This window comes from Triturus cristatus, chromosome 11, assembly GCF_964204655.1.
Source record: "Triturus cristatus chromosome 11, aTriCri1.1, whole genome shotgun sequence".
Classification (NCBI taxonomy): domain Eukaryota; kingdom Metazoa; phylum Chordata; class Amphibia; order Caudata; family Salamandridae; genus Triturus; species Triturus cristatus.
In genome coordinates, this window is record NC_140594.1 from 1098323359 (window position 1) to 1098395447 (window position 72089).

The following is a 72089-nucleotide window of genomic DNA, read 5'->3' on the forward strand; positions in this document are numbered from 1 at the left end:
ACTTGGGCCGGCACCGAGATCATACCCATTCACAAAAAGGGCTCCCCTCTTGATCCGGCAAATTATAGACCGATCAGCTTAATTGATGTGGCCCAGAAGATTTTTGCTCACGTTTTATTAGGGAGACTCCAAGAATGGATGGACGATTCCAACATTTTAACACCACTGCAGGTGGGCTTTAGAGCTAAAATGTCCACAATGGATCAACTGTTTAGATTACAGATGATCCATTGGAAATCTGTTATTCTAGAAGGAGGCAGTCTTTATCTCTCTTTTGTAGACCTAAAGTCTGCCTTCGATATGGTAGATCGCCGACAGCTTTGGGAGTTGCTAAAAGGGATGGGAGTGCCCCCCCACCTATGTTACCTTCTAGAGCATTTACATAAAGACACCTTTGCCAGAGTTAGGTTCGGCCTAAATGGGGAACTAACTTCCCCTTTTCGAGTTGAGAAGGGAGTTAGGCAGGGCTGTGTATTAGCGCCAACCCTCTTTTCTCTTTTCCTAAATGGGCTGGTAGACGAACTCTTGGATTTAAGAGATGTAGATGCACCTAGGTTGGCGGGCAGAAAAATACAAGCACTAATGTTCGCAGACGATACCCTGCTCCTGTCCAGGACCCCTATGGGGATGGAAAGAGTCCTGGATGGATTTGCTTCATTCTGCAGGAAAAGGAACCTGGTCATAAACGTGAGCAAGACCAAATACATGGTTCTTCACGCGGACACCACAAATTGCCCCATCCCAAAACTGGATGGCCTATATCTAGAACGGGTGAGCATTTTTGACTATTTGGGCTTAACACTTAATAATAAAATGAATTGGGGCCCCCAGATATCAAAAGCTAATTTAAAATTTACACAGATAACAGGGGGCATCCTAAAGATGCACAAAGAAAGCCCACTAAAGCTAATTAGCCCACTAGTAGAGGTATATAAAACTCAGGTGTGAGGGGTGGTGGAATACGGTGCTGAACTCTGGGGTCATCACCCAGCCCAGATTTTAACCAAGTCAGGAAACCATTTTATGAGACAACTACTGGCACTACCTAGAAGTACCCCCATTCACCCCCTCAGGATGGATTTGGGCATACACCCAATCGCTGATCTGGTAGCCACACGCCCGGTCATGGATTAGCGCCGATTATGGAGCACTCCCGAACTTGCAAACTTTCGGGAGGAACTGAAATCTATCTTGATGCTCCCAAAGGCAGGCGACATCCCGTGGCTAGCCCATATAAAAAAATCTTTGAGGGCAATCGGGAGAGAAGAACTCCGGCGTACACCTAAGGAGTTATGCCCTGCCCTACCAAAAAAGATTTTGGCCAAAGCTTTGGAAGACCATAATTTAATGCAGATCCTGCGGACTGAAAATAGAACCAATCTGACCTCGGTATTCCTCGAGGTGAAGATTGGATACAGCTTTGAGCCTGCATTAGACCTGATCCATCCGCTAATTGCTAAGAAACTTTACATGCAATTTAGGCATGGATCACTTCCTCTTTTTTGTAGAACGAATAAGTGGGCTGGTTCCTGTAGACAGCCTTGCCCCGGGTGTGGTGTCGATGAAGAGACAGAGGTACACGTCATATTTTTCTGTAAAGCCTATACAAACCCCCGTAGAAAATGGATTATACAACTTGCCAAAAATTTGGGGGTCAAAATCTATAGAGATTTGTTTAGGCTGTTCAAATATGACCCATCGCCTGTATTTGTTACAGTGATAGCAAAATTTTTATTTTCAATGTGGATGATTAGAAGACGCTCAATATCATGATAAGGTATCCCCTTGCATCATCCTTTTAATATATTGTTAAACTTATTGTCTTGGTCTAAGTGTATACCCATATGTCTACCAAACCACACTCTTAATCCTGTTCCTTTTATTACTTTTACTGTTTTAAAAATATTGTGATGTATGAACTTTTATGGCTGATAGCCGAAATAAAGTTTTCTGACTGACAAAAAAAAGTCAATCTTTAACTTGTGTTCAACGTAAATAAAGAATATGTGGAACACATTCAATTGTTTTGCAGGACTTACCTGAAACCAAGAACTATATAGAACACCACACTATGCAGTCCTTGAGAATTAAGCATTATTCAATGACACTGAGGATATGTATCAAAGGTGGTCGCGAAAAACGAGTTTATCCTGTCTTCAAGATTTTTTACAGTCAATCTGGTATTTAAGAGCAAACATTATTCCCTGAACCAAGTTTATAATGTATTACATATGTAATACATTGTTTTTGATTTGATATTCTGCTTTTCTGCCTTAATTAATTAATGTATTTATTTGAGCTACTTTGCATAATATTTTGGCTTTTTTTTAGCTCTAAAGCTTTGGAGGGGCAAAGCTTTGTATCCAGCACATCCTGAGGCGTTTACACTCACTGCTTCCTACTTCCACACCAAAACAACACACAGCTTGCATGCCTAGGAATGGATATCAGATGTATAGAGCTACCAAAAAATTGTGGAAACCTGCTGCATGTAGATTGAAAGGTCTGTGATTCTGACTTTAAGTTCCCAGAATATGAGATATGTACAGAAATTGGTGATTCATGCACCAATGTCATCAGTGATGCCCATAATGAGACCTTTTCTCACTCATATTTCTCCTGGTGTTTTGTGGTGGAAAGGGTGAAATATATTTTCTTATTATTTCCCCTTTTCCTGTAATGAAGACCAATATGTACAAAGTTAAAAAAAGGCATATTAATGCATTGCAAATGTTTGTTTTAGACAGTATTATAATAGACTTAGCTCAGACCAGACTTATGTACAGCTTTCCCACAACATATTAGTGAATGGTATTTATGCACAGACTATGCATTAGAATGCACTACATGCAGCTCACCCATGTTACTTTTACTAAAACATCCTTTTGAAAATAGTGAAGCGCGCCCAGGTTTTGGCCTTAGTATCTGGAAGCATGGTTGTCACGAAAAAACATAATGGAGAAAAAACATGCCACCACTGACCTGATTGTTATATCTAATAGAACCTTCCACCCTGTGCCTTCCTCTAGGTCCACTGACATATTCTAGATGCATAAAATATTGTAACAAAAAAATATCAGAAATTAAATATGATAAAAATATCAACTTCCTATACTTAGCTATGAAAACCACGTATATTGAGAACACTAGTATCACTGTTCAAAATATCTGTTTTTACATATATCAAAAACAAAAATATCGCTACCTTTAAATAAACTTATATGATAAAAATATTGATTTACACAATATTTACTACAATATTATCAACAGAAAAATCAAATAATAATTAATCATCAAATAATAATTAATAATTAAATAAAAAAACACTTTTCACATGAAACAGTTTCTTGAAATAAACCCCAATATTGTTATACACATATTTAAATTAAATAAAAATATATTAAAATATATAAAATCAGCAAAATATTTACCATTCACCCCCAAAAATGAAATATTTTAAATATACACAATAAAACGCCCCAAAAAATAATATTAACTACAAAGATTTAAACACCAATCTAAATTTTAAGCTATGTACATCTCTATATTCATATATTTATATATATGTATATTCACAGAAAAAACCATAGGTTTCAGGGGTGTTACAGTTAGATGGACATTTCACTAGTACAAAACCATAGAAATTCCCCCGTTATAGTTAGTTCAGCTAACTATAGCTCGCGCCCGGCAATGCACTGCTGATGACGTCACATATTACATCACTCATGACATGGTCAGTGACATCACTGATGACATCACTGATGACAGTGAATGTGTGTTTCTGTAAAGTTTAAATATGTTTATTATATATAGAGAAAGGCATATTGAAGAATGAGTGGGTGTATGGATGATTTTGTAGGTGAGTAACTGACTCTATAAGTGATTGATTAAACGTATCTTCCTGAAAGCATGGGTTAGTGACTAAACTGTGTGAATGTCTGTATCCGTCTATCTGTTGGTGTGTAAGCGGCTGCATGGGTTTGCAAATAGCTACATGAGTGTCTATATGGGTTACAGATTGGTTGTCTGATTATCTGTATGGGTGCCTGAGTGTTTGTGTGGGTGCGGTGTGTGTGACTCTGTGCATAGATGTGTGACTGGGTGATTCACTGGGTGCATGGTTTCAAGAGTGCATCTGTGATAGACTGTATGGGTGGGTGAGTGTGTGTATGGTTGTGTTAGTGAGTGAATGTATATTTCAGTGGTACATGTGTGACTAGCTACATATGTGAAAGGCAATATATATGTGTGTTGGCGTACATAAATGGCTATAAGTGAGAGTGTGTGATTGTGAGAGTGGCTATATGGATGAGTGTGTGCTTGTATCATTGATTGTATAAGAGCATAAGAATGTGCTAGTATTTGTATGAGTAATTGAGCTGGTGTTTGTATAACTGTATAGGTGAGTAAAGGGCAGTGTGATTAATTATTTGCATGACTGAGTAGGTGTGTGAGTACCTCTGTGGATGAGTGGCAGTGTGTGAGTGTCTATATAGGTGTATGAGTGCATATGATAGTCCTGTACTGAGTGACCATAAGTATGAGTGACTGTACGGGTGAGTGAGTGGATGGGTGTGTAGACCTAAGAATCAGTAAATCGGTATGTAGTTATTGGTGTTGGAGTGTCTATGGTTTTGAGAATGGCAGTCTGTAATTTAGAGTGGGTGTATCAAAGGTTATATTAGGGTGTGAGAAGATGCATCAAATTATCACATGGATGATGTCATCAGTGATGTCATGAGTGATGTCATTTAAGATGTCATCAGTGATGTCATCAGCGATGTCACTGACCATGTCATGAGTGATGTAATATGTGACGTCATCAGCAGTGCATTGCGGGGGCGCGAGTTATAGTTAGCTGAACTAACTATAACAGGGGAATTTCTATGCTTTTGTACGAGTGAAATGTCCAGCTAACTATAACACCCCTGAAACCTATGGTTTTTTTTGTGAATTTCTAAGGTTTTTTAAATGCTAATTCCTAACTATAACGTACCTGAAACCTATGGTTTTTTATGTGAATTTCAAAGGTTTTTTAAATGCTAATTTCTAACTATGCCTACAGAGATAGGACATGTGAGGAAAGACACACAGAAAGAAGAAAAAGAAATGCAGAAAGAAGCTACAGAAGTCCTCAAAGACAAAGAAAAGTGCCGGAAGAAGGAAGACGTGCAGAAAGAACAAACAGAGGAGGAGAAAGAGTCTTTGTTGCAAAATCATCCTGTACCCTCAACTTTTTCAGATGGGTACTGGTGGTAACTGACTCTGACTAACCAGTCCTAGAGCCAGCGCTATGCTAAAAGACACTTAGAATACAGTTAAAACACCTACATACACTAGGGAACACTATGCGTTGGGGTACCCCTGTTATTAGCATGACCTCCTCTGTAAGCCCCTAGTATATAATAGGGCAGGGGTATTAAAACTACCTCTTAAAATGCGCCTCAGGGCGCGTTTGCACACTGGTGAAGGGAGGGGGGAGCTGAGCTGACATGTGCAAACACGCCCTATGGCCGGCCGTTTTAATTTGGGGATAAAGTCCCCTTGAATCCTGAGTGTCCCTTGGGTACAACTAGCCCATCAGGTATCTCTAGTTAGCACCACAGAGCTGCCTTGCAGAGAAAATGGGCATGGCCTGGACCACCTCTCTGCAACGCAGCACAGTGGTGCTTACTGGAAGCACCTGGTGGACTAGTTGGCACCCATGGGCCCTCGGGATTGAAGGGGAATTATTTCCCCAACTTAAAACACGCCTTTGGGTGTGTTTGCACACGTCACCTCAGGCCCCGTCCCCTCCCTTTCCCACTGTGTAAACACGCCCTGTGGCCGTGTTAAGTTGGGAGATGAACTCCCCTTGAATCCTGAGGCTCCCTAGGGGCAAATTACCCCACTAGGTACCTCCAGTAAGCACCATTGCATAGAGGTGTAATAAGGGGCACAGCCTGCACCACCACTCTGCAACTCAGCGCAGTGGCACTTACTGGAAGCACCTGGCGGGCTAGTTGGCCCCCAGGGTCCCTTAGGATTGAAGGGGAATTATTTCCCCAACTTAAAACGCGCCACAGGGCGTGTTTGCACACGTCACCTCAGGCCCGTCCCCTTCCTTCACCACTGTGTAAACCCGCCCTGTGGCTGTTCTAAGTTGAGAGATTAAATCCCCTTGAATCCTAAGGGTTATTAGGGTCAAACTACCCCACTAGGTACCTCCAGTAAGCACCACAGAGCTGCGTTCCACAGAGGTGTAAAAAGGGGCGTGGCCCCTGAACACCTGTCTGCAAAGCAGCTCCCTGGCGCATACTGAAGATACCTGTTGGGCTAGTTGGCCCTCATGGACCCTCAGAATTAAAAGAGAGTTAATCCCCCAACTTAAAACGCGCCACGGGGCGTGTTAGCACAGTGGTGAAGGAAGGAGGCGTGGCCTGAAGTGACACGTCTGCAAACACACCCTGTGGCGTGGTTTAAGTTGGGGAATTAATTCCTCCTCAATCCTGAGGGTCCCTGGGGGCCCACTAGCCCACCAGGTACCTCCAGTATGCGCCAGAGAGCTGCCTTGCAGAGATGTGTTCAGAGGCCACACCCCTTTTTACAACACTCTGCAACGCAGCTCCATGGCGCTTACTGGTGGTACCTGATGGGCTAGTTGGCCCCCAGAGACCCTCCGGATTGAAGAGGAATTAATTCCTGAACTTAAAACGCAGAAAAATGCAACAGAAGTCCTCAAAGACGAAGAAAAGTGTATAAAGAATCAAGACATGTGCACAAAGAACCAACAGAGGAGCAGAAAGAGGCCTTGTTACAAAATCATCCTGTGCCCACAACCTTTTCAGACGGGTACTGGTATTAACTGACTCTGACTAGCCATGCCTAGAGCCAGTGGTATGCTAAAAGGCACTTAGAATACAGTGAAAACACCTACATACACTAGGGAACACTATGCGTTGGGGTACCCCTGTGATTAGCATGACCTCCTCTGTAAGCCCCTACTACTTAATAGGGCAGAGGGATTAAAACTACCTCTCAAAACGCGCCATCGGGTGCGTTTGCACACTGGTGAAGGGAGGGGGAGAGCCTGAGGTGACGTGTGCAAACACGCCCTGTGGGCCTTTTAAGTTGGGGTATCAAGTCCCCTTGAATCCTGAGGGTCCCTGGGGTCCAAGTAGCCCACTAGGTACTTACTGGAAGCACCAGGAGGGCTAGTTGGCTCCCAGGGGCCTTCAGGATTGAAGGGGAATAATTTCCCCAACTTAAAACGCGCCATAGGGCATGTTTGCACACGTCATCTCAGGCCCCTTCCCCTCCCTTCATCACTGTGTAAACGCGCCCTGTGGCCATTTTAAGTTGGGAGATTAAGTCCCCTTGAATCCTGAGGGTCCCTAGGGGCAAATTAGCCCACTAGGTACCTCCAGTAAGCGCCATTGCAGAGAGGTGTAAAAAGGAGCACGGCCTGTACCACCTCTCTGCAACGCAGTGCAGTGGCGCGTACTGGAAGCACCTGGTGGGCTAGTTGGCCCCCGGTGTCCCTCAGGATTGAAGGGGAATTATTTCCCCAACTTATAACGTGCCACAGGGCGTGTTTGCACACATCACCTCAGGCCCCGTCCCCTCCCTTCACCACTGTGTAAACACGCCCTTTGGCCGTTCTAAGTTGAGAGATTAAGTCCCCTTGAATCCTAAGGGTCCCTAGGGACAAACTTACCCACTAGGTACACAGAGCTGTGTTGCAGAGAGGTGTAAAAAGGGGCGTGGCCTCCGAACACCTGTCTGCAACGCAGCTCCCTGGCGCATACTGGAGATACCTGTGGGGCTAGTTGGCCCTCAGGGACCCTCAGTATTGAAAGAGAATTAATTCCCCAACTTACAACTCGCCATGGGGCGCGTTTGCACATGGTGAAGGAAGGGGGCGTGGCCTAAGGTGACATGTCTGCAAACACGCTGTGTGGCGCATTTTAAGTTGGAGAATTAATTCCTCCTCAATCCTGAGGGTCTCTGGGGGCCAACTAGCCCACCAGGTACCTCCAGAATGCGCCGAGAGCTGTGTTGCAGAGAGGTGCTCAGAGGCCACGCCCCTTTTTACAACACTCTGCAACGCAGCTCCGTGGCGCTTACTAGAGATACCTGGTGGGCTAGTTGGCCCCCAGGGACCCTCAGGATTGAAGAGGAATTAATTCCTCAACTTAAAACGCGCCACAGGGCGTGTTTACACACATGTCACCTCAGGCCCCGCCTCCTCCCTTCACCACTGTGCAAACGTACCCGTGGCGCGTTTTAAGTTGGGGAATTAACTTCCCTTGAATCCTGAGGGTACCTGGGGTGCAACTAGCCCACCAGCTATCTCCATTAAGCGCCACAGAGCTGCGTTGCAGAGAGGTGTAAAAAGGGGCGCGGCCTCAGAACACCTCTCTGCAAAGCAGCCCCCTGGCACATACTGGAGGTTCCCAGTGGGCTAGTAGGCCCCCAGGGACCCCCAGTATTCAAGGGGAATTCGATCTCCATCTGCAAACGCGCCAAGGGGCCCCATCCCCCAGGGCCTGCCCCCTAATTTTTTTTTTAAATTGGAAGGGTGCCACGTGGCCCCCCTCCCGAGGCCTTAATCGGCCCCAGGAATCCCATCCCCCGGAGCATGGACTTTTTAAAAAAAAAATATTTTGGAGGGGGGCTGCGTTGCCCCCCTCCTCAGGCAGCTTATCGCCCCGGGGACCCCCATTCCCCGGAGCCGGCCTTTGTTTTTTTATTTATTTTAAAATTTTGGGGAGGGGGCTGCATGGCCCCCTCCCGGGCCACTTGTAGCCCCGGGAACCCCATCCCCCGGGGCTGGCCGTCTCCGTTGGGGACCGTGGGGGGGTCCCTAATCCCCACAGTCCCGCCGGCTCCCCGCGTCCTGCAAGAGACGGCATCGCTTTTCCACATGGGGAGCTGCTAAGATGCAGTTCCCCATGTGGAAAAGCAATCGTCTTTGGTTTTTGGAAGAGAGAGCAGGTTTCCTGCTCTCTCTTCCAAAAACCAAAGCAAAACAGTTTGCAAAGCAGTTTGCTACTCCCGCCCTGCCATACCAAACTACAGTGTCCCGGGGTGGGCAGCCCGGGACATTGCAGGAACTGGCCCTGGTGGGTGGCAATCCCCAGGGCCATCAAGGGTTCCAGGAGGGGGTCCGCGTGGCCACCCTCCCAACATTTACAAAGCCCCGGGGTGTGGTGGTCCCCAGGGCTTGGGGTCCATCACGGACCCCCACATTTTAATATTTAGAGCCCCGGGGAGGTGGCGGTCCCCGGGGCGTGTGGGGGGGGTCAAGCCTCCCCACACAGGATTATTTATTTTTAAAAAAAGCCCCGGGGGTGGCAGTTTCTGGGGCAGCGGGGGGCCATGAGCCCCCCGCTACGCATACATTTTTTAAATTAAAGCCCCGGGGGTGGTGGTCCCCGGGGCTTGGGGGGGGCTTGTATGTCCCCATGTTAAAATTTAAAGCCCCGGGGGGTGGTGGTCCCCGGGGCTTGGGGGGGCTTTGAGCCCCCCCACCCATGTCTTTTTTGTAGCCCCAGGGGGTGGCGGTCCCCGGGGATGGGGGGACTGTGAGCCCCCCCACATAATTGTTAAAAGCCCCGGGGTGGAAGTCCCTGGGGCTGGGAGGCCCTTCTGGGCCCCCTATTACATAACAATATTGCCCCCGTGTCTTGGATCCCCCGGGGGCTAAATAGCAACGAAGCGCGGGAGGCCGCGCTTCATTTTTTAAAACATTTCGGCCGAAATTTGCGCTGGGTGCGTGAAGCTCGCCGATTTTTTTAAAAAAATGCTTTTGTGGGACCCCCTGAGCAGGCCTAGGGGGTCAGGGTGTTTCTACCCTGCCCCCTTTTTGTGTTTTGCACATTACTTTTACTGTTTTCTTGTGCCTCGGTTCTACCGAGGCACAAGATGACTGCCAACACTTCCTGGTTTGGAGTGTTGACAGCCAATTACCATAAAGCTCGTGATCGGGAGGGTGTGCGGATCCTGCGCTCCCATAGATATATATGTGTTTTTTCTTTTGATTTTCTCAACAACTACTGAACGGATTTACACCATTTAACAAAAAGGGGTCGTTCTGAACCAAGAACTACCTCTTTGCCAAATTTGGTGTAATTCCGTCCAGCAGTTCGGGCTGTAGCCGCGTCTAAAGTTTCCTATGGGAAATTGCATTTGGAAAACATGTTTTGGGACCCCCCTTTTTTCTCAGCCCTCGCTTGACGAATCACCCTGAAACTTTCAAGATTGGAACGGACTGGAGCACCCCACGAGTTTTGAAAATTTCGTGAAGATTCATCAATCGGCGCCAAAGTTATTGGGAATAGAATGTTGCGAATTTTCTATGGAAAATAGGTCCTAACTATAACTATCTACTGGTGACCGCCAGTAGATAATATATATATATCAAGGCCATCTGGTGGCCGAAACGCGTAATGGCGTGCTGTGTGGGTGCTGCCTTTCATTAAAATCCTGTGAAGCACGAGCTGGTGTCCGTGTGCTTTCTTCCTCGCCGTCAGGAAGTATGTGAGAAGTTGGCCTGGTATTTGATGTTCACTAGTTAAAGTGACCACCTTGTACCATGCCAAGCAACCCTTATGGTGTGGTTGTAAGTCAACCTTTTCAGACTAGCTGCCCTAGTGGTAGCGTAGGCTAAGCAGTCTTTGAGGCTAAACTCGTGAAACGTGTTAAGCAGGCTGTTTTACCAAATGTAACCCCCCTTTATACCAATGAAAGGACACCACACAGATATATATTGAAAATATATATGTATTTATTTCTCAAAGTAACCCCTAGACTCTTTATGAGCACAGGAGCACAAATCGTTAAACAAGAATACGTTAGAATACACAGAAGTTGCACTTTATATGGATAGGCCCTGGTGGCCACTCGAACCGTATACTAAAATAGTGGTATAAGTACCACGAACAGGAAAGGGAAAAGGCCTAGGGCCTCTAGAATCGCTGGGCCTACAAGGAGCTAACTTTAGTTAGTGACCAGGAGGTCCACGGGTTGCGTGTGCAGAGCAAATAGTCACACGCGTGCTCCCATAGGTTTTCAATGGGTGCGTAAAAGTTACAAAGTTACTGCAAAAGGGATCTTCCGGATGGACTATGAACTCAAGATTGGAAACACAGACACTAGAGATGATTCTCTACACTTGGGCACCGGAGTGCCAGCTTTACCTCACCCACAGGAAGCGGGTGCATAGGTCTCGAAGTGCGTCGGGTTTCTTCTATCTGTTCAATGGAGCCTGAAGACAAAGATGCTGCAGGTGGTCGGTCCAGAAGAGATGCGGTGGATCCAAGGGTGGATTGGAGTTGTAGAAGACCTGTAAGCAGAGGGGACAGTGTTCACAGTCACTAGCCAGTGACCAGCGTGGCACCAGGTGGGTACCAGGCGATGTCGGGTGCAAACAGGAGGAAAGGTGCAGCTTGTCTCTACAGCCATGTGGTCCCTGAAGGTCGACGACGTCCAGGAGTCGGTTCACGAGCTGTCCCATGCAGGCTCTCGCTGTCGGCGGTGTCGGCGACTTGATCGAAGCAAACAAGCCTTGGCAAAAGCAATTGTTGTGGAAAACGAAATAAGCTGATGGTTCTGACCGGCAAGGTCAGAGGGGCTGCTCCTTTGGAGGGGAGCAAGGGCCAGTCTGGAGCAACCAGACCAGTGGTGTAGTTCTTGAAGTTCGTCGCCAAGATGGCCACTAGCCAACGGGCCAGCAACCGGTTAGGCGCGTCGAGTGACAAAATGCAGAGGGGCCCCACGCAGATCATGGAGATGCTGGAGGGCTCACCTTTGGTGCAGATGCTGCTCGGATGTTGGGCTTCTCAGATCCCAAAGCACAACTTGGAGGGAGCCTCGGTTGTCGCGCTTGCAGCTTGTCGTGGTCGTTTCAAGATGGCTGGCTCCACGTGTCTCGGTGCCTCCACGGGTTCCTTCTTTGCAGGGACTGTGGATCGGGCGGTGAGAGGTCTGGAGGTCCAGGTCTTGTCAGTCTCTGGGCTCGAGCTCCGGCGGGAGGCGGCGGCAAAGCAGACGTTGATTCGCTGGATGGTGCTTGCGTTAGCAAGGTGGTCACTCTCTGACCACAGGGGAGATTGGCTTCAGTCCTCTGTGCGGCAGAGCGTCGAAGTTCCCGTCTTCTTCTTGTTATTAAGTCGATTCCAGGATGTCTAAAGTCTTAGGACACAGCTCCTACCTTTATTCGGATTCTAGGGGCTGGACTACCTGCTAGGTCCCTCCCTAAGGGTGGGACCAGGAAGGGGGGTGGTTACACCCCCAATCCTTTGTCCAGCTCGCCCCAGGTCCAGGGCTGGTGTGCCCCAGGACCGGTTTGAACTGGCATATGCACCAAGGCTCCTTGTGAGCCTCAGGCATGTCTGGTTCCTTTCAAGCCCTACCTGACCAATACACAAAATCCTGTCTGGGGTGGTGCACGCACCTCCCCTGGCAGGAAACCCTTTGTCCACACCTCCCAAGCTGGAAGGACTCCCAGAAGCAGGAGGGCAGACTTGTGTCTGTGGTGGCAGCATCCATTTTGTGGAGCTGAGGCTATGTCTGATTTTACCCGGGTTTCAGGTACTGTACATGTCGTGTCCCTCTAGAAGGGTCGAATGCTAACCCCGTCGCCAGAATTGGCGAGGGGTTAGCATTCCAATTCGTATGACACCTTACTCGACATGTTTTGATAAAGCCAAACCAAAGATAGCATTTAACCGCGAGGTTCATAATGCACTTAAGAGTATATGGTATGACGATATCTGGAAACAGTAGAAGGAAGGGGTTCCGACCACTGCAGACAGGCTCAGCTCATGCCAGAGCACCATCTCACATGAAACCAAGCACTCTGCCTTCAGGATTGTTAAGGCCTGCCATAGGAGTGACTGATAGGTTAATATGTGTCCCATTTAAGGTTAGGTATAGGTATACTACACCTAAGTAGGAGGTGGTTACACCAACTTACCCCAGCTGAGTGATCAGCCAGTTGTGTCAAATTTGTTAGGCCAAGCCTGGGGTGGCATAATACATGCTTCAGCCCTTGGCAGGCCTTAGATACACCCATGCCCTGGGTACCTAGTGTACACTGGTACAGGGGCTCACAGGGTGATCCAACCAATTGGGTATGTACCTAGGGTACATGGAGTCCATTTTAAAGAGAGAACAGATGGGCTGAGATCCTGAATGGCAGGATCTCAGGCCAACTAAGTCGAAAAACCAGCTAGACACTAGGCAAAAAATTGGGGGTAACCATAGTCAGATATCCACCTTCCTACACAACCCCCCCAAACGAAGGGAGATAAGGCTGTCCTTGACCAGGTAAGCCTATATTGCCCAAGTGGCCATATAAGGAGGAACCAGCACTGGCATGGTTACCCCCTGTCTCATGGTCCACTAAGCAATCCCTCACCCTAAGGGTATCAGAGGGTCTCCACCATAGGGAATCTCTACCTTTGGTGTGTCTTGGCAAAGTAAAAGGCTGGTGTTGAGATGGAGTACTGAAGTGAGTGTCCTCAAAGTGAGGCCTCAGCTTCCTCCAATCATCCTCCACCATGGATGCCTTTCTTTCCTTAACTGAGTTGCACTGTGCTCTCAGGGTCAGCCTCTGGCTAACTAACGCTGGAGGCTGGGTCCCTTTTGTGGGCTTACTGGAGGGACAGGTCAGGTTTGGGGCCCTAAGGTCCCATGTTTGCCTGTGCCCAACAGAATCTCTCTGGGGGAGGTCCCTAACTACCTGTAAAGGAGATCCCTCAGGAATGTTTTTACCCATCACCTGACTAGGGCTACTAGCCAGGCAATCCTCATTCTTTTGATGGGGGGGTTCTTGTGGACAGGGGCCCTCTTGGGGTCCACTGGCCTCCCTGACCTCTGCAGCCCTGGGCTGACTGAGGCAGGGTAGAGAGAGGCAGGCTACCTGCACCAGACTGGGTCCCACCTTGGAAGGGGCCACTGACATCAGAGGATCTGCCAGGCCAGGCCTGGCTACCTCTGGGGCAGTTCCTTCACAAGGGGTGAGGTCAGATCCCTGAGGAGGCTGACCGTTTCCTAATGTCTGGGGAGAGGGAGACTTTTCTTCCTCCCCACTACTCTCTGTTTGTGTGGAGTGATCCATAGTTTCAGGCTTCACTACACCTATGTCAGTCTGAGTATAGGCTGAGACCATTACAGCCTTGCCAACCTTTTCAGGGGGGCACTCAGTTTGTGTTTGAGCTGTGACTGTCACAGCTCTGCCAGTCTCTACAGGGAAGTCTGTCTGTGCCTGGGCTGTGGCTACCACTGCCCTTCCAACCTTTCCAGGGAGGAAATCGATTTGGACAGGGGTTGTGAATGGCACAACCCCACTACCCTTTTGTGAAAGGCCTACCATTTTAGAATGGGTGTCTTGTTCAACTCCAGCCCAAGCTGAGAGTTCTAAGTCATTCCCCAGTAAGCAGTCTACAGGCAAGGTTGGGGACACTGCCACCCTTTTAGGGCCAGTGACACCTCCCCAGCTGAGACATACCTCTGCCATGGGATGACTGTTTTGTTTGCCATCAATGTTTGTTACCTGGTAGGAGAAACCAGGCAAAAGCTGCTCAGAGGGAACTAGCCAATGGGCCACCATAGTGATGCTAGCTCCAGTGTCTCTGTAGGCCTCAACTTTTGTACCATTGATGTAGGGCTCCTGTCTGTACCTACCCAAAGTGTTGGTACAAGCAGTGAAGTTGGCAAACCCCATGCCACCATCACAGACAAGAGTAGTTGCTGTAGGGGAATTGGCTAAGCCAGGGCCCCCCTGTGTTCCCTAAGTAAACCCACCCAAATTTTTGGGGGCACTCCCACCACCTGGGGAATTACTGCTGACAGTAATAGGTGGTGTGACAGGAGTAGTTGGAGGAACAGTTTTGTTTTTAGCCTTTGGGCAACTGCTGTCAGTTTTCCAATGCCCAGGAATTTTACATTCATGGCAGTAAGGCTTTTTACCTGTGGTAGAGGAGGGAGCTTGGGACCCACCACCCTGTGTGGAGTTTTGGGGCCCTGAGGAAGATTTCTCTTTTGCTTTATCCCCACCCTTCTCTTGAGGTTTGGTGGTATCTTTCTTTTGGTCACCACCCTGATTCTTAGGCCTGATCCTGATCCTGACCCATTTATCTGCCCTCTTTCCCAATTCTTGGGGAGAGGTCAAATCTGAGTCTACCAGGTGTTGATGGAGGAGCTGGTTTTGACAGTTACTTAAAATCAGTTATCTCATCATCAAATTGTACAATCCTGTATAATCAGATACCTTACTTCCCAGCAACCAACCCTCCAAAGCCTTAGTGGCACATTCAACATATTCAGACCAGTCCTGAGTCTGTGTCTTCTGGGTGTCTCTGAACATTAACCTGTACTGTTCAGTGGTTAAGCCTAACCCATCAACTAGGACACTCTTCAGGGCTCTGTAGTTTCTGACATCCTCCTCTCTAACAGTGAGGAGTCTATCTCTGCCTCTACCTTCAAAGGAGAGCCATAAGATTGCTGCCCACTGGTCCTCAGGAACCTGCTGTACTTTGCAGGCTCTCTCCAGAGCAGTCATCCACTTGTGGATATCATCCCCACTTTTGTAGGGGGGCACAATCTTGGACAGGTTCCTATTATCAAAGACCCTATCTTTGTCCTTAGGGACAATGCTGCCACCAGTGGGTATAGACCCACTCTCTCTAGGTTGCCTAGCCTTGTTCAGTTTCTCTTCCATCAGGGCTACTTCTAGCTCCTGTTTCCTGATTCTCAGCTGAGCTTCCTGCATTCTGGCCTCATGCTCCCTCCTCTGAGGGGTGGTCATCCTTCTCCTGGAGTGACCTTGAGAGCCTCTAGAGGCATGAGAAGCATTAGAGTCACCTGAGTGATTCCTTTGCCTCCCAAGCCCCTGGTTAAGTCCACTGGGGAGATCCAATGGGGTGATCCCATTGTCAGTCCCCAATAGCCTTAGTTTAGCTGGGCCAAGTATAACACTTGGCACTGGGCTATTTCTCCCTTCATCCTCACTACCATCTGTATCCTTATCACTTTCATCCTCTGTAGTATGAATCTCACTTAAGGGGTGACTATTGGAAAGGGGTACCTCAGTAGCATCTTCAGAAGGGGGGCCTCCTGTTCCAGTCCCTAAGGGGCCTAACTGGGAGGCTTTCTTGAGAGCTTTCTGATCTTCATCAGCTTGCAAAAGCTCTCTGAGTTCAGCAGAAGTAGCATTCTTGGGCTGTTTAAGGCCCCTGATATTTGCCAACTGCCTGAGCTCATTTTGGTTTAGGGTAGCAAAGATGGATGGTGCCCTCTGGGGGTCACTCTCAACAGAGATGGGTACATTGGACTCCTCTGCCCCAGCCATTGCTCTTAAGTGTGGGTGGATGTGTTGCAATCTAACTACACTTGGGTTTTCCTACTAAACCTATCTAGTAGTTGTAGTCAGGGTGTGCTACTCCCTTTGCTCTACAACAACTAAGTTCAGTAGAACTTAAGTATATATATTCTTGTTTTTATATGTACCTAAAGGTACCTATGTGATCTTTCAATTGGTAACCAAGAGATTACAATGGTAAAACACAGCAAGCTCAAATCCAACCGCTGCTCACCAATGTGAGAAGTTGGCCTGGTATATGATGTTCACTAGTTAAAGTGACCACCTTGTACCATGCCAAGCAACCCTTATGGTGTGGTTGTAAGTCAACCTTTTCAGACTAGCTGCCCTAGTGGTAGCGTAGGCTAAGCAGTCTTTGAGGCTAAACTCGTGAAACGTGTTAAGCAGGCTGTTTTACCAAATGTAACCCCCTTTATACCAATGAAAGGACACCACACAGATATATAATGAAAATATATATGTATTTATTTCTCAAAGTAACCCCTAGACTCTTTATGAGCACAGGAGCACAAATCGTTAAACAAGAATACGTTAGAATACACAGAAGTTGCACTTTATATGGATAGGCCCTGGTGGCCACTCGAACCATATACTAAAATAGTGGTATAAGTACCACGAACAGGAAAGGGAAAAGGCCTAGGGCCTCTAGAATCGCTGGGCCTACAAGGAGCTAACTTTAGTTAGTGACCAGGAGGTCCACGGGTTGCGTGTGCAGAGCAAATAGTCACACGCGTGCTCCCATAGGTTTTCAATGGGTGCGTAAAAGTTACAAAGTTACTGCAAAAAGGATCTTCCGGATGGACTATGAACTCAACATTGGAAACACAGACACTAGAGATGATTCTCTACACTTGGGCACCGGAGTGCCAGCTTTACCTCACCCACAGGAAGCGGGTGCATAGGTCTCGAAGTGCGTCGGGTTTCTTCTATCTGTTCAATGGAGCCTGAAGACGAAGATGCTGCAGGCGGTCGGTCCAGAAGAGATGCGGTGGATCCAAGGGTGGATCGGAGTTGTAGAAGACCTGTAAGCAGAGGGGACAGTGTTCACAGTCACTAGCCAGTGACCAGCGTGGCACCAGGTGGGTACCAGGCGATGTCGGGTGCAAACAGGAGGAAAGGTGCAGCTTGTCTCTACAGCCACGTGGTCCCTGAAGGTCGACGACGTCCAGGAGTCGGTTCACGAGCTGTCCCACGCAGGCTCTCACTGTCGGCGGTGTTGGCGACTTGATCGAAGCAAACAAGCCTTGGCAAAAGCAATTGTTGTGGAAAACGAAATAAGCTGATGGTTCTGACCGGCAAGGTCAGAGGGGCTGCTCCTTTGGAGGGGAGCAAGGGCCAGTCTGGAGCAACCAGACCAGTGGTGTAGTTCTTGAAGTTCGTCGCCAAGATGGCCACTAGCCAACGGGCCAGCAACCGGTTAGGCGCGTCGAGTGGCAAAATGCAGAGGGGCCCCACGCAGATCGTGGAGGTGCTGGAGGGCTCACCTTTGGTGCAGATGCTGCTCGGATATTGGGCTTCTCAGATCCCAAAGCACAACTTGGAGGGAGCCTCGGTTGTCGCGCTTGCAGCTTGTCGTGGTCGTTTCAAGATGGCTGGCTCCACGTGTCTCGGTGCCTCCACGGGTTCCTTCTTTGCAGGGACTGTGGATCGGGCGGTGAGAGGTCTGGAGGTGCAAGTCTTGTCAGTCTCTGGGCTCGGGCTCCGGCGGGAGGCGGCGGCAAAGCAGACGTTGATTCGCTGGATGGTGCTTGCGTTAGCAAGGTGGTCACTCCCTGACCACAGGGGAGATTGGCTTCAGTCCTCTGTGCGGCAGAGCGTCGAAGTTCCCGTCTTCTTCTTGTTATTAAGTCGATTCCAGGATGTCTAAAGTCTTAGGACACAGCTCCTACCTTTATTCGGATTCTAGGGGCCGGACTACCTGCTAGGTCCCTCCCTAAGGGTGGGACCAGGAAGGGGGGTGGTTACACCCCAATCCTTTATCCAGCTCGCCCCAGGTCCAGGGCTGGTGTGCCCCAGGACCGGTTTGAACTGGCATATGCACCGAGGCTCCTTGTGAGCCTCAGGCATGTCTGGTTCCTTTCAAGCCCTACTTGACCAATACACAAAATCCTGTCTGGGGTGGTGCACGCACCTCCCCTGGCAGGAAACCCTTTGTCCACACCTCCCAAGCTGGAAGGACTCCCAGCAGCAGGAGGGCAGACTTGTGTCTGTGGTGGCAGCATCCATTTTGTGGAGCTGAGGCTATGTCTGATTTTACCCGGGTTTCAGGTACTGTACATGTTGTGTCCCTCTAGAAGGGTGGAATGCTAACCCCGTCGCCAGAATTGGCGAGGGGTTAGTATTCCAATTCGTATGACACCTTACTCGACATGTTTTGATAAAGCCAAACCAAAGATAGCATTTAACCGCGAGGTTCATAATGCACTTAAGAGTATATGGTATGACGATATCTGGAAACAGTAGAAGGAAGGGGTTCCGACCACTGCAGACAGGCTCAGCTCATGCCAGAGCACCATCTCACATGAAACCAAGCACTCTGCCTTCAGGATTGTTAAGGCCTGCCATAGGAGTGACTGATAGGTTAATATGTGTCCCATTTAAGGTTAGGTATAGGTATACTACACCTAAGTAAGAGGTGGTTACACCAACTTACCCCAGCTGAGTGATCAGCCAGTTGTGTCAAATTTGTTAGGCCAAGCCTGGGGTGGCATAATACATGCTTCAGCCCTTGGCAGGCCTTAGATACACCCATGCCCTGGGTACCTAGTGTATCTACCAAGGTTTTGACACACTCCACCAGAACCGAGAGGTTACTGTCCCCGATACGATGGGATATGAGACCCTTGCTATGCTACCTGAACTGACTATTGAGACCTTTGACAGGCTCAGCCTCAGGGTCAAGTCAGGTTCTCCCTCGGACCCGTTAAAGCCAGCCTTTATCAACACACTTTCCCCACTGTGCCGTGACCCCTTATTGAATCTTATCAATATGTCATTGTCCAATGGAACGGTACCCACAGCATGGAAACAGGCAGTGGTCACTCCTATACTAAAAAAAGCCAACTCTGACCCCCGGTTGCCAGAAAATTATCGACCCATATCCCTGTTGCCCTGGATTGCCAAAGTAACAGAAGCCCACGTTAACTCTGTTCTGTCTGAGCATCTGGCTCGCAACCAGATATTGGATCCCAGTCAGAACGGCTTCCGGTCGGGACACAGTACCGAGACGGCATTACTCTACATCACGGAACATCTTCGCCAGGTACTGGACTCAGGCCGTACGGCAGCGCTTTTACTATTAGATCTAAGCGCTGCCTTCGATACTGTGTCCCACCATATACTGATCCAACGCTCACAGGAGGCGGGAGTGACTGATCTCGCCCTCCAATGGTTTCGGTCTTTTTTATCGGATCGATCCTTTAAAGTGGCTATACCACCTGGCCAATCCGCCACTTATCCCCTGGAGCTGGGGGTACCACAGGGATCCTCGTTGAGCCCTACAATGTTCAACCTCTATGTGAAACCGTTAGCTGGTGTCGTCAAACAGTGGGGTCTTACGATGGCCTCATATGCGGACGACACACAGCTAGCGGTGACACTCAGTGGAGACCCTGAGGTGGAGGCCCCCAGATTCCGAGAGGGTCTGATGGCAGTAGCAAGCTGGCTTCGTACCAACTGCCTTCAGTTAAATGCCACCAAAACAGAGGTGTTGGTACTAGGGAAGCACGCTGAGCTATGGGGTAACCAGTGGTGGCCATCAGAGTTGGGTGTCACTCCCATTCCAGCTTCTGGAGTGAGAAATCTAGGCATCTGGTTGGACTCTGCGCTCACCTTCAGGGACCACACTAAGAAGGTGGCTGCTACGTGCTATGGTATTCTGCGGGGAATAAGGCCGGTTTTAAAGTATTTTGATCCCCCTACCAGACAGCTTGTGGTCCAGGCCTCTATACTATCTCGGCTGGACTACGGCAGTTCACTGCTGTTAGGGGTGAATCAAGCAGAGGCCTCTAGGCTCCAAATGGTACAAAATGCCGCGGCACGGGCCATTGTGGGCCTCCCTAGACATTGCTCAGTGTCTGGTACCATCACGGCCTTACATTGGCTCCCGATCAGACAGCGAATCCAGTTTAAAGCGCTGTGCCTGACCTTTAAAATTTTGAAATCTGCTTCGCCGCCGGCACTTGCCAACCTACTCACGCCCTATACTCCTTTGAGATCCTTGAGATCGGAGGGGCTTCACCTGGCTGGCTGTCCACGCTTTAAATTGAGTAGAATGGGTGGCCGCTCCTTTAGGGTGCTCGCGGCAGGTTTATGGAACTCGCTCCCGGTACACATCCGAGCTCTTGAAGATCTACTCGCCTTCAGGCAGGCGATCAAAACTTTCCTGTTTCCCGTGTCTGTTTAATTTCTTTTTCTTTTATTGTGTGTTATGTTGTAGTGTCTGTCATAGCGCCAGGACGCCCCTTTGCTGGGGCAGCTGTGCGCTATAAAAATATAAATAACATAACATAACATAACACTGGTACAGGGGCTCACAGGGTGATCCAACCAATTGGGTATGTACCTAGGGTACATGGAGTCCATTTTAAAGAGAGAACAGATGGGCTGAGATCCTGAATGGCAGGATCTCAGGCCAACTAAGTCGAAAAACCAGCTAGACACTAGGCAAAAAATTGGGGGTAACCATAGTCAGATATCCACCTTCCTACACAGTGGGAGACAGCTTTTGGAACTCATATATATATATATATAAAACAAAACATAGAAAAAGGACCATAGTGCTGCCAAAGCATCTATAGAGCTAGAAAACAGACTTTCGTGAGTTACACAAACGATATGGAGCCACCATCCTCCAAACTTAAAATGGAGTATTCCATATGGTGAATTTTTAAGGGCTAAACATAATTGTAACTCCAAACCAGCCTTTGAAAAAGAGCAGGAAACCATGATAAGGAGATTCAGGGCAAGAGGTTACCCTGAAGATGTCCTAGCAATCGCTAAAGAGAAAGCAGCAGCTAAGGAAAGAGCAGCGTTACTGGTAAAAAGACCTAAGAAAGAGACAAGTGATAACAACATTAGAATGATTACTACATTTAATGTGGAGGCCAGGGCAGTATGTGATACCCTTAAAAAACACTGGCACATAGTCAGGAATGACCCAATCATAGGCTCAGTTGTAAGCACGCAACCCCAGAAACCTTACCGCAAAGCTCGCTCACTCAAAGACATGCTTGTTAAAAGCTACATGGGGACAACAAAGAAACAAACCTGGATACAACAACAAAAGTTTTTTTTTCAAATGTGGTAAATGTAAGGCCTGTGGCACGAGCAAAAACATCAAGTCATATCCATTGCCCACAGGGAAAACTGGTACCAAAAGGAAATTTATGAATTGCAACACAGATTTTTGTGTGTATGTGATAGTATGTCCATGTGCAAAAATTTATGTAGGCAACACGATTTTCCCTTTGAAAAAGCGTATTCTCGAACATATCAGAGCAATCAGAAATGTGGACTTGAACTATTCTACCGCACGACACTGGCTGAGGTACCATAACAAAGATGTTAACTGTTTCTCATTTTTTGGCAGTGACAGGGTGCTGGCGAACCCGAGGGGGAGACTGTGAAAAGCAACTGAGAGTGCTGGAATCACAGTACATCATCCTCTTAGAAACAAAGAACCCCTTCGGGTTAAACGAAGATGAGGAACTTTTTGTCCACATTGGATGAGTATCCACTCGGTCTCTTATCCTATATTTTTTGCTTTCATTGTGATTACCGATTTCTCTGTATATGCTGTGTCTTGGTGGAGGGCTGTCTGCCATGACGCAACATCAGCAGGTCGGAAACTTCACATGAGGCGTAGTCTTCAGCAAACCCCTTCCCAATAGTGTGATGAAGCACTAGTCTCACTGGCCTAAAATACCCACTAGAAAAAATTATGTATTGCTATCTGTATGGTTATTGGTATGCACTATCGGCCTGCTGAGCAACAGCATTGTCTAACTACCCCTTGCTCTTCCTTGTTGTCCTTTAAGTTTATTTTTTGCACCACACACATTCACCAAATTACTTTTTTGTAAGTGAGGCACCCCTGTACATAACCCCCCTCACTTTTTGTTTCATATTTCTAGGTTGAAACATAGGCCATTCCATTGATATACTGTGGTATGACCGTTGTCACTAATATTCTGGCCCTAACGTAGTGTGAATTACTTAGAAATCACTGACTGGCCACATGGCTTGATTTTCATTTGGGGCGACAGTTCCCATATAAAGGTTTCACGGGCGTACTTGTAAAACGGACTGAGACATTCAAATTTACAATGCTCATTTATGTATCTTGAGTTGACATTTTAGCACCTATAACGTGATGAATTATACCTTGTATAAACATGTTGGGGGCCACTTGGCCAATGATGATTGAGCACTAAGCCCATGATCAATATTTTGATGTTATGTGATATAACATATTTTGTGTTTTTTCAATAACAACTATTGGATTTATAATTAATTTCATTTAACAATGTCAATACTACTGCATTGAAATAATCGTTAAACGAAGAGTATATCATTTGTGTAACTCACAAAAGTCTGTTTTCTAGCTCTATAGATGCTTTGGCAGCACTATGGTCCTTTTTCTATGTTTTGTAAATACACTTCAAAATGGTGGATCTGTAACTTGCAAAATTGGCTTGTGAAGAAGAGTGTCTAATCAAAACGCGTCGCCAATAACAAAACCACTTTAAAAAACTAACCCTGGTGTGCGAGTTTTTCTCTGTGAGCTAAACTGCCCGTGGAATTTCTGAACATTTAATATCGGGACCCGGAACTCGCACCGACACTGAGAGGAGTGGAGCTGGTCTAGTCGGGAAACCTTCTTTCCATATATATTTATATATATCTATATCTCTCTCTCTCTCTCTCTCTCTCTCTCTCTCTCTCTCTATATATATATATATATTCACTGAAAAAACCATAGGTTTCAGAGACGTTATAGTTAGAAATTAGCATTTAAAATACCTTTGAAATTCGCTGAAAAAACCATAGGTTTCGGGGTGGGCACGTTATAGTTAGAAATTAGCATTTAAAAAAACCTTAGAAATTCACTGAAAAAAACAGAGATTTCAGGCACGTTATAGTTAGTTGGACTTTTCACTCGTACAAAACCACTGAAATTTGTCCGTTATACTTAGTTCAGCTAACTATAACTCACGCCCCCGCAATGCACTGCTGATGACGTCACATATTACATCATTCCTGACATGGTCAGTGACATCACTGATGACATCACTGATGACATCTTAAATGACATCACTGATGACATCATCCTCCTAATAATCTGATGCACCTCCTCACACCCTAATAAAACCTTTAGTATATCCACTCTAAAATACAGAGTACCATTTTCAAAACCATAGACACACCGACACCAATTACTACATACTCACTGACTGATTTCTAGGTCTACACACACATCCACTCATTCACCCATACAGTCACTCATACGTGCAGGCACTCATCAATACAGCACTATCATATGCACTCATACACCTAAACAGATACTCACACACCACTACTCAGCCATACAGTTACTTACACACCTATTCAGTCATGTAAAGAATCAATCACACTCCCATTTACTCACCTATACAGTACACACACCACCTCACCTATTCATGCAGATACTAACACATACTTACTCTCTTATACAATCACTAACACAAGCACACATGCATCCATAAAGCCACTCTCACTATCACTCACTCTCACATATAGTCATTTATATACTCCAACAGTCACATATACTGCCTTCACATATGCAGTTACTCACAGATACACCACTGAGATATCCATTCACTCACCAACACAGCCATACGCACACTCACTCACCCATAAAGTCCTTCACAGACACACTTTTGAACCCATACACACAGTGAATCACCCACTCACACATCTATGCTCAAAGTCACACACCCCACACCCACCCACACAAACACTCAGGCACCCATACAGATACTCAGGGAACCAATTAATAACCCATATAGACACTAATGTAGCTACACACCAACCCATGCAGCAGCTTACACAACAACAGACACACTGATACAGACATTCACACAGATTAGTCACTAACCCATGCATTCTGTAAGACACATTTAATCACTCACTTATATAGTCACGCACCTACTAAATCCTCGATCCAGACACTTATACACCCACTCATGCTTCAATACACCTTGGCATATATATAAAACATATTTAAACTTTATAGAAACACACAGTCACTGGATGATGTCATCATTGATGTCATCAGTGATGTCATTGGGTTGTCATCAGTGATGTCACCGACTATGTCATGACTGATGTAATATGTGACATCATCAGCAGTGCATTGCGGGTGCGCGAGTTATAGTTAGCTGAACTAAAGATAATGGCCGAATTTCAGTGGATTTGTACAAGTGAAAAGTCCAACTAACTATAACGTCCCTGAAACCTCAGTGAATATATGCATTGCGTGTTGGTCACCCCTCCTCCACCCACTGTTGGTTTTAATAATTTTAGATGACACATCTTTAGATATACTTTGTATTTTACATGTCTTCTCTGCATCTAGACATACTTCGACACTTGTCAGAATATTGGTTAAAACATGGATTAGAACAAGGGCTCCTATATATGCACTTCACAGTAACCTCACATGTTACTTTACGGCTTGTAGGTTGCACTGCGTCTCCAAGGCAGGTATGAGTAATTGTGCAAGATGTCCTGGTTGACAAATCAGTGTTCAAATTGCCAGGGTGCGTCTAACTCAAATTTGTTAGATTATACCCACTTGGGTTTGATGTAATCTGCCTAATATTGCACATTGGATGTTCGCTTTGTATTTTTGGAAAGCATCAATATTCAATTCTGTTATAAACAACTTTATTGCTTTCTGTTACACTTGCACGAAATCAAAGAACAACAAAAAATGTTGTTTCAAGTTATTTTAACATAAGTTACTTGCCAGTAATGATGAAATGATTTTACCATATAATAATTTTATCATATGAAATTTGTTTTTCAGTATTTTAACTGTTTGACGCAGATGCTTTTGACATTATTGCCCTGTTGTGATGTTATCCAATGTTTAAGAAACTTTTCTATGTCTATTTATGCAGCGTTTGAATCAGCCAATTGTGTCACTCTATCAATCAGCATTTTGCACTTTAAAAAGCGGGATCACAACTCCCATGGCGTCATGTGATCAAGGCCTCTGGTGAGGCTGAAACGCGTCATGCAGGCGGTGCTGTGAATTTAAATAAAGAAAATCTACTCACTCGCTATCAGGGTCGGTTTCCGTTTGTTCCCGCTCTCCTTCAGGATAGTTGGTGTGCAGGAGTGTTCCAGGCGGATTCCTCGTCATATATATATATATATATATATATATATATATATATATATATATATATATATATATATATATATATATATATATATATATATATATATATATACATATATATATACATATTCACTAAAAAAAACACAGGTTTCATCAACGTTATAGTTAGAAATTAGCATTTAAAAAAACAGAAATTCACTGAAAAAACCACAGGTTTCAGGGATGTTATAGTTAATTGGACATTTCACTCATACAAAACCAGAGAAATTCGGCCGTTATAGTTAGTTGAGCCAAGTATAACTCGCAACTCCCGCAATGCACTGCTGATGACATCACACATTACATCACTCATGACATGGTCAGTGACATCACTGATGACATCATCCACGTGATCCTCTGATGCACCTCCTCACAGCCTAATATAACCTTTGATACACCCACTCTAAAATACAGACTGCCATACTCGAAACCATAGACACACCAATACCAGTTACTACATACCCACTCACTAATTCCTAGGTCTACACACAAATTCACTCCGTCACCCCTACAGTCACTCATACATACAGTCACTCATCAATACAGCCACTATCATATGCACTCATATACCTATACAGACACTCACACACCGCCACTCACCCATAGAGTTACTTACACAGCTAGTTAGTCATGCAAATAATCAATCACATTCCCATGTACTCACCTATACAGTTATACACACATACCACCTCACTTATTCATACTGATACTAACACATACTTACTCTCTTATACAATCACTGACACAAGCACACACTCATCCACACAACCACTCTCACAATCACTCACTCTCACATATAGTCAATTATATACTCCAACACTCACATATACTGCCTTTCACATATGTAGTTACTCACATATGTACCACTGAGACATCCATTCACTCACCAACACAGCCATAAACACACTCACCCACCCATACAGCTCCTCGCAGATGCACTCTTGAACCCATACACTCAGTGAATCGCCCACTCACACATCCATGCAGTGAGTCACACACACCACACCCACCCACACAGACACTCGGGCAACCCATACAGATATTCAGACAAGCAATCAATAACCCATATAGACACTCATGTAGCTACTCACCAACCCATGCTACCTCTTACACGCTAACAGACAGACCGATACAGACATTCACACAGTTTAGTCACTAACCCATGCATTCAGTAAGACACATTTAATCACTCACTTATACAGTCAGTCACTCACCTACTAAATCATCCATTCAGGCAGTCATACGCCCACTCATTCTTCAATACACCTTGGCCTATATATATATAAAACATATTTAAACTTTACAGAAACACAGTCACTGGATGATGTCATCAGTGATGTTATCAGTGATGTCATTTGAGATGTCATCAGTGATGTCACTGACCATGTCATGAGTGATGTAATATGTGATGTCATCAGCAGTGTATCACGGGGGAGCGAGTTATACTTAGCTCCACTAACTATAACGGACGAATTTCTCTGGTTTTGTATGAGTGAAATGTCCAACTAACTATAACGTCCCTGAAACCTATGGTTTTTTGTAGTGAATTTTTATGGTTTTTTAAAATGCTAATTTCTAACTATAACGTTCCTGAAACCTATGTTTTTTTCAGTGAAAATATATATATATATATATTTTGACTGAAAAAGCAAAGGTTACAGGGAAGTTATAGTTAGATTCAGAATTCACACACAAAACTATAGAAATTCAGAAGTTATAGTTACCTCAAGTAACTGCACCATAAGGTAACTATATGTTGCACCCCTGCCATGCACAGATTTCTCATCAATGATTTCACACTGCAAATGTTGCAGTGATATAAATCAATTATGTCATAAAAGATAGCATGAGTGATGTAATATGTGGGGTAATTAGCAGTGCAACGGTGAAGGCATGAGTTATAGTTATCTTAGGGCATACGTTATAGTTACTTGAGATAACTATAACTGCTGAACTTCTGTAGTTTAGTGCGTGTAAAATCTGAATCTAACTATAATGCCCCTGTAACCTTTCTTTTTTCATTAAATGTGTATGGTTTTTTAATTATAAATTCGACTACGATTTGACGCATAAGTTCATTTAACTAATCTATATTTTCACAAGTTTACAAATGCATTTTGTTCACACATTCGTTCGTATTATATTAAAAATTAAAAAAATAGGATAAGGTAACTCATGTAGGCTCCAAGTCTTTCTGTTTAAAATTCATTTTATGGATCCACGGATATGTTGTGAATCCTCAGATAAATAAGGGGTCTCCTGGTTATATTGCACACATTCAATACAAAAACAGCAACACATTTAATACAAACATGTGGTATTGTTATTTCTATAAGTTTATCATGGAGTGTGTGTGGGTATGTGAGTGGCTTTAAGGGTGTGTGAGTGGGTGTGTAAGCAGAGTTTGCTTTGTGGGTATGTAAGTGGATGTGGCTGTGTGGATGAGTGAGTAACTAGGTGTCTGAGTGGTTGTGTGGGTGTGTGAGAGGCTGTGTGGGTATGTGGGTCTGTGAGTGGGTACATGAGTGGTTTTGTGGGTATATGAGTGGATATATGGGTGTGTGTGTGGATATATGGGTGTGGGTATGTGGTTGTGTGAATGGGTGTGTGAGTGGTTTTGAGTGGTTTTGTGGGTGGATGTGTGAGTGGCTATATCAGCGTGTGGTCAAGGGGTGTAAGTGGGTGTATGAGTAAGTGAGTGTGTGAGTAGGTGTGTGCATAGGTGTGTAGGCCTGTGAGTGGGTGTATGTGTGTTTTTATTGGGGTCTGGATTCTCAGACCCATCTGAATCTGCAAGGATCCATGCCGCTTGTGTGCTATAAAAAATATTTTTGGACGATTCCTTTACGGGTCCTTTGCAGACCCTTCTATCAGTGCCATGGAGACAGGGTACCTCCTCCCTGACCCAATCTTTCACTTCTATATTAACTTTTTCCCCAAGGAACCGTGTCCTGATGCAGAAAATGGCAGGCGCAACTTTCCTCTCAGGTTGCAGTCAGCCAATCACGGCATTGCTGTTGGCACGTAGATCCGTCTCTAGATATTCATAAATCCTTTTACTTTAATAACTCCAAAACAACGGAACAGAATTCCACCAAATCACAACAAGCACAGGCAAACCCCCGAATCTGGGGGTGGGTTCAGGGATCCATGAGTGTGTTTAGAGGCCCATAACTGCTGTTCTCCTGATGACATGTCATATGCCTTTGTCTGGCTTGTCCCCCCTGCGACGATATGGTGACCATTGACCGGGGGCCTTCATCCATTGCGCATCATACCGCAGGGCTGCGTGAGTTGGTTGTTCCACCACAGGGGCCTCTTATCGGATGATGGACTTCTCCTCCTAGGTATTTTCTTGTTGCGCCTCACTCGTGGGGCTATTGGTCCTCTCCTCTGATACTGGCCCCCCTGCCCGCAACTCTGACCTGCCTATTGCTGAACGAAATCTCTTCATCCAATGTACGTGGGACCTTTTGAATCCAGCAAGAGGCCATGGGAAAAACGGATGCTGGCCAGCCATGCCTAACATTTGAGCCCCCCAAAAAAGCGGCGACGTGATCCACCTCTGCGGACCCTAACTCCGCGGACATGGAGCACGCGCAGCCCTCCGTACAGGCGTCTGAGGATGACGTTAAATCCCTACTACTGGCCGTGCAACACACCCTCTCAGACTTGTCTGGGAAAATGGACACTATGAACAATCACCTAGATTTCCTGGTACAAAAGGTGGACAAGCATGATGGCCAGCTGAAGGAGGTGGAGCCGCGCATCTCCGAGAACGAAGACACCACGGCCCGGATGCAGACACAAATGGCGCAGATGGATAAGTTGCTAAAGGTGATTGCGGCTAAGAATGAAGACATCGAAGCCAGGAGCCGCTCAACAATGTCCGCATCCTAGGCATTCCTGAAAGTACGAACACTGGGCGCATGGAAGACTACATTGAGCATCTCCTCAGAAGTACTTTTGGAGATGGATCCTTCTCGACGCACTTGGTGGTGGAGCGTGCGCATTGTTCGCACGGCCCATGTCTCCCACCCTGCGAGGCCCCCCGACCCATCATTGCACGCCTTCTTAATTACAGGGATCGTGATGTCGCACTTCAGAAGGTCCGTGAGTTGAAACCGCTGCAATTCGAGGGGAACACTTTCACTGTCTACCCCGATTTTACATTAGCGGTGCAGGAAGCACGCCGGAAGTTCCTAGCTGTCAAGCAGAAACTCCGCAAGGCACAAATTGAATAGCGCTCATTTATCCTGCAAAGCTCCGCATCACTTATAACGGCAAACATGTTTTTTGCAGCAACCCGCAGCAGGTCGACGATTTTCTGAAAACCATCGCGAGGCGTTCACCGTGACATGATCAAGACTCAGGACCATCATCCTCGCCCAGCGGCTAGGCAGGAGCGGCGGATCCTCGTCGCTGTCTTCACTCATCCAGGGCTGTTCCTGCTCCCTCCGCTGCTGGTCTACGCTGAACTGCACTGCTGCCAACTGACGCACCATCTCATGAGGGCAGCTGCCACTTCTGTCGGTCTTCTTGGACTAGATCGGCGCTCCTGCTTTGAATCACGGACAGATAAGTGACCGACAGACTTCATTCATTGACTTCCTTTTTAACTGTATTTTGGTACTATTTGTCACATTGCTGGTAGAACTTTCTCGGCACACCAAGCACCCTTCCCCCCTGGTGCCGCTTTCTCCCAGTTGGGGTTAACGCCCAGAAAACTGAGTTGCAGATAGTGGCCAGTTAGTGGTCGGGTACACTGCCCCCCTGGCGTATCCCCCATAGGAGAACCCCCCTGGCATTGTTTTGCTTTTGTTTTACACTACGCTTTTTTGCTTTTGTTTCATTGACCGCCACTTGTTAGAACGGTATGGCCATGTTTATTTGACCTGTTGGGTGGGCTACGTATTCCCGGCACGATTGGGGTGCTGCGGTGGGTGGGGGTGGGTTGGGTAATGTTCATTCATCTTGGAGACAATGCATTGCTGCCATTTATGTTGGAAGCGACATACTGGACAAGATATTGGTTTCACTGCTCTAACACACACTGGGTACTAACACCTTGGCACACACATCATACTGAGTTGAGGCACTCTACCGCACGACAGCAAAAAGGCTCTTATGTCACATTTACACACACGTGACGCTGATGCAGACCGATCCGCTCTGCATTAAACTAATCACATGGAATGTCAGGGGCATGCGCGATCCCCGCAAGCGACGACAGATCTTGGCCAACTTAGATAGGCACCACATACAATTAGCCATGCTCCAGGAAACACTTATGGACCCTAGACGGCCCTCCTGCTTTGTCTCTAGATGGGCCTCTGTGCGGGCGTTTTTGTCCTATTCCACGTACTCACGAGGCACGCTTATCTTGATAAAAAGAAACACACCGTTCATTCTGGGGGGCACATATAGTGATCATTCTGGCCGTGGCTGCCTGCTCTGGGGCTCCCTGGCCACACACTCCGTTACCCTTGCCTGCAGCTATGGTCCGAACTCGGACGATCCTGAGTACTTCACGACATTCTGGGGACACATCCTAAAAATAGGTTCTACACATGTCATATGGGGTGGGGACCTTAATACCGTTCTCTGCCCTTCCATGGATCGCTCCAATCCCCAGCCACACCACTATTCACGCGCTTGGGATGCCCTTTCTGGGTTGCTCACCGAATATGGCCTTGTAGACGCCTGGCGGCATGTCCACCCCGCCACTAAAGAGGGAACCTATTACACACCTGGGCATGCCACCTGGTCTAAACTCGACTACTGGCTTTGCACCCGTGGGATGGCCCCATGGATCAAAACAGTCACTCATCTGGCCCGCACCTATTCAGACCACACCCCTGTGTGCCTTGAATTAATGCCCCCTAACGCTGTAGTCACCCCTCACTGCTGGTGGCTTGTGCCGGAGACACTATTAGATGTAGTATTCCAAGCAGAACTGGGGGAAGAGATTGAAGATTTCTTTGCTAGGAACAAGGGCTCGGTTGATGACGTCAATCGGGAGGTAAAGTTTAGGAGCAAATATTTCACTGCCCGCCGCTACGGTGAGGGTGAACGACCTGGCCGTGCACTTGCTAATGCTATCAAAATGCCCCGGTTCTCAAACTATGTCCTGAATGTGGTGGGCAATGACGGTGTTCGATATAGGGCTAGCTTGGACATCCTACAAATCTTTACTGATTACTATTCGGAATTATACACCTCACAACGCACGACCCCCCTTGATTTTTCTCCTTATTTAAAAGACATAGCACTTGGATGGCTAGAGGACTCCCACGGGAATTCCTCATGGAGCCCTTCGAGGATGATGAGCTACGTGAGGCCATCATGCAGATGGCATCGGGGAAGGCGCCTGGCACGGATGGGCTTTCTGTTGACTTTTATAAAATGTACATTAACCAACTACTCCCAGTACTCAAGGAGGTATTCCTTGAGGCTCATGAGACACAGACGTTGCCTGGCTCTATGAGGGAAGCACTTATTACGTCACTTCTGAAGACTGGTAAACCAGCTGATCGCTGTGAGTCGCATCGGCCGCTTTCTTTAATCAATACAGGCGCAAAAATCCTCGCGAAACTTGTGGCAAATGGCCTTAGTCTGCTGATGGACAAGCACGTACTCCCGGACCAGGCCGGGTTCATACCATGCAGAGCAACATCCCATAATCTCAGGACCCTATTCTCAATCTTACAGACAGTGGACCCTAAACTGAGACTGATAACGGTGTTTCTCGATGCCTCAAAGGCATTTGATAGAGTGGAATGGGACTACATGTTCACTATCTTACAATGCATGGGCCTTCCAGTTAGCTTTATAACATTGATTCGGCTTTTGTACACCTCGCCCACTGCAAAAGTCTTAATTAACGGTCATACGTCCCCCTCATCTCACTTACCCGTGGCACACGTCAGGGGTGCCCGCTTTTGCCCCTTTTATTTGCCCTCCTCATGGAGCCCCTAGCCACTAAAGTCAGACAGCATTATAGTCACGTGGGCCTCTGCTGCCTTCTCCGTCCTCTACTCATCTCTCTATATGCGGATGATGTGACCCTATATGTCAAGGACCCACAATGCAATCTTAACCCACTGCTACGTGAATTTGTTAAATTTGGGGGACACTCCAGTATCCACATCAATTGGTCCAAATCGCAGATATTCCCACTGACTAATGCGGTCACTTCCTTTGACACAGACTTTCCGCTTGCGTGGTGTGAGGACGATGTTAAATATTTGGGAATTTGCGTGTCGATGGACCGGGACGAACTAATGTGAATTAACTATGGCTGTACAATGGAGCATGTCACAGGCTGCATTACTCGCTGGATTGCCCTCCCCCTAACCATGGCCGGCCGCATCTTCCTTATAAAAATGGTGATACTCCCCAAGTTTTTATATCTTTTTTTAAATATTCCGTATGACCCAGGATGGCATATTTTTTGCCACCTTGCGATCGGAATTGATTCGACTGGTGTGGGACGGGAAACAGCCGCGCATACAGTGGAACGTACTGACCAGGGCCCTATTCCCAGGGTGGTTTTGATGTCCCTGACTTTGAGCTTTACTACCTATCTACCCAAACTCACTACGCCCATTACTGGTTCCATCCACCTCGATACACACCCCATGTTGCCACTGAGCACTGGCTTGCAGACCCTATCCCGCTGGACGGTGTCATTCTTGCCCCCACTATGCCTCACAACAGTGCTCTGAACTCCGTGGATTGTACACTTGTGGCCTGGTCTCGCATCCGGGTTCGTATGCACGCATCCAGTCTCTACCCCCCTCTCCTTCTACTCACATACCATCCAGACATATCACTGCTACAAGAGGGGCTTTTCAAAAACACTGCGCGTATACGTAATGTTCTTTGTTGGGGGGACCTGTACAGTAATTGTAAATTCCGCACCCTTCAACAAATGTGCCCTGATCCTCCCCCGACCACCATGGAGACATTTCTCTATGCTCGCCTTCGCCATGACATTCAGGCTACCAACACTGCTTTCCCGTCAGAACCTGCTACATTCGCCCCTCTACACAGTGTATTGCGAGCCCCCACTGCTTCATATTTGGTGTCTACACTATATCACAGCCTATACGGTGACACTGAATACATTCCGTGCCCGGCACGGATTAAGTGGTCGGCTGAACTGGGCCACAAACTCACAGATGAGCAATGGCTGTATTGTTGTAAGCAAACGGAACAGATCTCGGCCAATAGCAGACTCCGTATTATACATGATAGATTCTTACACCGCAGCTATTACACCCCAGATACACTACACACATTTGGGTTGTGAGATACACATAGGTGTGATAGATGCAAAAGGGAACATGCTGATTTCCTACACCTTGCTTGGGACTGCCCAGATATCCAAAACTACTGGAACACTGTCCTAACAGCCCTCGACTCTATGGTTTCACTGTCTCTTTTGCGATTCCCACTATTAGCGCTCTTAGGCTACACTGAACAACTCCCTGCCAAGCATCGGAAGTTTGTCTCCTTCAGTCTTCCTCTGGCTAAACGACGCATATCCTGCCGCTGGGGTAGGGGTCGTGCACCTAAATTTAAAGACTGGCTGTCAGACATGATCCTATGGCAAGACCAACTATGCGTTTATGCTGAATTTCTCCCCGCTTTTCTCGACCCCGAGACATTTGGGCTCCACTGCAGACATATTTGTTGGAACACCCTTACACAGACGATGCCTAGTTTCAATGATCCCCACTTGTTCTCCAGGCATCTCAACACCACGGTGGGCTCTGTTCCTACTTTTTGAAGCGTCTGTCAGATGATAACTGTCACATCATATACTGTCAGAGCCCCTGACATACTTACTCTGTTGTAGTCTGTAGTGGCAAATGTATGGCGTTTTGATTGTTCGTTATGTTACTCTAATCCTATGGTAGTATATAATGGCCCTCACTGCTGATGTATGTACCTGTCGAGTTGCATTCATGTATCCCGCAGTATTATTTTGCTATGTCCTCCCAGTATCTCAGTCATGTCTCCTTTACAGATATTGTACCATGCTTGTCTATTCCTTTACTATGAAAAAAATTCCAATAAATAAAGTTAAAAAAAAAAAGTACACACAGGAGCAATTCCACATGTAAGGGGGCCAGTCGCCAGCGACAGGAACCGCCCACAGAAAGGAGGGACTAATGTGAAAGTTAGCCACAGAAAGGAAGGTATTTTTAGATTAACACACACAAGAACCAATGGGAGGTGATAGGCTGGATCACTGCTGATAGAGTAGATACAGCAGGCCTCATAGAGCAGCGCATGCACGCTGACTCTAGTCTCAACCTAAAAAGCACTCTTTCTAGACCAGGATCTAGCTTTCTGGCACATTTTGTGTAATTCCATTCAGCGGTTTGGGTTGTGGTCATGTCTAAAATCTCTACAGAAAACTGAATACAGCCTTTTTCTCAAGCTGTGCTTGACGGAACACCCCACAACTTCCCATACAGCAGCTGAAGTGACTGGCAAACTAGGTTTGAATATTTTGTGAAGATATGTCAAATGGCGCCAAAGTTATTAGCAAAACAAAAAATGCTAATAAAACTACAGGTGACCGCAGTATTAATTACCAGTAGGTAGTTTCATTTAGAACCTCGTTTCCGTAGGAAGAGCCTTTTAGCATTTGGCAGTAACTTTTGATGAATCCTCAATTTTTTTTCAAAACTAGTATAATGCTGACTTCAGCTGCTGTCTTGAAAGTTTCATGGTGATCCATCAGGTGGGGGCTGAGAAAAAGGGGGGGGACTGCCACCTCTCCAGAGCAAGTCATATTAAATTACTGCTTGGGGGCCCGCGTGGCCCCCGCAGCCCTGAGGACCGCCACTTCCACGGGGCAATTTATTGTATTAAAGGGGAGGCATCCCCCCAACCCTTAGGATCGCCACCTTCCCGGGGCTGAAATAAAAGAATGTAGGGGGTCTGTGGCGGACCCCGGACCCGGTGTCCGCCGCCTCCCAGGGTAAAGGGTTACAATGGAGGGAGACTGCAGCCCCTCTGGTGGAACCATATATGGCCCTGGGGACCGCCACCCCCACAGCCGGTTCCCACTATGTCCGGGTTTGCCCATCCCCAGGACATAGCTGTTTGCTGTGGCTTGGCAGGAGCTTTAACCCCTCTCGCCAACCCACAGCAAACACTCCCCTTCCAACAAGGGAGAGCTGTTTAGATGCTCTTGCTTGCTGGAAGCTGAACATTCATCTGTTACTCTGTCCACTGTCAAGCGAGCAGGGAAACAGACAAATTGCTTTAAGACACAGGGAGTTGTATGTTTAGCAGTTCCCCATGTCTCAAAGCAATGCTGGCTCTTGCAGGAGGCTGGGAGCCAGCAAGAACTGCGGGGCCTTCAGGCTCCCACCGTGGTCCCAATACAGACTGGGTGCCCTGGGCTCAGCCAGGAAACCATGGCCAGGCCCTGGGGGTGAGGTCCGTCCCAGGCTGTAATCGTCCCAGGGAGAGGGGCCACATAGCCCCCCCCTCCCCTATTACATTTATGAAAAAAGACCGGGCTCTGGGGGATGCGGTCCCCAGGTCTGAAATCAGCCCGGGCAGGGGAGCCACACAGGTCCGACCCCTAATATATATATATATATATATATATATATATTCACTGAAAAAACCATAGGTTTCACACATGTTATAGTTAGTGGAAATTTTACTGATAAAAAACCAATGAAATTCCCCCGTTATAGTTACTGTAGGCAACTATAACTCACGCGACCGTAATCCTCTGCTGATGCTAATACTGTATTTAGACACTTATTTGCCCATGTCTTCTTCCTTTAAATTTTAGCTATACATATATTACAAATATTTTTTTTCATAAAGACACATATGTCATCAGCAGAGGATTACGGTCGCGTGAGTTATAGTTGCCTACAGTAACTATAACGGGGGAATTTCATTGGTTTTTTATCAGTAAAATTTCCACTAACTATAACATGTGTGAAACCTATGGTTTTTTCAGTGAATTTGCAAGGTTTTTTAAATGCTAATTCCTAACTATAACGTGTGTGAAACCTATGGTTTTTTCAGTGAATATATATATATATATATATATGCACGGTTTTTATCAACTTTAATAAGCCCTGTACATTTGGTGGCCTTCGGCCACCAAAAGCACAGGGGGTGGGGTCAATGTGGATAGTGTTTTTTTTATTTCAATTTTATAATTTCATGTTGCCAAAATTTAGTTTTTTTTACATATTAATAAGCCCTGTACATTTGGGGGCCTTCGGCCACAAAAAGCACAGGGGGTGGGGTAAGTGTGGATAGTGTTTTTTTTATTTTTATTTTTTTACCGTACGCTTACGGTAAGCGTACGGTAAGCGTACCCCGCGAAATTGCCGAAAAAAAAATAAAACCGTTTTTGCTCTTGGGGGATGTTTGTGGACTCCCTCAACATGACTATGTGGGAGGGAGTTGTCAAAACAGCCCCTTTATATGTTTTTGGGCTTTAAATCACTCTCAGTGCGAGAGACAAAATGGCGGCCGCCGCTTCCTGGTTTCGGCCGATTCGAATGTTTACTAAGATCTAAGAGCCAATCAGAATCGCGCTCGCGCACGCCACCGTACGCTTACCGTAAGCGTACGGTAAGCGTACCGTAAGCTGGCTCAGATATATATATTGATTTAAAGGCTATTTTCTCAGAATCTACTGAACAGATTTACACCAAACCTACAAAAGGCACTTCCTTGACCTAGGGACTACCTCTCTGCCAAATTTTGAGTAATTCTGTTCAGCCGTTCGGGCTGTAGCTCGTTCTAAAGGTCCTATGGAAAAATGCATGGGAAAAACGCGTTTTGGGACCCCCCTTTTTTCTCAGCCCCCGCTTGACGAATCCCCCCGAGACTTTCAGGGTAGGAGCGGAGCGTAGCGCCCCACCTATTTTGAGAAATTTGGGAGGATTCATCGACCGGCGCCAAAGTTATTCAAAATAGAATGTTGAGGTTTTCCTATGGAAACGTGGTCCTAACTATAACTACCTACTGGCGACCGCCAGTAGGTAATATATATATATATATATATATATATATATATATATATATATATATATATATATACCAGCTCGGCGGGGTGTGTCCACAAATTGAACCGCACTCAGGAACGAGGAGCTTCCCCAAAGCTTTAATCAAAGTACAAGCAGTCAATGACACCAGAAATATTTGCATGAGGCCGCAGTCCGACGCGTTTCGAGTTGCCTCTTCTTCTCAGGAGATGCAGCCAACAGCGCTTAGATTGCTCCGCCTTCCTTTTATAAATGCGCCTATCGCCTGCCAGCTGGTATATATATATATATATATATTACCTACTGGCGGTCGCCAGTAGGTAGTTATAGTTAGGACCCTGTTTCCATAGGAAAACCGCAACATTCTATTTTGAATAACTTTGGCGCCGGTTGACGAATCCTCGCGAATCTTTCAAAATAGGTGGGGCGCTACGCTCCGCTCCTACCCTGAAAGTCTCGGGGGGATTCGTCAAGCGGGGGCTGAGATAAAAGGGGGGTCCCAAAACGCGTTTTTCCCATGCATTTTTCCATAGGACCTTTAGACACAGCTACAGCCCGAACGGCTGAACAGAGTTACTTGAAATTTGGCAGAGAGGTTGTCCTCAGGTCAAGGAAGTGCCTTTTGTAGGTCTGGTGTAAATCTGTTCAGTAGTTCCTGAGAAAATAGCATTTAAATCAATATATATATCTGTGGCAGCTTACGGTGCGCTTACCGTGCGCTTACGGTAAGCTTACCGTACGCGTACGGTGACGTGCGCGAGCGCGATTCTGATTGGCTGTCAGATCTTAGTAAACATTCGAATCGGTCGAAACCAGGAAGCGGCGGCCGCCATTTTGTGTGTTTCACACAGAAAAAAAAAGGGTGATAACTTGAAAAGGGGGCAAGGAGGAGAGTTACAGACCCCCTAACATTAGAAAGGGGGTCAAAGAAGGACAGAAAAGTACAAAAAAAACATTTATTAATTTAAAAAAAAATTGCGGGGTACGCGTACGGTAAGCTTACGGTGAGCTTACCGTACGCGTATGGTAGAAAAAAAAATTAAAAAAGAAATAAAATTCAGATTTAAGTGTTTAGAGGAGGAAAGCAGAAACAGATTTGTTGACGTGCTTTCTTGCTTTGTCAATCTGTGGACAGAAATGATTGGACCAGTTCCATTTTTGCCTTTGGCATATGTTAGAAAACACAAAGGCAGTTTTAGGGAAAAGTGAAAACAGTTGTGCAAAGGTCTCCTTCATAAGCATTTCCAGACCTACCCCAGTCAAAGTGCCTAGGTCATTGCCACCACAGTGCACTATTATGAGGTCAGGGTGTTGGATTTGCATGAAGGATTTCACCAATGGCATCAATTGGTGCCACTTTAACCCTCTCTGACCAATCCATTTGATGTCTACATTTGGTAAAGCAAGGTCTCTCACCATATCTGTTTTCTCTGCATACTTTTCACTCCAGAAGACATAGCTGTGCCCTACAATCCACACTGTGAACATCTTCAAAGGAGAACTGGATGCACTCAGGAGGTGTAATTCAGTAGAATGGTAAAAAGAAATGAAAGACAGTTTGGAAATGGAGGCATACATATTTTTTTTTTTTTTTTTTAAACTGATTGGCTGTTTCATACCATTCTAGAATAAAAACTAGGCTGTATGTGTAAATTTATAGAAGCATGTTTTGTATTGGTACAGAAAATGTGTTACCAAAGAACAGTACTATGGATTTGCTGTTAGGTTTGAAAAGTCAAGCACTCCTGCTCTTTGGAAATGAAACATTGTTTGGTGAACTTCTGACCTGACTCTACACAGCAGTGTTTCAAGAGCTGTTGCTATGGTAGCAGGCAGAAGTCAAGTTGGGGGAAGGGTACTAGGCAAAAGTCAAGTTGGGGGAAGGGTACTTTTGGAAAAGGGTTGGTTTTCAACCAATAGAAATGTGTGATTACATTTGAAAAAAAGGGGGAAGCACTGAGATTTGAAATTAACATGTATATGTGTGGAAAAAGAGAGGGAAAGTTTGCCATTATCTGGTTCTGCTTAGAGGAGAGAGGTGTACAGAAGAGAGATCCTGGCTCTGATAATCTGCTGTTTGAGTGCCACATTTCTTTCACAACTAACTAATTTTAAAGGTGAGTTTAGAGTTTGAGAGGGGATGTATATGGTAAATTAAGAAATGAATAATAGAATTGGAATTCCTTTTGTTGAAGTTGTGTTTATTATTTTCTGTTTTGGGAGAAATTTAAATGTGAGGAACATGTAAAATAATATGGACTAAGTTTTCACGAAAATTTAAGGTGTACTGGTAAAAATAAGGAATACTTTAAGGGTTTGAGGTTGCACTCAGTAATGCAAATACATTCAGCATCAGTGAGGCTGGTTGCCCTTGCTGGAGTGTAGTGAGTCACCCAGGTTACACATGTTGCTGGTCTCAGAAAGCTGTTTGGTATTGCTCTGGTGATTTTACATTTGCATTAGATGGAAAGGGGGAGGTTTTTTTTTGTATGCAGAAGGTGACTCTTAGCACACAGCCAGCTGCTTATCCTGTGGAATCATGCATAGTATTTACAACCGAGTGGGGTTTGAGGTTTCAGTCAGTAATGCAAATACATTCAGCATCACTAAGGCTGGTTTCCCTTGCTGGAGTGTAGTCAGTCACCCAGGTTACACATGGTGCTGGTCTGAAAAAAGCAGTTTGGACATGTGCTTTTATCAGAATCTGAAAAGTGGATTCATAATGTGTCAGTCTGTAAAAGTGTTTATCACTTGCCAAAAAAAAGAGTAGTAAGTGTGCTTTCAAATTGGCAAAGAAATTTCGTTTTGTGACTAATGTGAAAACATGACTCTGTGTGTAAATAGGAATTACAGGCAGAGATTTATTGCGTATTGCTCTGGTGATTTTACATTTGTATTAGATGGAAAGGGGGAGCCATTTTTGTGTGCAGAAGCAGACTCTTAGCACACAGCCAGCTGGTTATCCTGTGGAATCATGGATAGTATTCACAACCGAGTGGGGTTTGAGGTTTCAGTCAGTAATGCAAATACATTCAGCATCACTAAGGCAGGTTGCCCTTGCTGGAGTGTAGTCAGTCACCCAGGTTACACATGGTGCTGGTCTGAAAAAGCAGTTTGGACATGTGCTTTTATCAGAATCTGAAAAGTGGATTCATAATGTGTCAGTCTGTAAAAGTGTTTATCACTTGCCAAAAAAAAGAGTAGTAAGTGTGCTTTCAAATTGGCAAAGAAATTTCGTTTTGTGACTAATGTGAAAACATGACTCTGTGTGTAAATAGGAATTACAGGCAGAGATTTATTGCGTATTGCTCTGGTGATTTTACATTTGTATTAGATGTAAAGGGGGAGCCATTTTTTTGTATGCAGAAGCAGACTCTTAGCACACAGCCAGCTGGTTATCCTGTGGAATCATGCACAGTATTCACAACCGAGTGGGGTTTGAGGTTTCAGTCAGTAATGCAAATACATTCAGCATCACTAAGGCTGGTTGCCCTTGCTGGAGTGTAGTCAGTCACCCAGGTTACACATGGTGCTGGTATGAAAAAGCAGTTTGGACATGTGCTTTTATCAGAATCTGAAAAGTGGATTCATAATGTGTCAGTCTGTAAAAGTGTTTATCACTTGCCAAAAAAAAAGAGTAGTAAGTGTGCTTTCAAATTGGCAAAGAAATTTCGTTTTGTGACTAATGTGAAAACATGACTCTGTGTGTAAATAGGAATTACAGGCAGAGATTTATTGCGTATTGCTCTGGTGATTTTACATTTGCATTAGATGGAAAGGGGGAGCCATTTTTTTGTGCAGAAGCAGACTCTTAGCACACACCCAGCTGCTTATCCTGTGGAATCATGCACAGTATTTACAACCGAGTGGGGTTTGAGGTTTCAGTCAGTAATGCAAATACATTCAGCATCACTAAGGCTGGTTGCCCTTGCTGGAGTGTAGTCAGTCACCCAGGTTACACATGGTGCTGGTCTGAAAAAAGCAGTTTGGACATGTGCTTTTATCAGAATCTGAAAAGTGGATTCATAATGTGTCAGTCTGTAAAAGTGTTTATCACTTGCCAAAAAAAAGAGTAGTAAGTGTGCTTTCAAATTGGCAACGAAATTTCGTTTTGTGACTAATGTGAAAACATGACTCTGTGTGCAAATAGGAATTACAGGCAGAGATTTATTGCGTATTGCTCTGGTGATTTTACATTTGCATTAGATGGAAAGGGGGAGACATTTTTTTGTATGCAGAAGCAGACTCTTAGCACACACCCAGCTGCTTATCCTGTGGAATCATGCACAGTATTCACAACCGAGTGGGGTTTGAGGTTTCAGTCAGTAATGCAAATACATTCAGCATCACTAAGGCTGGTTGCCCTTTCTGGAGTGTAGTCAGTCACCCAGGTTACACATGGTGCTGGTCTGAAAAAAGCAGTTTGGACATGTGCTTTTATCAGAATCTGAAAAGTGGATTCATAATGTGTCAGTCTGTAAAAGTGTTTATCACTTGCCAAAAAAAAAGAGTAGTAAGTGTGCTTTCAAATTGGCAAAGAAATTTCGTTTTGTGACTAATGTGAAAACATGACTCTGTGTGCAAATAGGAATTACAGGCAGAGATTTATTGCGTATTGCTCTGGTGATTGTACATTTGCATTAGATGGAAAGGGGGAGCCATTTTTTTGTATGCAGAAGCAGACTCTTAGCACACAGCCAGCTGCATATCCTGTGGAATCATGCATAGTATTTACAACCGAGTGGGGTTTGAGGTTTCAGTCAGTAATGCAAATACATTCAGCATCACTAAGGCTGGTTGCCCTTGCTGGAGTGTAGTCAGTCACCCAGGTTACACATGGTGCTGGTCTGAAAGAAGCAGTTTGGACATGTGCTTTTATCAGAATCTGAAAAGTGGATTCATAATGTGTCAGTCTGTAAAAGTGTTTATCACTGGCCAAAAAAAAGAGTAGTAAGTGTGCTTTCAAATTGGCAAAGAAATTTCGTTTTGTGACTAATGTGAAAACATGACTCTGTGTGCAAATAGGAATTACAGGCAGAGATTTATTGCGTATTGCTCTGGTGATTTTACATTTGCATTAGATGGAAAGGGGGAGCCATTTTTTTGTATGCAGAAGCAGACTCTTAGCACACAGCCAGCTGCTTATCCTGTGGAATCATGCACAGTATTCACAACCGAGTGGGGTTTGAGGTTTCAGTCAGTAATGCAAATACATTCAGCATCACTAAGGCTGGTTGCCCTTGCTGGAGTGTAGTCAGTCACCCAGGTTACACATGGTGCTGGTCTGAAAAAAGCAGTTTGGACATGTGCTTTTATCAGAATCTGAAAAGTGGATTCATAATGTGTCAGTCTGTAAAAGTGTTTATCACTTGCCAAAAAAAAGAGTAGTAAGTGTGCTTTCAAATTGGCAAAGAAATTTCGTTTTGTGACTAATGTGAAAACATGACTCTGTGTGTAAATAGGAATTACAGGCAGAGATTTATTGCGTATTGCTCTGGTGATTTTACATTTGTATTAGATGTAAAGGGGGAGCCATTTTTTTGTATGCAGAAGCAGACTCTTAGCACACAGCCAGCTGGTTATCCTGTGGAATCATGCACAGTATTCACAACCGAGTGGGGTTTGAGGTTTCAGTCAGTAATGCAAATACATTCAGCATCACTAAGGCTGGTTGCCCTTGCTGGAGTGTAGTCAGTCACCCAGGTTACACATGGTGCTGGTCTGAAAAAGCAGTTTGGACATGTGCTTTTATCAGAATCTGAAAAGTGGATTCATTATGTGTCAGTCTGTAAAAGTGTTTATCACTTGCCAAAAAAAAAGAGTAGTAAGTGTGCTTTCAAATTGGCAAAGAAATTTCGTTTTGTGACTAATGTGAAAACATGACTCTGTGTGTAAATAGGAATTACAGGCAGAGATTTATTGCGTATTGCTCTGGTGATTTTACATTTGCATTAGATGGAAAGGGGGAGCCATTTTTTTGTGCAGAAGCAGACTCTTAGCACACACCCAGCTGCTTATCCTGTGGAATCATGCACAGTATTTACAACCGAGTGGGGTTTGAGGTTTCAGTCAGTAATGCAAATACATTCAGCATCACTAAGGCTGGTTGCCCTTGCTGGAGTGTAGTCAGTCACCCAGGTTACACATGGTGCTGGTCTGAAAAAAGCAGTTTGGACATGTGCTTTTATCAGAATCTGAAAAGTGGATTCATAATGTGTCAGTCTGTAAAAGTGTTTATCACTTGCCAAAAAAAAGAGTAGTAAGTGTGCTTTCAAATTGGCAAAGAAATTTCGTTTTGTGACTAATGTGAAAACATGACTCTGTGTGCAAATAGGAATTACAGGCAGAGATTTATTGCGTATTGCTCTGGTGATTGTACATTTGCATTAGATGGAAAGGGGGAGCCATTTTTTTGTATGCAGAAGCAGACTCTTAGCACACAGCCAGCTGCATATCCTGTGGAATCATGCATAGTATTTACAACCGAGTGGGGTTTGAGGTTTCAGTCAGTAATGCAAATACATTCAGCATCACTAAGGCTGGTTGCCCTTGCTGGAGTGTAGTCAGTCGCCCAGGTTACACATGGTGCTGGTCTGAAAAAAGCAGTTTGGACATGTGCTTTTATCAGAATCTGAAAAGTGGATTCATAATGTGTCAGTCTGTAAAAGTGTTTATCACTTGCCAAAAAAAAGAGTAGTAAGTGTGCTTTCAAATTGGCAAAGAAATTTCGTTTTGTGACTAATGTGAAAACATGACTCTGTGTGCAAATAGGAATTACAGGCAGAGATTTATTGCGTATTGCTCTGGTGATTATACATTTGCATTAGATGGAAAGGGGGAGCCATTTTTTTGTATGCAGAAGCAGACTCTTAGCACACACCCAGCTGCTTATCCTGTGGAATCATGCACAGTATTCACAACCGAGTGGGGTTTGAGGTTGCAGTCAGTAATGCAAATACATTCAGCAACACTAAGGCTGGTTGCCCTTGCTGGAGTGTAGTCAGTCACCCAGGTTACACATGGTGCTGGTCTGAAAAAAGCAGTTTGGACATGTGCTTTTATCAGAATCTGAAAAGTGGATTCATAATGTGTCAGTCTGTAAAAGTGTTTATCACTTGCCAAAAAAAAGAGTAGTAAGTGTGCTTTCAAATTGGCAAAGAAATTTCGTTTTGTGACTAATGTGAAAACATGACTCTGTGTGCAAATAGGAATTACAGGCAGAGATTTATTGCGTATTGCTCTGGTGATTTTACATTTGCATTAGATGGAAAGGGGGAGCCATTTTTTTGTATGCAGAAGCAGACTCTTAGCACACAGCCAGCTGCTTATCCTGTGGAATCATGCACAGTATTCACAACCGAGTGGGGTTTGAGGTTTCAGTCAGTAATGCAAATACATTCAGCATCACTAAGGCTGGTTGCCCTTGCTGGAGTGTAGTCAGTCACCCAGGTTACACATGGTGCTGGTCTGAAAAAAGCAGTTTGGACATGTGCTTTTATCAGAATCTGAAAAGTGGATTCATAATGTGTCAGTCTGTAAAAGTGTTTATCACTTGCCAAAAAAAAGAGTAGTAAGTGTGCTTTCAAATTGGCAAAGAAATTTTGTTTTGTGACTAATGTGAAAACATGACTCTGTGTGCAAATAGGAATTACAGGCAGAGATTTATTGCGTATTGCTCTGGTGATTTTACATTTGCATTAGATGGAAAGGGGGAGCCATTTTTTTGCATGCAGAAGCAGACTCTTAGCACACACCCAGCTGCTTATCCTGTGGAATCATGCACAGTATTCACAACCGAGTGGGGTTTGAGGTTGCAGTCAGTAATGCAAATACATTCAGCAACACTAAGGCTGGTTGCCCTTGCTGGAGTGTAGTCAGTCACCCAGGTTACACATGGTGCTGGTCTGAAAAAGCAGTTTGGACATGTGATGTTTTCAGAATCTGAAAAGTGGATTCAAAATGTGTCAGACTGTAAAAGTACTTATCACTTGCCAAAAAAGTAGTAGAAAGTATGCTTTGCAATTGGCAAAGAAATTTCGTTTTCTGCCTAATTTCAAACCATGACTCTGTGTGCACACAGGAGTTGTTTTTAGATATTTAATTTGTGATGGTGTTATTGTGATTTTCACTTGTAGGAAAGGGGTACATAGTATTTTAAGATTTGAAAAGATCATAAAAAATGTAGTAATATATTTAAATAAAATAAAGGATTGTTTTTTTAGTTTTTTTCAGGTATTGCTGAAGAGCAGTGAACAAAATTTAAGATGCCTACAAAGTCCAGACTAAAGAAAGACCACAAAAAAAACCTATATTTGAAGACAACTGGAGGACCTAAGTTAGTTGGAGATGCTCATGTTGGGAAAAAGAACAAGTCTTCTGGTAAGCAGACAAAAGATTTTTTAAAGAACATCTTCAAAAAAAGGAAAAATGTACAAAATGTCTGTACTGGAAAGAATGTTTTCAATAGAAAAAAACAGGAAAAAATTGAGAATTTAGTTAATGCAAATATACCTTCTGCAACAACAAAGATTAACTTAAACAGAAAAACAGCGTTTAAAGAGATACGTAGAAAAATGTTTCAGAGAAGAGTTATGTCCAATTTGATAAAGGATGTAAAGAAATATAAGCAAAAGGCAAAATATTACAAGAGAAAAAAAGAAATTGAAGCCATTGCAGCAAAGGCATTAGAATTAAAAAGGAAACTATTCATTTTAATTTTGAATAGGATGCGTACATTAGATAAAATGGTTAATGTACTGAAATCACAAAGGAAAAGAGTAGTGAACAGAACAAACTTTTGTAAAGTGTTTTTAGGAAAATGGATGCATAGTTCAAGTAGTGAACCTTTTTTTAATGAAGAGAGTTATTTTCAAAGTAATAGTTTGCTGCATGCAGTTGACACCAGAGGTCGTGCTTATGAAGTGAAAAATGGTTGCATAATGGAGAAGGAGATAATAGTTCCAAGAGATGAGGTACAAGTGATGGCGGATGAGGCTATGGGGAGACGTCCTAAAGCCCCAGTGTACACTTGGAATTGTAGTAGTATTTGCACTGTGCGTCAGGAATCTATTGATAAATTTCGTGAGTTTCTAAGAGAATATAGTAAAAAAAGTGTAAAACAGAAGATTAAGGTGCTTCAAAGTCTAGATCCATGTAGAGTGAGAGAGAATACTGGTTTGCAGGGTCATTCTCTGGCTTGTCTATCTAGAAAAGTGTGTAATAGTGTTTTCCATCATTTTAGGATGCTGGCTGTTCATCATACTGAAATGAGAAAGTTTGTGAGATGGTTGTATTTTGCTAAAAGTCCAGCAATAAAGTTAGATGAATTGAACAGGGCTCTGTTCCATGGATCGGTATCAGATGTAGAGAAGGTTGTTGATGAAATTCAGTTTTGTTACTTTGGTCCTGAACAAAACAGTGCAGAAAAGGACACAGTAAATGAGGAAGAAGTGGAAGAGAATGTAGAACCCTCTGTAAGTAAGACATTTAATGATCACATAACAAAATTTGAAAAAATCTCTAATGAAAGACCAAGGTGCTGATTACGATCCGGTAAAAAATTTCCCCGTGCGACTCGTATCCGGTCTTTTCACCGTACGAATCGTACAAGTGCCGTACGAACTGGCAATCACGATTCGCATGGTAAAAAGTCCATACGAACCGCATTGGGAATCATTCCCCACACGTCCTCGGGTCGGAAAATGTGTCCGACACGTCCTCGTACGATTTACCGTACAAATGTGAAAGGTGAAGTCCGACCGAGGAATCACGATCCATCCCGTGCGTCCGAGGTTACAACCGGATGGAAAAAACACCGTCCGCACCGAACTCCCATAGCAACCATGGAGACGTGCCCGCATACGCGCCAACCCCCCCCAGCCCCCGTACGTACGCGCCGAACCCCCCTGTATGTACACCCGTGTACGTGTCGAACCCCCCGTGTACGTTCGAGTCGAACCCCCCCGTGTACGTTCGAGTCGAACCCCCCCGTGTAGGTTCGAGTCGAACCCCCCCGTGTACGTTCGAGTCGAACCCCCCCGTGTACGTTCGAGTCGTACCCCCACCCGTGTATGTACGGTGCGTAGCCCCCGTGTACGTTCGAGTCGAACCCCCCCGTGTACGTTAGAGTGGTACCCCCACCCGTGTATGTACGGTGCGTACCCCCATGTACGTTCGAGTCGAACCCCCCGTGTACGATCGAGTCGTACCCCCACCCGTGTATGTACGGTGCGTACCCCCATGTACGTTCGAGTCGAACCCCCCCGTGTACGTTCGAGTCGAACCCCCCCCGTGTACGTTCGAGTCGTACCCCCACCCGTGTATGTACGGTGCGTAGGGGGTACGCACCGTACATACACGGGTGGGGGTACGACTCGAACGTACACGGGGGGGTTCGACTCGAACGTACACGGGGGGTTCGACTCGAACGTACACGGGGGGTACGCACCGTACATACACGGGTGGGGGTACGACTCGAACGAACACGGGGGGGTTCGACTCGAACGTACACGGGGGTACGCACCGTACATACACGGGTGGGGGTACGACTCGAACGTACACGCGGGGGTTCGACTCGAACGTACACGGGGGGTACGCACCGTACATACACGGGTGGGGGTACGACTCGAACGTACACGGGGGGGGTTCGACTCGAACGTACACGGGGGGGTTCGACACGTACACGGGTGTACATACAGGGGGGTTCGGCGCGTACGTACGGGGGCTGGGGGGGGTTCGGCGCGTACGTACGTGGGCTGGGGGGGTCGGCGCGTACGTACGGGGGCTGGGGGGGACGGCGCGTACGTACGGGGGCTGGGGGGGGTACGGTGAGTACCGGGCCACCTACTCTGGTCGATTCGCGCCGTACTTTGCTTTTCCGGCACTTTTTGGGTGCCGTGAAAATATTGCCGTCCGGACTGCTGTCGGTTCGAATCGTAATTCCTGGGTCGTGAAACGCTGCCTGAAAGCGTACCGACGTCACGTCGCAGCATTCCCGGATCACATTCGTATGTATATTTTCGTCGGTCGGTGTTTTTTACGATTCGTACGGAAATGGTGTTTCCGTGCGAATCGTAATTCCATGTTTGTAAAGTTTTACGACCGGGTACGAGTCGGACGGGGAAAACGCTCCGACCGACAGTTCGTACCCGGTTTTTACCGGATCGTAATCGGCACCTAAATATTACTTGTATTTGTTGCCGCAGAACTCATTATAGAAAAAAAACTAGGAATGTTGATCTCTACAGAAAGAGTGAAAATGAAGATAATTATAAGTGGAAAGATTTGCCACATATATATTTCTAGAAAATTGTTTTGAATTGGGTGAAGATCAGCGTATTTGTAAATACTGTTACAACAAGTTAGAGGAAAATAGAATGCCGACCAGAGCTGTACATAATAATTTAGAATTGGATGTTATTCCTGACGAACTTTCTGAATTAAATACATATGAGTCTATACTAATTCAATGTGTTCATCCGTTCCAGACCATAGTACGTATGGAGCCAAAAACTGGTAAATTACCTCCTTCAGATTTACTGAGAGGTTTAAAAGGTAGAGTGGTGTATTTGCCCTTGGATTTGAAAAAAAATATGGAAACTATTGATGCAGATACTTTGGAAACTGAACCATTAGTTATTCTGGTTAATGGTGTACCTACAAAGAATAAGAAGATTTGGCAGGAGCTGGTAGATGTACGGAAAGTACAAAGAGCAAATTTGTATTTGAAAAGGAATAACAAATGGTATGAATCAATTTATATAGAAGAAGAAGAAGAAGATTTACAAGAAGACACAGAAACACCAACTGGACAAATTGAAAAAGTGGACAAGTCAAAGGAAGAAGAAATTTATGAACATTTTAGCATACATCCTCTACATTCAAAAGAAGCTATGGGAGACAATATTGATCTGTTTCAGATGAAGAAAGCAAAAGGAACTCCCGTGGGTTTATGGGAGGAGAGCTTGGAAGCTCGATGTTTTCCTCAGCTGTTTCCTAAAGGAAAAGGAGGACGATACGATGAACGTCCAGAACATATTCCAGCTTCTGAGTATCGGACTACAAGACTATATGCAGAAGATCCCAGATTTCGACAAAGTATTCCTTATTTGTTCCATCTTTTATTTGAAAGCGACTTGTCTGCACTATCTTATGCAGTAAATCACATTATAAAAAGTGGAGTACATTTACAAAATGTGTCTGCTAAGGATTTTATGGAGAAAGTGCAGCACCGAGATGATCATTTGGAAACACAACTGATCAATCTGATGGCTTGTCAGCGTGGGACAAATGAATATTGGTACCGACACCATGGTGAATTAAAATGCTTGTTACGGAATTTAGGAACACCAACATGGTTCCTTACCCTAAGCTGTGCCGAGTACGCTTGGGATGATTTACTGGATTTTCTACGAGAGGCAAATTCAAACATTAAAAACATCGAATACAAGACAGCAGGAGAACTGTGCTCATTGGATCCGGTTAATGTTTGCAGATATTTCAATCATAGATTTGAGGCTACGATGTCCTTCATCTGCAATAAAAAAAATCCACCTCTTGGAGAAGTAGTGGATTTCTTTTGGAGAAGAGTACCAGGCAAGAGGTGCTCCTCATATTCATATGCTGTTGTGGATCAAGGATGCCCCAAAGTTTGGAACAGATACTGATGAAGCAGTGTTATCTTACATTGAAGAATATGCAACATGTGCTATACCAAAAAGCACAGAAGAGAAAAAGTTAAAGGAGCAAGTTTTACGTTTCCAAAGTCATCGGTGTGGAAAATACTGTCGACGGAAATACAAGAGCAAAGAAAAATACTACACTAAATGTCGATTTGGATTTCCTAGACCTGTTCTTTCAAATGGAAGAGTAAACAGTTTTATGTCATCTGTGAGACATACTATTACAAGAAAATCACCTAAGAATACCTACAACCTAAAAAGAAAAGAAGAATCAAAAAATATAAATGACTACAACCCAGTCATTTTATCCATGTGGAATGCTAACATGGATATACAGTATGTAGCTGACAATTCCATTGCTGTTGCTCGATATGTAACGTCTTACATTACTAAATCTGAAAAAACTGAATTGAAAGAAATGTGGGAAGAGATTTCTCACGAGAAGACTGTCAGTAAGAAGCTGTACAGTTTCAGTTTAAAGATGTTATCGCATCGAGAAATTGGATCCCACGAATGTTCAGATAGGTTATCTTCTGCAAGTCTCTACTCGAAATCAAGAAGAATAATTTGAGCAAGTTTAGGCCTTGCAGCAATGAGAAATCGGGTACTGAAATCTGTTGGAGAAATTGAATATTTGGCCGAGAATGACCCAGAAAGTACAGATATTTTGAAATCAAACATGTTGGACACATATTATCCAAAAAGAAGTCATCATCTGGAGAACATGTGTCTCTATGAAGTGCTGCAGAACTACATTTATTCACGGAAAGCCGCAGAAGACATCAACAATGGAAAATATAAAGTCATTGGTGAGGAAGGATGTTTGGTGAAGCAAACAAAAGGAAGTTTGATAAATCACAGGAAGCTGAGTTGCGACACTACTGACAAAAAGGAATTTTACTACTTGGCTCTTTTACAGCTGTTTAAACCATGGCGTACAGAGGATGAACTACTGGGAGAATTTCAAAGCTATGAAGATTCATTTAATGCTTGCAAAGACAGCATACAATGCAGTACATTCACAACTTATCTGCAAATGTTAAATAAAGAAATTGAACAGGAAACTACAATTGCAGCAGAAGTAGCTAGAGACAGTTCTCAAGACAGCCAAAGTTCAGGAACACTCAGTCAAGATCCCCTAGGACAACCAATCGTTGAAAATGAAGCATCAATAGCCATGAATGAAGTGGAAACGGCTATGAATCAAGCTCAAGAAGAATTTATAGACTTACAAAATTTGGAAAGACAACTGAATGAAGAGCAGCAACAAATTTATGAAGAGATCAGAAACAAAATTGATCACGGATTTCTACATGAAAAAAAAGAGTGCTCATGCACATCATTTCATCCAATCAGGATGTATGTAAGCGGACAAGCTGGAACTGGAAAAAGTTTCCTAATAAAAGTCATCAGAAGCTACCTACAGCAAAAAACGGATTCTACTTTGTCTTGTGTGGTTACTGCTCCAACTGGGTTAGCAGCCTATAACATAAAAGGAATTACCTTACATCGCTTGCTAATGTTACCAGTGGAGCATGAGAACAAAATACAATACAACAAGCTAACTGGAAAAGCATGCTTGGAAGTTTCAAGAGTATTGAAGAAGATGCAAGTTCTCATTATTGATGAGGTGAGCATGGTATCTAACTTAATGCTTGCCTTTGTGCATTTAAGAATGCAGCAAATTCTAAGGACAGACTATGACGTGTTATTTGGTGGAAAACATGTCATAGTTTTTGGGGATCTTCTACAACTTACTCCAGTTAAAGGACAACCAGTGTTTAATACTGTATACAAAAGCAAACAGTCGTACGACTGACCACAGGCTAAGCACCTCAGAAGATTAAGTACAGGAATTTATATATAGTCTGTGCAATCGCATCCGGAGTACGTCGTACTTATACCCCACTGGAAACCAGATAGATACAAATTTGAAGAAAAGGATGGTGCACCAGCATAAAGTCAAATTAGTCCATATGTTTTCCAATTTTAACTTCTTTAATAGTTTTTCAGATATAAAATCTTGGACATCAGCCAACGCGTTTCGTTCCTAGAGGAACTTCATCAGGGCGAATATATCATCGCGTCTCCAAGAGGTCGCTTAAGAAGGTCAAAATGCCTATTTATATAACGACAATGTTCTTGAATTTAGTATTGAATTCTAGGTATTTCCTCAAGATTCATAGTAAGAGTATTTGTATTGTATTAGAGGCCCAAGTCATAGCCCTTAGTTTAGTAGTGGCCTAATTAATGGCCTATGAACCGTTGAGGTATCGTAGATCGCGGTCAAAGTACCGAGGTTCCGTTCCGGGCCTCTAATACAATACAAATACTCTTACTATGAATCTTGAGGAAATACCTAGAATTCAATACTAAATTCAAGAACATTGTCGTTATATAAATAGGCATTTTGACCTTCTTAAGCGACCTCTTGGAGACGCGATGATATATTCGCCCTGATGAAGTTCCTCTAGGAACGAAACGCGTTGGCTGATGTCCAAGATTTTATATCTGAAAAACTATTAAAGAAGTTAAAATTGGAAAACATATGGACTAATTTGACTTTATGCTGGTGCACCATCCTTTTCTTCAAAAGTGTTTAATACTGTGACACATGAAGACACAAAGAAGTCATTGGGAAGCATCGGTAATGCAAACATTTGGTCCTTCTTTGAGTACAAGGAACTAACTACTAATATGAGGCAAGCAAACGATGAAGAATATGGAAGTATTCTGAAAGATATCAGAATTGGACTACTCACAGAAGTTGGCAAAAAAGCATTACAGAGTCGGCTGCTACATAATTTATTTCCAAAGGAAGAAATAGTTGCAGAGAAGATATACAAGAACATTGCAGAAAAGAAAAGTGTCATCTGCTTAATGCCAACTCTACGTGAATGCTCAATATTCAATGAGGAGCTTTTAAAATTGGAAAAGGAAGATATCAGGAAATTGGAAGCAGTGGACAAAATTGAGGATGGAAGAATTACTATCACATTAACAGGCACACTGAAAAATAAATTGGATTCACTAGAGAAGAACATTTCCAAAACAGCTGGATTAGAAAAAAATCTATATGTTTGCATGAACTGTAGAGTATTTTTAAGGAGAAATTTGGATGTTGAAAAAGGTTTAGTTAATGGAGCTATGGGAAGAGTTGTGGGTTTTATTAATTATCAGAAAAAAGATGGAATTGAATGTTTAAAAATAAAATTTGATCAGATAGAAGAAGTTAAAGACATTTGTCGTTGTTCAGTTCGTTTCATGCTTGTGAAAGACTTATATGTACGTAGGAAGCAGTTTCCGTTTTCGCTAGCATATGCTGTAACTATTCACAAGTCTCAAGGATTGACTGTAGATTGTGCTTTTGTGAACATTGGTTCAACTGTGTTCAAAGAAAGTATGGCTTATGTAGCTTTGTCACGAGTGAAAACATTATCTGGTTTATTCATGATAGACTTTGATGACTCAAAAGTTAGTGCTGATACAAATTGTGTAAAGGAGTATAATAGATTAAGAAGAACCTATGCTCCTCATTTAGGTCAGTATCCTGTGTTGGAGAAACGTGTAGTTTCTCGTGAAAGGAGAAATGAGAATATCTGTAATGAAGATGTAGAGAGGAGGAAAAAAAAGAGGAGTGATGTAATTGCAAGCAAAAAGAAAAAGGAAAATGAAGAACAGGGTGTAGGATGTCATTTTGAAAATAGCTCTGGTGTCAACTGCTACGCTAATGTAGTGCTGAATGTTGCATTTTATCTGGAAAGTGTGCAAGAGCAGATAATTGTAAATCAGGGAAAAAGATTCTGTTCTGAGTTGAGTCTCCTTTTTCAAAAGCTGAGTAATGATAAAACTCAAATAGAAAGTGCTTCTGAAATTAGAAAACTTTTAGATGTATGTTCAGGACGAACACAGTTTTCTAAAAATGTACAGCAAGACGCACAGGAATTCTTGATGTTTTTCTTCAGGTACTGGAAGAAGAAGGGGTTCCTATTGAAAATTTGTTTGGTCTCTCTTATAAATGGGAACATAGTTGTGAAAACTGTTACAATATATGTGGCTCTAATGTTGATTCTGAAAGGTTTATTTATTTAACATTGCCAGAAAGTAAAACAGTCACTTTTGCTAAATTAGTTAAAGATGCTAATCATAGCATGGAATGCAGTGAGTGTAAATCTGAAATGTTTTCAACGTTAATTTTAAAGGAATACGGACAATATGTAATTTTAATGATGCAACGATGTAAAGCTGATGGTTCAAAATTAGATACTTTAATAAAGAAGTTTACAGGACTGCAATTATCAATTTCAGGAAAAACTTTTGTAACAGTTGCAATAATTTTCCATGAAGGACCTACTGTTACTTCTGGACATTACACAGTTTATCTTAAATGTGAAAAAGGCTGGACACTGTGTAATGATTCCCAATTGATTTTCAAGCAACGTTTGCCTTTTGATTTAGCAAATTCCTATCTAATCTTCCTGAAACCTAAATTTTAGAGAGACTTGGCAAGATGTGTACAAAACAATTTTACCATTTTATTGGATTACCATTGGAATTTTAAAAAAAAATGATTTTTCAAATTATCATTTGGCCTAATGGAAAGGTAACCAATTGTAATGTGGATTTTTTAAATTTTTAATGAAACTTTGGAAAACCAAAAATTTAGACAAAATCGGTAACATCTGCACAATTTAAATTTTGGAATGTTATTGGATTGCCATTGGAAATTTATTCAAAAAAGATTTTTAAAATTACTATTTGGCCATGAGGAAAAGTAAACAATTGTATTGTGAACTTATTTAATTATTATTTAATCTTTCGGAAACCAAAATGTTACAGAGAATCGGTGAGATCTGTACAATTTAAACTTTTGAATTTTATTGGATTACCATTGGAAATGTAATCAAAAAAGAATTTTAAAATTACTATTTGGCCTAAAGGAAATGGAACCAGATGTATTGTGGAGTTATTTGAGATATATTTTTGTGATTATACTTCTGAAACAAAAATGTCAGACGGTATTTTAAAGAAATAAGTATTGATATTAGTTGATATTTTTTTAGAATATTATGCATTTCTATAATGTTATGTTTAAGTTAAAAGAGATTCTGGGCTTTTTTTATACAATCTTTGAGATTGTTATTTTTTTTTGCCCGCTGTTAAATGATGAATGCAATTGCTTTCACAATTTATAGTGAAATGCAATATAGCAAAAAAAAGGCAAAACATTTTTGGGGAAAAATATGTAAATACGTGTACTGTGTAATATATTGATTTATTAAATATTAATACTTTTTTCTTTTTTTTCAGATTGTGAAAGAAAATTAAAAAAAAACAACAACCATTTTTTCAAGTAATTTCAATTACATTTTAATTAAAAATTAAATTGTTGGGTGGGACAGGTAACTAAGAAATTAGAGGGTCTCTTTCTTCCACTTTATCTCAAAAAGATTTTTAGTATTTAGTTATTAATTCCTCAAGGATCTTGAGATGTGGTAATTGATTTTTAGTATTTAAAAAAAAAAAAATACGCTTACCGTACGCGTACGGTAAAAAAAAAAAAAAAAAAGTTTTAAAGAAAAAATAAAAAAAAGTTGAGAGGTAAGGTTGGCTCTTAAAAGAGCCGTTGTGTTCATGCAGGGACAGAGGAAAGGAAGTATGGGAACATTAGCTGGTTGGACATTTGTGCTGATCTATTCTGTTGTTAATGAGGGAAACACTGGTCTCCCTATGAACAATTAGATCATGGCAAAATGAACACCGCATAGTAACCCTACCAAACCGAGGGTTCATTTCCAGAGGTTCAGAAAAAGGTGAATGTGCCCACACAGATGAAGGGCTCTGCTGAGCTTCCGAAGAAGGACTCGGCTGAGCTGCTGTGGATGTGCTTGCTCGACTTACTGAAGGGTTGCCCCTAGTATGTCGTGCATGTGTCCTAGGATGCACATCCTCAAGGTGTCTCAACATAGTGTGATTCCCAAAGGAATACTTCTTGTTGGGATTACCTCGCGAAAGTACACGCTGGCACAGCTTGCAAGTCACCAAGGCAGCATTGACTTTTTTCTCACCCTCTGGAAAACTGAAATACTCCCATATGAAAGAGCTCTTCTGTTTCCTCTTTCTCTGCCTGATGGTGGTGCTGCTAGCCTCACTCAGCAGAAGAGTGCTGTTCTGCCATCGTATCACAAAGACAAGTCAGCTCCTTCTCCTAAGGGATCACAAGCAGAAATGAGGGGAATGGGTGTGGTGTAGGAGAGTTCTAGAACTGAAAGTAGTTTCAACCAATCAAAAGTTGTGTTTCATGATCACATGACCCACCTTGCGCGTACGTTACGCTTACGTTACGCTTACGGTGCGCTTACGGTAAAAGTAACGTAACATGCGCATGTAGCGTACACGCCTACGCGCCCCACGCACAGTACGTGCGGCTACGCAAATTGCGTAACTATACGCAAACAGAGTAGATAAATTACGGACATTGCGTAAACCGTACGCTTACCGTACGCTTACCGTACGCGCAATAAAAAAAAATATATATATATTTTCTATGTTATACTAATATATCTTACCTGTTTGTGATGTCATCAGTGATGTCACTAACCATGTCATGAGTGATGTAATATGTGACGTCATCAGCAGTGCATTGCGGGCGCGCGAGTTATAGTTAGCTTAACTAACTATAACGGGGAAATTTCATTGGTTTTTTACGAGTGAAATGTCCAGCTAACTATAACGTGTGTGAAACCTATGGTTTTTTCAGTGAATTTGCAAGGTTTTTTAAATGCTAATCCCTAACTATAACATGTGTGAAACCTATGGTTTTTTCAGTGAATATATATATATATATATATATATATATATTTCAAATGACTTCGCGGGTCTCTCTACCGTGGCGGGCTGGAGCGAGGACGCAAATCCTCGTAAATAAGTCAAATATTCTTGTCGTTTACGGCAAAAAGGTACTCCAGCCCAAATCCATACACGCTCAGTGATTTATTTCAGAAAAGGCATGTAGCAGGTCAAATGCCCCGTACCTTTTTGCCGTAAATGACAAGAAAATTTGACATATATATATATATATATATATATATATTACCTACTGGCGGTCGCCAGTAGGTAGTTATAGTTAGGACCCTGTTTCCATAGGAAATCCGCAACATTCTATTTGGAATAACTTTGGCGCCGGTCGACGAATCCTCGCGAAATTTTCAAAATAGGTGGGGCGCTACGCTCCGCTCCTACCCTGAAAGTCTCGGGGGGATTCGTCAAGCGGGGGCTGAGATAAAAGGGGGGTCCCAAAACGCGTTTTTCCCATGCATTTTTCCATAGGACCTTTAGACACAGCTACAGCCCGAACGGCTGAACAGAATTACGTGAAATTTGGCAGAGAGGTAGTCCTCAGGTCAAGGAAGTGCCTTTTGTAGGTTTGGTGTAAATCTGTTCAGTAGATTCTGAGAAAATAGCCTTTAAATCAATATATATATCTGAGCCAGCTTACGGTGCGCTTACGGTGCGCTTACCGTACGCGTACGGTGACGTGCGCGAGCGCGATTCTGATTGGCTCTTAGATCTTAGTAAACATTCGAATCGGTCGAAACCAGGAAGCGGCGGCCGCCATTTTGTGTATTTCACTCAGAAAAAAAAGGGTAATAACTTGAAAAGGGGACAAGGAAGAGAGTTACAGACCCCTTAACATTTGTAAGGGGGTCAAAGAAGGACAGAAAAGTACAAAGAAAACATTTATTGATTTTAAAAAAAATCGCGGGGTACGCGTACGGTAAGCTCACCGTACGCGTACGGTAAAAAAAAAAAAAAAAATGAAATGAAATGCAGATTTAAGTGTTTAGATATTAGGGGGCTCTAAAAAGAGCCGTTGTGTTTATGAAGTGTTTTTTTATTGGTACCTACAAGTAAGTACCAATGCAGAGTCTAAGGTTCAAGAGGAAGACTCTGTTCCCTTCATCAGTGAAGGGTACACCATCTCCTCTATAAATGTCTTGCATGTCGTAACGCAAGTTGTTGTGGTAAATGGAACCCATACCATAGTCACGGAGGAAAGCAGAAACAGATTTGTTGACGTGCTTTCTTGCTTTGTCAATCTGTGGACAAAAATGATTGGACCAGTTCCATTTTTGCCTTTGGCATATGTTAGAAAACACAAAGGCAGTTTTAGGGAAAAGTGAAAACAGTTGTGCAAAGGTCTCCTTCATAAGCATTTCCAGACCTACCCCAGTCAAAGTGCCTAGGTCATTGCCACTACAGTGCACTATTATGAGGTCAGGGTGTTGGATTTGCATGAAGGATTTCACCAATGGCATCAATTGGTGCCACTTTAACCCTCTCTGACCAATCCATTTAATGTCTACATTTGGCAAAGCAAGGTCTCTCACCATATCTGTTTTCTCTGCATACTTTTCACTCCAGAAGACATAGCTGTGCCCTACAATCCACACTGTGAACATCTTCAAAGGAGAACTGGATGCACTCAGGAGGTGTAATTCAGTAGAATGGTAAAAAGAAATGAAAGACAGTTTGGAAATGGGGGCATACATATTTTTTTTATAAAAAAAAGAACTGATTGGCTGTTTCATACCATTCTAGAATAAAAACTAGGCTGTATGTGTAAATTTATAGAAGCATGTTTTGTATTGGTACAGAAAAATGTGTTACCAAAGAACAGTACTACGGATTTGCTGTTAGGTTTGAAAAGTCAAGCACTCTTGCACTTTGAAAATGAAACATTGTCTGCTGAACTTCTGACCTAACTCCACACAGCAGTGTTCCATGAGCTGTTGCTATGGTAGCAGGCAGAAGTCAAGTTGGGGGAAGGGTACTAGGCAGAAGTCAAGTTGGGGGAAGGGTACTTTTGGAAAAGGGTTGGTTTTCAACCAATAGAAATGTGTGATTACATTTGAAAAAAAGGGGGAAGCACTGAGATTTGAAATTAACATGTATATGTGTGGAAAAAGAGAGGGAAAGTTTGCCATTATCTGGTTCTGCTGAGAGGAGAGAGGTGAACAGAACAGAGATCCTGGCTCTGATAATCTGCTGTTTGAGTGCCACATTTCTTTTACAATTAACTAATTTTAAAGGTGAGTTTAGAGTTTGAGAGGGGATGTATATGGTAAATTAAGAAATGAATAATAGAATTGGAATTCCTTTTGTTGAAGTTGTGTTTATTATTTTCTGTTTTGGGAGAAATTTAAATGTGAGGAACATGTAAAATAATATGGACTATGCTTTCACGAAAATTTAAGGTGTACTGGTAAAAATAAGGAACACTTTAAGGGTTTGAGGTTGCACTCAGTAATGCAAATACATTCAGCATCAGTGAGGCTGGTTGCCCTTGCTGGAGTGTAGTGAGTCACCCAGGTTACACATGTTGCTGGTCTCAGAAAGCTGTTTGGTATTGCTCTGGTGATTTTACATTTGCATTAGATGGAAAGGGGGAGGTTTTTTTTTATGCAGAAGCAGACTCTTAGTACACAGGCAGCTGGTTATCCTGTGGAATCATGGATAGTATTCACAACCGAGTGGGGTTTGAGGTTTCAGTCAGTAATGCAAATACATTCAGCATCACTAAGGCTGGTTACCCTTGCTGGAGTGTAGTCAGTCACCCAGGTTACACATGGTGCTGGTTTCAAAAAGCAGTTTGGACATGTGCTGTTTTCAGAATCTGAAAAGTGGATTCAAAATGTGTCAGTCTGTAAAAGTGTTTATCACTTGCCAAATAAAAGAGTAGTAAGTGTGCTTTCAAATTGGCAAAGAAATTTCGTTTTGTGACTAATATGAAAACATGACTCTGTGTGCAAATAGGAATTACAGGCAGAGATTTATTGCGTATTGCTCTGGTGATTTTACATTTGCATTAGATGTAAAGGGGGAGCCATTTTTTTGTATGCAGAAGCAGACTCTTAGCACACAGCCAGCTGCTTATCCTGTGGAATCATGGATAGTATTCACAACCGAGTGGGGTTTGAGGTTTCAGTCAGTAATGCAAATACATTCAGCATCACTAAGGCTGGTTGCCCTTGCTGGAGTGTAGTCAGTCACCCAGGTTACACATGGTGCTGGTCTTAAAAAGCAGTTTGGACATGTGCTGTTTTCAGAATCTGAAAAGTGGATTCAAAATGTGTCAGTCTGTAAAAGTGTTTATCACTTGCCAAAAAAAAGAGTAGTAAGTGTGCTTTCAAATTGGCAAAGAAATTTCGTTTTGTGACTAATATGAAAACATGACTCTGTGTGCAAATAGGAATTACAGGCAGAGATTTATCGCGTATTGCTCTGGTGATTTTACATTTGCATTAGATGTAAAGGGGGAGCCATTTTTTTGTATGCAGAAGCAGACTCTTAGCACACAGCCAGCTGCTTATCCTGTGGAATCATGCATAGTATTCACAACCGAGTGGGGTTTGAGGATTCAGTCAGTAATGCAAATACATTCAGCATCACTAAGGCTGGTTGCCCTTGCTGGAGTGTAGTCAGTCACCCAGGTTACACATGGTGCTGGTCTGAAAAAGCAGTTTGGACATGTGCTTTTATCAGAATCTGAAAAGTGGATTCATAATGTGTCAGTCTGTAAAAGTGTTTATCACTTGCCAAAAAAAAGAGTAGTAAGTGTGCTTTCAAATTGGCAAAGAAATTTCGTTTTGTGACTAATGTGAAAACATGACTCTGTGTGTAAATAGGAATTACAGGCAGAGATTTATTGCGTATTGCTCTGGTGATTTTACATTTGTATTAGATGGAAAGGGGGAGCCATTTTTTTGTGCAGAAGCAGACTCTTAGCACACAGCCAGCTGGTTATCCTGTGGAATCATGGATAGTATTCACAACCGAGTGGGGTTTGAGGTTACAGTCAGTAATGCAAATACATTCAGCATCACTAAGGCTGGTTGCCCTTGCTGGAGTGTAGTCAGTCACCCAGGTTACACATGGTGCTGGTCTGAAAAAGCAGTTTGGACATGTGCTTTTATCAGAATCTGAAAAGTGGATTCATAATGTGTCAGTCTGTAAAAGTGTTTATCACTTGCCAAAAAAAAGAGTAGTAAGTGTGCTTTCAAATTGGCAAAGAAATTTCGTTTTGTGACTAATATGAAAACATGACTCTGTGTGCAAATAGGAATTACAGGCAGAGATTTATTGCGTATTGCTTTGGTGAATTTACATTTGCATTAGATGTAAAGGGGGAGCCATTTTTTTGTGCAGAAGCAGACTCTTAGCACACAGCCAGCTGCTTATCCTGTTCAATCATGCATAGTAATGACAACCGAGTGGGGTTTGAGGTTTCAGTCAGTAATGCAAATACATTCAGCATCAGTAAGGCTGGTTGCCCTTGCTGGAGTGTAGTCAGTCACCCAGGTTACACATGTTGCTGGTCTCAGAAAGGCGTTTGGTATTGCTCTGGTGATTTTACATTTGCAATAGATGGAAAGGGGGAGCTATTTTTTTATGCAGAAGCAGACTCTTTGCACACACCCAGCTGCTTATCCTGTGGAATCAAGCACAGCATTCACAACCGAGTGGGGTTTGAGGTTTTAATCAGTAATGCAAATACATTCAGCATCACTAAGGCTGGTTGCCCTTGCTGGAGTGTAGTCAGTCACCCAGGTTACACATGTTGCTGGTCTGAAAAAGCTGTTTGGACTAAGGGTGGGCGTAGTTCGCGAAGTAGCACTTCGCGAAGCTACGCAAAGTGAAGTTCGCACTACGCGAGCTACGCGTAGCACTTCGCGAACTGCGAAGTAACATGTTCGCACTGTGCAAGATGTTGTTTTCAATGATTGCACAGTGCGGACAAGCAACCGGCACTGTGCAATCATTGAAAATGGCATCTTGCACAGTGCGAGCTGTAGTTTTCTGCTGCTCGAGTAGATTTTTACTCGAGCTGCAGCTTTCTCAACGCGAACTGGTAGTTTCTCATCGCGAGCGGTCGCGAGCATACGCGACCCCTCGCAATGAGAAACCTGACCTTCTCGCGTTGGGAATCTCGCCGGGAGGTTTATTTTCCATGCTCGCGATCGCGAACAAGGAAAAAGTCTCGCCAGGATGTCATTTTGCTTGCTCGCGGTCGCCAACTTGACGTTGAGGACAGCGAGCAAGCAAAAAAAGACCGCAGCACTACGCAACACTACGCTACGCGTGTTCGCACTGTGCTACGTGCAGTTCGCGTAGCGCGAAGTAGCGCGAACTTCGCAAACTACGCGAGCGTAGCGTAGTGCTTCGCCCAGGCCTAGTTTGGACATGTGCTGTTTTCAGAATCTGAAAAGTGGATTCAAAATGTGTCAGACTGTAAAAGTACTTATCACTTGCCAAAAAAGTAGTAGAAAGTATGCTTTGCAATTGGCAAAGAAATTTCGTTTTCTGCCTAATTTCAAACCATGACTCTGTGTGCACACAGGAATTGTTTTTAGATATTTAATTTGTGATGGTGTTATTGTGATTTTCACTTGTAGGAAAGGGGTACATAGTATTTTAAGATTTGAAAAGATCATAAAAAATGTAGTAATATATTTAAATAAAATAAAGGAATTTTTTTTTAGTTTTTTTCAGGTATTGCTGAAGAGCAGTGAACAAAATTTAAGATGCCTACAAAATCCAGACTAAAGAAAGACCACAAAAAAAACCTATATTTGAAGACAACTGGAGGACCTAAGTTAGTTGGAGATGCTCATGTTGGGAAAAAGAACAAATCTTCTGGAAAGCAGACAAAAGATTTTTTAAAGAACATCTTCAAAAAAAGGAAAAATGTACAAAATGTCTGTACTGGAAAGAATGTTTTCAATAGAAAAAAACAGGAAAAAATTGAGAATTTAGTTAATGCAAATATACCTTCTGCAACAATAAAGATTAACTTAAACAGAAAAACAGCGTTTAAAGAGATACGTAGAAAAATGTTTCAGAGAAGAGTTATGTCCAATTTGATAAAGGATGTCAAGAAATATAAGCAAAAGGCAAAATATTACAAGAGAAAAAAAGAAATTGAAGCCATTGCAGCAAAGGCATTAGAATTAAAAAGGAAACTATTCATTTTAATTTTGAATAGGATGCGTACATTAGATAAAATGGTTAATGTACTGAAATCACAAAGCAAAAGGAAAAGAGTAGTGAACAGAACAAACTTTTGTAAAGTGTTTTTAGGAAAATGGATGCATAGTTCAAGTAGTGAACCTTTTTTTAATGATGAGAGTTATTTTCAAAGTAATAGTTTGCTGCATGCAGTTGACACCAGAGGTCGTGCTTATGAAGTGAAAAATGGTTGCATAATGGAGAAGGAGATAATGGTTCCAAGAGATGAGGTACAAGTGATGGCGGATGAGGCTATGGGGAGACGTCCAAAAGCCCCAGTGTACACTTGGAATTGTAGTAGTATTTGCACTGTTCGTCAGGAATCTATTGATAAATTTCGTGAGTTTCTAAGAGAATATAGTAAAAAAAGTGTAAAACAGAAGATTAAGGTGCTTCAAAGTCTAGATCCATGCAGAGTGAGAGAGAATACTGGTTTGCAGGGTCATTCTCTGGCTTGTCTATCTAGAAAAGTGTGTAATAGTGTTTTCCATCATTTTAGGATGCTGGCTGTTCATCATACTGAAATGAGAAAGTTTGTGAGATGGTTGTATTTTGCTAAAAGTCCAGCAATAAAGTTAGATGAATTGAATAGGGCTCTGTTCCGTGGATCGGTATCAGATGTAGAGAAGGTTGTTGATGAAATTCAGTTTTGTTACTTTGGTCCTGAACAAAACAGTGCAGAAAAGGACACAGTAAATGAGGAAGAAGTGGAAGAGAATGTAGAACCCTCTGTAAGTAAGACATTTAATGATCACATAACAAAATTTGAAAAAATCTCTAATGAAAGACCAAATATTACTTGTATTTGTTGCCGCAGAACTCATTATAGAAAACAAACTAGGAATGTTGATCTCTACAGAAAGAGTGAAAATGAAGATAATTATAAGTGGAAAGATTTTGCCACATATATATTTCTAGAAAATTGTTTTGAATTGGGTGAAGATCAGCGTATTTGTAAATACTGTTACAACAAGTTAGAGGAAAATAGAATGCCGACCAGAGCTGTACATAATAATTTAGAATTGGATGCTATTCCTGCTGAACTTTCTGAATTAAATACATATGAGTCTATACTTATACAATGTGTTCATCCGTTCCAGACCATAGTACGTATGGAGCCCAAAACTGGTAAATTACCTCCTTCAGATTTACTGAGAGGTTTAAAAGGTAGAGTGGTGTATTTGCCCTTGGATTTGAAAAAAAATATGGAAACTATTGATGCGGATACTTTGGAAACTGAACCATTAGTTATTCTGGTTAATGGTGTACCTACAAAGAATAAGAAGATTTGGCAGGAGCTGGTAGATGTACGGAAAGTACAAAGAGCAAATTTGTATTTGAAAAGGAATAACAAATGGTATGAATCAATTTATATAGAAGAAGAAGAAGAAGATTTACAAGAAGACACAGAAACACCAACTGGACAAATTGAAAAAGTGGACAAGTCAAAGGAAGAAGAAATTTATGAACATTTTAGCATACATCTTCTTCATTCAAAAGAAGTTATGGGAGACAATATTGATCTGTTTCAGATGAAGAAAGCAAAAGGAACTCCCGTGAGTGTATGGGAGGAGAGCTTGGAAGCTCGATGTTTTCCCCAGCTGTTTCCTAAAGGAAAAGGAGGACGATACGATGAACGTCCAGAACAGATTCCAGCTTCTGAGTATCGGACTACAAGACTATATGCAGAAGATCCCAGATTTCGACAAAGTATTCCTTATTTGTTCCATCTTTTATTTGAAAGCGACTTGTCTGCACTATCTTATGCAGTAAATCACATTTTAAAAAGTGGAGTACATTTACAAAATGTGTCTGCTAAGGATTTTATGGAGAAAGTGCAGCACCGAGATGATCATTTGGAAACACAACTGATCAATCTGATGGCTTGTCAGCGTGGGACAAATGAATATTGGTACCGACGCCATGGTGAATTAAAATGCATGTTACGGAATTTAGGAACACCAACATGGTTCCTTACCCTAAGCTGTGCTGAGTACGCTTGGGATGATTTACTGGATTTTCTACAAGAGGCAAATTCAAACATTAAAAACATCGAATACAAGACAGCAGGAGAACTGTGCTCATTGGATCCGGTTAATGTTTGCAGATATTTCAATCATAGATTTGAGGCTATGATGTCCTTCATCTGCAATAAAAAAAATCCACCTCTAGGAGAAGTAGTGGATTTCTTTTGGAGAAAAGAGTACCAGGCAAGAGGTGCTCCTCATATTCATATGCTGTTGTGGATCAAGGATGCCCCAAAGTTTGGAACAGATACTGATGAAGCAGTGTTATCTTACATTGAAGAATATGCAACATGTGCTATACCAAAAAGCACAGAAGAGAAAAAGTTAAAGGAGCAAGTTTTACGTTTCCAAAGTCATCGGTGTGGAAAATACTGTCGACGGAAATACAAGAGCAAAGAAAAATACTACACTAAATGTCGATTTGGATTTCCTAGACCTGTTCTTTCAAATGGAAGAGTAAACAGTTTTATGTCATCTGTGAGACATACTATCACAAGAAAATCACCTAAGAATACCTACAACCTAAAAAGAAAAGAAGAATCAAAAAATATAAATGACTACAACCCAGTCATTTTATCCATGTGGAATGCTAACATGGATATACAGTATGTAGCTGACAATTCCATTGCTGTTGCTCGATATGTAACGTCTTACATTACTAAATCTGAAAAAACTGAATTGAAAGAAATGTGGGAAGAGATTTCTCACGAGAAGACTGTCAGTAAGAAGCTGTAGAGTTTCAGTTTAAAGATGTTATCGCATCGAGAAATTGGATCCTACGAATGTTCAGATAGGTTATCTTCTGCAAGTCTCTACTCGAAATCAAGAAGAATAATTTGGGCAAGTTTAGGCCTTGCAGCAATGAGAAATCGGGTACTGAAATCTGTTGGAGAAATTGAATATTTGGCCGAGAATGACCCAGAAAGTACAGATATTTTGAAATCAAACATGTTGGACACATAATATCCAAAAAGAAGTCATCATCTGGAGAACATGTGTCTCTATGAAGTGCTGCAGAACTACATTTATTCACGGAAAGCCGCAGAAGACATCAACAATGGAAAATATAAAGTCATTGGTGAGGAAGGATGTTTGGTGAAGCAAACAAAAGGAAGTTTGATAAATCACAGGAAGCTGAGTTGCGACACTACTGACAAAAAGGAATTTTACTACTTGGCTCTTTTACAGCTGTTTAAACCATGGCGTACAGAGGATGAACTACTGGGAGAATTTCAAAGCTATGAAGATTCTTTTAATGCTTGCAAAGACAGCATACAATGCAGTACATTCTCAACTTATCTGCAAATGTTAAATGAAGAAATTGAACAGGAAACTACAATTGCAGCTGAAGTAGCTAGAGACAGTTCTCAAGACAGCCAAATTTCAGGAACACTCAGTCAAGATCCCCTAGGACAACCAATCGTTGAAAATGAAGCATCAATAGCCATGAATGAAGTGGAAACGGCTATGAATCAAGCTCAAGAAGAATTTATAGACTTACAATATTTGGAAAGACAACTGAATGAAGAGCAGCAACAAATTTATGAAGAGATCAGGAGCAAAATTGATCACGGATTTCTACATGAAAAAAAAGAGTGCTCATGCACATCATTTCATCCAATCAGGATGTATGTAAGTGGACAAGCTGGAACTGGAAAAAGTTTCCTAATAAAAGTAATCAGAAGCTACCTACAGCAAAAAACGGATTCTACTTTGTCTTGTGTGGTTACTGCTCCAACTGGGTTAGCAGCCTATAACATAAAAGGAATCACCTTACATCGTTTGCTAATGTTACCAGTGAAGCATGAGAACAAAATACAATACAACAAGCTAACTGGAGAAGCATGCTTGGAAGTTTCAAGAGTATTGAAGAAGATGCAAGTTCTCATTATTGATGAGGTGAGCATGGTATCAAACTTAATGCTTGCCTTTGTGCATTTAAGAATGCAGCAAATTCTAAGGACAGACTATGACGTGTTATTTGGTGGAAAACATGTCATAGTTTTTGGGGATCTTCTACAACTTACTCCAGTTAAAGGACAACCAGTGTTTAATACTGTGACACATGAAGACACAAAGAAGTCATTGGGAAGCATCGGTAATGCAAATATTTGGTCCTTCTTTGAGTACAAGGAACTTACTACTAATATGAGGCAAGCAAACGATGAAGAATATGGAAGTATTCTGAAAGATATCAGAATTGGACTACTCACAGAAGTTGTCAAAAAAGCATTACAGAGTCGGCTGCTACATAATTTATTTCCAAAGGAAGAAATAGTTGCAGAGAAGATATACAAGAACATTGCAGAAAAGAAAAGTGTCATCTGCTTAATGCCAACTCTACGTGAATGCTCAATATTCAATGAGGAGCTTTTAAAATTGGAAAAGGAAGATATCAGGAAATTGGAAGCAGTGGACAAAATTGAGGATGGAAGAATTACTATCACATTAACAGGCACACTGAAAAATAAATTGGATTCACTGGAGAAGAACATTTCCAAAACAGCTGGATTAGAAAAAAATCTATATGTTTGCATGAACTGTAGAGTATTTTTAAGGAGAAATTTGGATGTTGAAAAAGGTTTAGTTAATGGAGCTATGGGAAGAGTTGTGGGTTTTATTAATTATCAGAAAAAAGATGGAATTGAATGTTTAAAAATAAAATGTGATCAGATAGAAGAAGTTAAAGACATTTGTCGTTGTACAGTTCGTTTCATGCTTGTGAAAGACTTATATGTACGTAGGAAGCAGTTTCCGTTTTCGCTAGCATATGCTGTAACTATTCACAAGTCTCAAGGATTGACTGTAGATTGTGCTTTTGTGAACATTGGTTCAACTGTGTTCAAAGAAGGTATGGCTTATGTAGCTTTGTCACGAGTGAAAACATTATCTGGTTTATTCATGATAGACTTTGATGACTCAAAAGTTAGTGCTGATACAAATTGTTTAAAGGAGTATAATAGATTAAGAAGAACCTATGCTCCTCATTTAGGTCAGTATCCTGTGTTGGAGAAACGTGTAGTTTCTCGTAAAAGGAGAAATGAGAATATCTGTAATGAAGATGTAGAGAGGAGGAAAAAAAAGAGGAGTGATGTAATTGCAAGCAAACAGAAAAAGGAAAATGAAGAAGAGGTTGTAGGATGTCATTTTGAAAATAGCTCTGGTGTCAACTGCTACGCTAATGTAGTGCTGAATGTTGCATTTTATCTGGAAAGTGTGCAAGAGCAGATAATAGTAAATCAGAGAAAAAGATTCTGTTATGACTTGAGTCTCCTTTTTCAAAAGCTGAGTAATGATAAAACTCAAATAGAAAGTGCTACTGAAATTAGAAAACTTTTAGATGTATGTTCAGGATGAACACAGTTTTCTCAAAATGTACAGCAAGACGCACAGGAATTCTTGATGTTTTTTCTTCAGGTACTGGAAGAAGAAGGGGTTCCCATTGAAAATTTGTTTGGTCTCTCTTATAAATGGGAACATAGTTGTGAAAACTGTTACAATACATGTGGCTCTAATGTTGATTCTGAAAGGTTTATTTATTTAACATTGCCAGAAAGTAAAACAGTCACTTTTGCTAAATTAGTTAAAGATGCTAATCATAACATGGAATGCAGTGAGTGTCAATCTGAAATGTTTTCAACGTTAATTTTAAAGGAATACCGACAATATGTAATTTTAATGATGCAACGATGTAAAGCTGATGGTTCAAAATTGGATACTTTAATAAAGAAGTTTACAGGACAGCAATTATCAATTTCAGGAAAAACTTTTGTAACAGTTGCAATAATTTTCCATGAAGGACCTACTGTTACTTCTGGACATTACACAGTTTATCTTAAATGTGAAAAAGGCTGGACACTGTGTAATGATTCCCAATTGATTTTCAAGCAACGTTTGCCTTTTGATTTAGCAAATTCCTATCTAATCTTCCTGAAACCTACATTTTAGAGAGACTTGGCAAGATGTGTACAAAACAATTTTACCATTTTATTGGATTACCATTGGAATTTAAAAAAAAAATGATTTTTCAAATTATCATTTGGCCTAATGGAAAGGTAACCAATTGTAATGTGGACTTTTTAAATTTTTAATGAAACTTTGGAAAACCAAAAATTTAGACAAAATCGGTAACATCTGCACAATTTAAATTTTGGAATGTTATTGGATTGCCAATGGAAATTTATTCAAAAAAGATTTTTAAAATTACTATTTGGCCATGAGGAAAAGTAAACAATTGTATTGTGAACTTATTTAATCTTTCGGAAACCAAAATGTTACAGAGAATCGGTGAGATCTGTACAATTTAAACTTTAGAATTTTATTGGATTACCATTGGAAATTTAATCAAAAAAGAATTTTAAAATTACTATTTGGCCTAAAGGAAATGGAACCAGATGTATTGTGGAGTTATTTGAGATATATTTTTGTGATTATACTTCTGAAACAAAAATGTCAGACGGTATTTTAAAGAAATAAGTATTGATATTAGTTAATATTTTTTTAGAATATTATGCATTTCTATAATGTTATGTTTAAGTTAAAAGAGATTCTGGGCTTTTTTTATACAATCTTTGAGATTGTTATTTTTTTTTTGCCCGCTGTTAAATGATGAATGCAATTGCTTTCACAATTTATAGTGAAATGCAATATATTCTGAAAACAGCAAAAAAAAGGCAAACAATTTTTGGGGAAAAATATGTAAATACGTATACTGTGTAATATATTGATTTATTCAATATTAATACTTTTTTCTTTTTTTTCAGATTGTGAAAGAAAATTTTCAAAAAAAACCAACCATTTTTTCAAGTAATTTCAATTACATTTTAATTAAAAATTAAATTGTTGGGTGGGACAGGTAACTGAGAAATTAGAAGGTCTCTTTCTTCCACTTTATCTCAAAAAGATTTTTAGTATTTAGTTATTAATTCCTCAAGGATCTTGAGATGTGGTAATTGATTTTTAGTGTTTTTTTTTTTAAAAAAATACGCTTACCGTACGCGTACGGTAAAAAAAAAAAAAAAAAAGTTTTAAAGAAAAAATAAAAAAAAGTTGAGAGGTAAGGTTGGCTCTTAAAAGAGCCGTTGTGTTCATGCAGGGACAGAGGAAAGGAAGTATGGGAACATTAGCTGGTGGGACATTTGTGCTGATCTATTCTGTTGTTAATGAGGGAAACACTGGTCTCACTATGAACAATTAGATCATGGCAAAATGAACACCGCATAGTAACCCTACCAAACCGAGGGTTCATTTCCAGAGGTTCAGAAAAAGGTGATTGTGCCCCCACAGATGAAGGGCTCAGCTGAGCTTCCGAAGAAGGACTCGGCTGAGCTGCTGTGGATGTGCTTGCTCGACTTACTGAAGGGTTGCCCCTAGTATGTCGTGCATGTGTCCTAGGATGCACATCCTCAAGGTGTCTCAACATAGTGTGATTCCCAAAGGAATACTTCTTGTTGGGATTACCTCGCAAAAGTACACGCTGGCACAGCTTGCAAGTCACCAAGGCAGCATTGACTTTTTTCTCACCATCTGGAAAACTGAAATACTCCCATATGAAAGAGCTCTTCTGTTTCTTCTTTCTCTGCCTGATGGTGGTGCTGCTAGCCTCACTCTCAGCAGAAGAGTGCTGGTCTGCCATCGTATCACAAAGACAAGTCAGCTCCTTCTCCTAAGGGATCACAAGCAGAAATGAGGGGAATGGGTGTGGTGTAGGAGAGTTCTAGAACTGAAAGTAGTTTCAACCAATCAAAAGTTGTGTTTCATGATCACATGACCCACCGTGCGCGTACGTTACGCTTACGTTACGCTTACGGTGCGCTTACGGTGCGCTTACGGTAAAAGTGCGCATGCGCTTAAAAACAGACACGCGCTCGCGCGCATGCGTAAAACAGTCACTCGACAACACTTCCGCGTAACGTGCGCGTGTAGCGTACACGCCTACGCGCCCCACGCACAGTACGCGCGGCTACGCAAATTGCGTAACTATACGCAAACAGAGTAGATAAATTACGGACATTGCGTAAACCGTACGCTTACCGTACGCTTACCGTACACGCACTAAAAAAAAAAATGAAAAATTTCTATGTTATACTAATATATCTTACCTGTTTGGTTAAAAAAAAAAGAGAAAACTTGATATATTGCATATGTTTATTTAAAAAAACATAGTGTTTTAAGAGAATAAAAAGTTAAAAAAAAACTTGTTTTTTTAAAAAAAAACACATTTAAGATAAGAATTTATAATAAAAAAATCATACAAAATCAATAAAAAAAAATATGGGAATCACATATGTTATAGGTAAGAATTAGCATTTAAAAAACCATACAAATTCACTGAAAAAACCATGGGTTTCACACACGTTATAGTTAGAAATTAGCATTTAAAAAACCTTGCAAATTCACTGAAAAAACCATAGGTTTCACACATGTTATAGTTAGGGATTAGCATTTAAAAAACCTTGCAAATTCACTGAAAAAACC